General features: G+C 36.9%; 1 protein-coding gene across 1 annotated transcript; it reads left to right on the forward strand.

Annotated features, from left to right (window-relative positions):
• Positions 1 to 11,749: 11,749 nt before the first annotated feature.
• Positions 11,750 to 15,060, forward strand: LOC127125610 (protein NARROW LEAF 1). The gene is made up of 6 exons (XM_051054422.1): positions 11,750 to 11,943; positions 12,401 to 12,914; positions 13,026 to 13,169; positions 13,460 to 13,700; positions 13,798 to 14,298; positions 14,435 to 15,060. Exons 2-6 carry the CDS (start codon positions 12,426 to 12,428, stop codon positions 14,869 to 14,871), a joined length of 1,812 nt encoding a protein of 603 aa, XP_050910379.1. The 5' UTR covers positions 11,750 to 11,943; positions 12,401 to 12,425; the 3' UTR covers positions 14,872 to 15,060.
• The last annotated feature ends 57,029 nt before the right edge of the window (positions 15,061 to 72,089 follow it).

Raw genomic sequence — 72,089 nt, forward strand, 5'->3', positions numbered from 1 at the left:
TTCAATTGCGACAACATGGACACCGAACTCAATTACGGCAACGTCGACTACTGGGGAGATATGGTCGAAGATTTGTTAGATGACACTAATATCTCAAGAACCTCGCACCAACCACCTTTGGCTCATGTGAATACTAGGAGACCCCAAACACCTCAGGGAAATCGTGGGAGACCTCGAAGGCAAGCGATTGCATCAGAGTGTGAAACCGGTGAACGTTACGATTGACCTCGTCATTAAATTTCTATCCAATCATTGTGTAATTCTATTTGACAGAATGACATAATAATTTTTTTAATTAAACATTTTATTTATAATTATTTTGTTGTTAAAATAATTATAAAAAGAACAATAAAAATAATATTTTCCATTAATAACATATATTAGTAAAATGATTACAACAATAATATATAGCTTACTTTTCCATGTTAGTAACATAAATAATTAAAAAAAACAACACATTTTTTCCGTGTTTAGATTCATATATTATTTTTGTATAAAAATTATAATAACTCGTGCATTCACACGTATTATTGTCTCGATATTCGTGTGTTCGTACGAGTAGTGATGTGTTACGCGTATTTGTTTTTAAAATATAATAAGAATGTAAAAATGAAAAACAAGTTTTTTCACCAAAAGAGTTTATTGTTTTTAAAAGAAATGAATATTTGGATTTATGAATGGATCATAAATATAATTTTTTCATATATAAAAATATTTGGATGAGTGATATATTTTCTTGTATGTAATATTATTTTTGTTTTAGCATTATTTATAAAAATATTTGAATAAAAAACACTTATTCCCATTTATTTATTTTTATTAAGATTCACTCATTAATTTAAAAATAGTTTTTGCTATTAATAACATATATTAGCAAAATGATTACATCAATAATATTAACTCACTTTTCCATATACTATCTTAAAAAATATTGTATCTTAAATTAAAAATAATTTCAAAATAAAAATATTAACAACATAAATAATTAAACAACATACTTTCCGCATTTGGATACGTACTTATTTTAAATATATTTACTTTTATTTTTTTAATTTTAATAAAAATATAATAATTTATAGGTTCGTACGAATTTGGTTTGGATATCCGTGCGTTCGCACGAGTATTGGTGTATTATGCATATTTGTTTCTAAAATGTAATAAGAATGAAAAAACACAAAAACAAAATTATTTAACCATTTTTTTTAAAAGAATAACATGTTTTTATTTATATTTGGAGTTTTTTCATATATACAAATATTTAGATCAACCAACATAAATATAGTTTTTTCGTAGATAAATATTAATTTTATTTTAATATTTTTTATAAAAATATTTATGCAATCATTTAGCTTTATAAATATCAATTTATAACATAGTATTTGTAAATATTGTTTTAATTATATAAATAAATATTAATAACATTAATTCATATATTATTTTAAATATATTTATTTTTATTTTTTTATTATACAAAAAATATAATAACTTATCTGTTCGTATGTATTCTGGTCAGGATACCCAAATATTATATTATTATTATTATTTTAAATTAATTATTAATTTATAAATATTAACAATTAATTTATATTAATATATAAATATAAATATATATTGTAGATTAAATTTTAAAACAATAATTTACATCATTTAACTTAATAGGCATATATTAATTGAGATACTACGACCACTGTCTCAATAATATGATTAATTATATAAAATATTATAAAGAAGTGACATATTTTTTAAGTCACTATTATAAATAAAATATCGATGGAGTACTATTTAAGTCACTATATAATACAAAAGAATTAAGTTTATTTCACTATAGCTTTTACCTATAAAAGAAACTACATGATATTACTAAAAAATGTAACATCTTCAACAAGTTAGTATTTATGAAGATTTTTTTTTTAAATAATCATATTTTTCAAATTTAATATTGAAATAATTTTTTTTTTAACAACAATACGAAAACAACCACATTTTCAAACAGATGCGTCAATTGATCGAACACATCCATTTAACTTTAAGAGGAGACGTCAACTCCCTTGGCGTATACTTCTAAAGCATTGCATGGAGACGTCAGGATTGTTGGCGTATGTATCTATGCATTGCTCTATGTGCTAATTCATCTGGCGCATGCACCTTAAAAATTTTTTAAAAAAAAATAAATGTTTATTTAGCAAATAATTTAAAAAAATATTGGAAATTTATATTTATTTATATTATAATAAAAATTACATGGAATTGACCAAAAATTCAATGACCGACACTATTGAAACGTCCCCCTGTTTCACATCCAGGTGCGTTAGTCTGTCTTCGAGGTCTCCCACGATTTTCCTAAGGTGTTTGAGGTCTTTGAGTGTTGACATGATCCAATGGTGGCTGGTGTGAAGGTCCGGTGGAAGGTCCAGCGGTATTTGATAGATGTGTCATCATTTGTTCCAAATAGTTGGAGGCTCTGACCAACAACACTTCTGTAACTGAGTTCGGTGCCCATGTTGTCGTGGTTGGGTCGATGTGGTTGGGTGAGTTGTGGACGATATAGTTGTCTGAATTGGGACATTGAATCGTTTTGAAAATGAAGCAATGGTTCCTGGGGTGTACTATAGTTAAATAATGGTTTGGTGTTTTTGTGATGAGATGTTTGGATGGTCATTGGTGGGGGCTACGATGGCCTGAATTTTATGAATCATCTGGGTTATAGATTGTTGCGTTGGCTGCGTATGGTTGTTGGTTGGTAGGGTTTGATTCTTGATTTTGAGGTTAGGTGTGTGGTATGAATGAGTTGTAAGGTTGGTGTTTGGTTGTTGGGTGTATGTGGTAGGTTGATGGTGTGAGGTTGGTAATTGAGTTTGAGTGGTTTGACAGTGTTGTTGGACGGGGACTTGTTATTGGGTGTATGATGATAAAGCTAGTTGGCGTGGATCAATAAAATACCTTGGCTCAGACACAAATTGTTGCGTTATAACCGACCTAAACCATGCCATGTACTGTTGAGTTGGTCTAGCACCATGTATGACTGGTTCGTTTAAGATGTGTTGTTGTCGATTCCTCAAATGACGACACATCTCTTTTACGAAGTCTCTCTAGTCAGAGTAATCCCATTGGGCATCGACTCTTTTTTTATGCCAATCTCCCAAACACATCGGAGGTTCAAGAATTTGTTGTTGCATGCCGAACTACAGTTTTATCCAGTCACTTTGGTGCATCTCCACAGTAGTGAACCGGATAATTGGTGTTTTTGCTGTCCAAATTGCATCACCATCATGGTTAACCTGATGATAAAGACCCAAATATGGCCTCCAAATAAACTGTACAATAATACGATATGATTAGATGATAAATAATTTGATAATTATTTTGAAATCAAAATATAGTTATGTAGGAGTATTACATCGTCTGGTCCAATGTGATCCAATAGATTGCGATTGACTACTATAACATGTTTCAGACACCTATTTTAGTTCATCCCTCTAACCGACCACCTAGATAAAAAACAATTTAAAAACATTCTTTACAGTTAATTGTAATATAAAGTCTAATTAATTTCATGGTAAATTTTTAAACTTACTTTGTTGCAAACGGGAATATGAATGACTTCTCGTTTACCGGGGCGAGTAACAGCATTTTTGACCAACCTCATGCTTGTAGCAAATATGCGCATGAATAACAAGTACAAGTATTTTTTTTTTGCATTTTTACATATCGCACTATATAGATGAGCCAAAATAGCTGAACCCCAACTATATGTGCTTACCTTATTTATGTTTCGTAACAACGGTAAATATATAATATTTACCGTATTACCAATACATTCGGAAAATAAAAAATTACCAAGGAAAATCATAATATAACACCGAGCTTTAATTTATTTTTTCGTACTCGGTATATTCTTAAATTAATACCTTGCCCCCTATCTTGACCGAATGTCTTTCCCGCAGCTTGGTCGTCACACAAAGGGGCATCCAATAATTCATTGCAAATAGAGTTATTCTGGTTAACTCTACCATTCACGGCCTTACCATCGATACGTAGACCTAAAAACATGTAGACGTCCTCAAGTGTGACGATACACTCACCGAAAGGAATGTGAAATGTGTGGGTCTCAGATCTCCATCTCTCCAACAAAGCAAGAATAAATTTGTAATCAACCGAGTACGAGACAATGTTGAGGAGATTTCCAAAACCGCATCCTCGAATATATGGTTCTATCAAAGAATCGTGGAGTACATATTCATGTACACGACATCAAAATCGTTTTGGGTCCTAATAAAACATAAGTAAGAAATAAAATAAGAAGAAGTAATATATAATAAAAACATAGATAAAAAATATACGAAATAAATACGAAATAAGTAAGAAGAAGTAATAACATACAAATGTCGAGATATTATCGATTGTTCCTCGATGTTCATCACTCATAGTCAGTAGAGACATAATGCTGTAGAGGTTGAGTGTTGCAGAGGTTGATTGTAAGTGTTGCAGATGATGAGTGTTGTGAGTTGATGCCCTAATTATAGATGAGTAAGTGTTGTAGAAGTTGAATATGTACATAGCATGTGAAGCCTTGGATATGGTGCATGCATGTGACAAGGGGTGTAGGCGCCTAAGGATCTGGCGCATGCTTGCTTTATGACATGCATGGTCACATGTGCCAAGGCTAGTGACGCATGCATATCTTTTTATGCATGCAAGGAAGAGGCGCCTAAGGCTAGGGTGCATGCATTGCTTTATGTGCCATTGGAATGGACGTCTGCCTTGGATTATTAGGGCAGAGATTCCTTTTGTGCGCAGGCGCATGCTTTAGTGTTAGACATAAATTTTGTGTGCAGAGATTCCTTCCAGACACATGCATTGTATTATCTTATCTCTGTATGGATTCTTTGCATTGCATTGTCTTGTCTTTATAGATGAATTGCGTGATCAGTACATACATCGTTTATCCTATTTAATTGCATGTGAATAACATATCAAAATGTTTACCATCAGTAGAAACACTAAAGTTACATTTAAAATGACATTATACAACATATATAATAGTTAGAAAATTGACATGAAAATTGAAATGTAGACCAAATAACATGTTGGTTCTATAAAGTAATGTTATTATTAAGTAAGAGGTCAATTGAATCAAATAATAGGAATACTTTATAAACAAAGTAAAAATATAATTTCAAAATGTTCCACATTATCTATCAGTGTTGATTAACTTCCAACAATACACTGAAATAGACATGTAAAATAAAGAGTATAATCTTCAACAAATGATCTTTACACCTCTTATCAACAAGCTTTATGTCGACATAAAAAAACAGTATGCAAATGTCATGACCAAAAAACAACCATGTCCAATGTAGTAAGCATGATCAGCTTACCTCTCCAAAGAAGATGATAATCCGAGTTGCTTTGTTAGATATCGTGTCAAATATAATTCTATGTAAATTATGTACTAATTATGCAGAGGCTGACACTACGCCAAATAAGGGAAAAGAGGGCGCTTATTTTGGCCTATAACAGCGCTTTTAAGCGCCCTCTAAAGTGGCGCTGGCATAGGTAAAGACAGCGCTTTGTTTTCCTGGAGAAAGCGCTGTCTAAAGTGGCCCTTTAAGGGCCACATTATAGTGCGCTTTCAGAAAAAAGCGCCCTCTGGAGTGGTCCATAAAGGGACACCTTAGAGGGCGCTTTCTGGAAAAAGCGCCCTCTAAAGTTGTCAATGTAAAGTGTTTAGAGGGCGCTTTCTGGAAAAAGCGCCCTCTAAAGTTGTCAATGTAAAGTGTTTAGAGGGCGCTTTCTGGACAAAGCGCCCTCTAAAGTTGTCAATGTAAAATGTTTAGAGGGCGCTTCCTACATAAAGCGCCCTCTAAAGTGTTAAGCGCCCTCTAAAGTTGTCAATGTAAAGTGTTTAGAGGGCGCTTTCTGGGTAAAGCGCCCTCTAAAGTTGTCAATGTAAAATGTTTAGAGGGCGCTTCCTACAGAAAGCGCCCTCTAAAGTGTTAGTTGTTTTAAAAAAAATTGTTTGAAAAACAGTGGATATTTAATTGGTAACCTGTTCGCATGCTGCAAAAGTGTAAAATTCATATTGATTTCATCCTTTAATCCAATGTTATACACCATTAATCCATTGATATATACAACATGAATCCATTTATATACAACATTAATCCTCCATATATACAACATAATATATGATTCTTTGATCAACAATATACAACAACATATTCATGAGTTAGTAAAAGTACAACAACAATATACAACATATATACAACAACAGCATACAACAACAACATTCCATACATATATGTACAACAATATACAACCTAGCTATATGATTCTTTGATCAACAATGAATTGACACAATTCATCCTTCATTTCATCCAAATGAGCTCTTGAGTAAGATTTGTATTCCTCAAAGTACTACAATTAAGAGAATAAAACATATTCATGATTTAGTAACAAATTAGATGAAATATCCGATAATATTAAAATAAACCCTAAGTTATTATTCCATACCATTTTTGGGATGTCTATACGATTCAACGCAATGATATCTCTCATAAATCTCAATACAAAAAATCCGCAATCGACCGAATTATTTTGCTGAGGACACTACACAGAAAAACAAACAATATATATATAGTTAATTTCTTACAAACACTATTATAAGCAAAAAAACAAACACTATTATAAGCAAAAATAAGATACTTAATATATACCTGAACTCTGATCCAGGTAATGTCCTTCCTATTGCGATAATTCTTTTTCGATCTAAATTTAATTATTGCCCTAACAAAATAAAAACGTATATTGAGATCAATCTGACAGACATAATTAAATATACAAATACACACGAATATTTAGGGGAATTTCACTTACGCGTCAACCGTCTTCTTCATACTCGGATATTTACTCCAATCACCCGATAACGAATCGAGATAATACACTATTAGTCTCGAAAGATCCATAGCAACCAACACCCAGTGACCACTGTAAAATAAAACAAAAATTTAGATGAATGAAAATTTTCTACGTAAAAGATATACATAGATTAGAATGAAATTATTAGAAAGAAAATCTAACCCGTTGCCAGAATTAAACGGTAAAAAATACAAACTGGGTGTAGTCTTATCGCCGGCCGCCATGAATCTATCGACTAGATCATTCTTTACGGATGTTGGATTTTTCGTTATTAACATTGCGTTGATACGGGAAGCAGCAATAAAATTGAAACGGTTACACAATTCAGTTCCCCGCAGCAATGTTACATACATATACCTTAAATAGAAACATAATAAACATTAGACTACTCATTGAAATGTGTAAATAAATTGTTCAACTAAGTAAATTATAGATTGATCGGAGTACCATATGTATGTATGAATGACAGCGATGCCCAATTCGTCGTGTTCAAAAAGTTGTTGCATGTCCTCCTTTGCAATTATTTCGAAATGAGCAGCTCCGAAAACACCTTCATCAAAATCTATAGTACGAATGGCCCCTTGCATAATATCGGACTCATTCACCATTTTCTCAAGACGCATCATAATTTGAGATTTTGTCCCGGACGTCGTTGGAGGAATGTCGTTACCAGCTTTTTTCAACTTTCGACCGGGAACCTAAAAATTCATATAAATTAAATCATGACTTTTTGTGATGCAACAGAATCGTTGCATATATAATTCAATAGGTATATATATTTGTACCTCTTTTAGAGATGCAACCGACTCGATGCGTCTTGAAATCCCTTTACCAGCTTTATGCGTGGGTCTTGTAGGAGTCTAACATTACCATGTAATAAGGATTGATTAAATATCATAATTGTAGCTGAATTGAAATGTGAATACTAAAGATTCATAATCATTTAGAACATATATACCTCGGCATCTGGGAAAATTAGATCTGACGGCCATCCAACAAAGGATCCGACTGCTTCTCGCATCAACGTTGTCTCTGAAACAACGTCAGGTAATGGTAGAAGTGCGTCGGTATCTAATACAAGGTCAACCGAAACTTTCATATATCCCACCGGGAGGGGATTATGGTGAAGTAATTCACCCGAAGTGTTGTGCACTTTTCCCTTGCCAACCATGCGATAAGTTGGTGACGATAGATACAGCTGACAAGGTGAAATGCCCTAAACCAATAATAAATGTTATTGTTAACGTGTATATGTGTCAAGTAAAAAAGTGCTATTTTAATTTCATAATAACATATATAATTACCTCGGGAAATTTCGGTTGACAATTGATACTAGCTCGGTCACTAGTATCTTTTGCCTCGGAGGCGCACCTTTCCTCTCTATACCTTGCATTCTCGTTTTGCAGTTGGAGTGCTTGTGCCCTTAACTCCGCCAAGGTCTCCATCACCTCTTTGTTGGTAGGATTTTTTGTTTTTGGTTTTTTATAAAATGACGACGGAGTCACACCAAAACCCTTACCCCTCACACGACCGGAATACTCAGGAACATTTAGTACTCGACTAAGTACGCTCCTGCAATCCTGGACCTCGGTTGAAGGTACGGTTTGGGATAAAGTCTCCTGAAATATTATTAGAGGAGATTAAAAATGAATTATATGTCTAACAAAATTTTCGATATAATTAAAGAAATAATGTTACATATACTTACACATTCGTCATAAACAGTTTGGACCGCTTCAACGACAGCCCCATCCTTCCCAACCCGAGCAGCCTTCCATAATACGTGCTCCGGAAGAGATGTTGCGTCACTTTTCTCCTCGGCTAGCTACACATTGAATTAGATTATAAGATCATCAATTATAACATATTGTGACAATGTATAAGCTCATAGCATTTGAATATACTCACAATTCTTTGTTGTAACCGTGCATATCCCGTACGCCATTTTTTGTACGGATACGCGGGTTTTGATGCCCTTTTCCGATTTATGTCGCTTACTTCCTGGATAAAAAAGTTTAAGGCATATTAGAACCAAGTAACTTAACAATTGTATAATACCATAATTAATAGACATTACATGGAATTTTTCGTTTCTTCGTTTGGCGACAAAGTTATTCCATTCATCGGCTGAAATAATCTCGGCATACTTCATTGGCCGTTCTGCTTCAACAAATTTTCCTTCCTCATCCTTGAGAAATTTGTTGGACAAAAAGGATCGAAATCCTCGGAGTCTTTTTCCGGCCAATTGAATACAATATTTTTGCCGGCTTTCATCAATGTGAAAGGATCTCTAAAAAACATACACATGGAGTGTGTTATTATAAAGTAATATTATAACAATATATGGTCAACAAATAGTCAACAAAAAAAACATATAACAATATATGGTAAGTACCTGTATCTCCGACCATATTTTTTCTTTGCCAACCTTCAAGTCCGGACTTCTCCAATTATCACATGTAATCGGAATATGTTGTCGAACAAGGAAACCAATGTAACTTGCCAACATTGAACCGTTAGGCTCAATTAGTTGGTCTTCAGCACTCCAATGTACTTCAAATTTTACACCCTTGTCTCTTGCACGAATGATTGACTTCATAACAGTCAATCCTCGTTTGATTTCTTTTTCAACATTGTTACGTGATCCATTCGCGTCATGGGTATCGTCTTGGTTAGCCATTTTATCTGTAATATAGAAATGATTCAATAAGACCCAAGTAAGACAATGATTCAATACGTGAACACATTCATATACCTTCCATTTCTCATGCAAAAGACCTACTGCATGCAAAAGACCAATGCAAACTCACACACACCTACTGCATGCAAAAGACCAATGCAAACTTATGGTGTTTGGAACATGAACAAACTTGCATCCATAATCATCAAACTTCCAAGCACAAGCTCAAACACACTTCAAATGATATCAGTTTTCAATCAGAAATAAAAAACTCAGTTTGCCCTAAACAACATTAATCAACATAATGCACAAAATGTAAAACTAAGTTTAGAAAATGCCCTAATCAAACACATGAAGAAAGTGAACGGTAAAGATGGAGAAGAGAAATACCTTCAAGGTGACGGTAACGATGGAGAAGAAAGTGAACAGTGACGGTGGACGTGAACGTGAACGCAGCAGCAGAAAAAGACGACAGCGACGACGACGGTGAGGGAGGGAGAACGAACGGAGGACGAGAGTAATCGCAGTAGATGGTGGACGCAGTAGAGAGAAAACCCAGTTACGTAAACGAAATAGCTTGTAGAGAGGGAAAATAAAGAGACATGCAGTATATGTTATAATTTTAATGTTTACTAAAAGGGACCTTAGAGGGCGCTTTTGTAAAAAAAAGCGCCCTCTAAAGGGGGCCTAAGAGGGCGCTTCTGAAAGCGCTCTCTAAGGCTTTCCAAAAGCGCCTTCTAAACTGGAAATGTACATGGACTTAGAGAGCGCTTTTTTAAAAGCGCCCTCTAAGGGTAACCTTAGAGGGCGCTTTCACTAAAGCGCCCTCTATTGTTGTCCCTCCATTTCCTCATTATTTTTTTTTGACTTCACTTTAGAGGGCGCTTTGTTACAAAAGCGCCCTCTAAAAGGGGCCTAAGAGGGCGCTTCTAAAAGCGCTCTCTAAGACTTTCCAAAAGCGCCTTATAAACTGGAAATGTACATGGACATAGAGAGCGCTTTTTCAAAAGCGCCCTCTAAGGTTACCCTTAGAGGGCGCTTTCAATAAAGCGTCCTCTATTGGTGTCCCTCCATTTCCTCATTATTTTTTCGCTTCACTTTAGAGTGCGCTTTGTTACAAAAGCGCCCTCTAAAATGCGCTGTCTATTCCAATAGTATGCTCTTTATTTTTTCTCTTCATTTTAGAGTGCGCTTTTGTAATAAAGCGCCCTCTAAGGGGCGCTGTCTATTCCAGTTTTTGGCGTATTGTAATTTCCATCAACATTGTAGTTTTTCCATCTTTCATTTGATTTCCATCAAGCAACTACAATTTCTATAGTTCTATACATTATGGAAACACAATTGTTTTCTAGCAGCATGTTAGTTAATTATAAATTCATGCTAAATGCATAGGCGTTGAGTTTGACAGAAAACAGAATCAAAGCAACCTCATTCAGGCTGCTCCAATGACATGCTTGTGGTCACAAATTACTTCTAACAAGAGAAATTATATTCTGACACAATTTAAATATATCAATACTTATACCATATTCTATTAATCATATTTATAATATTTTGTTTAAATAATCTTTTAAATAAAATAATAATATTTATAAAAAATATTTTAATTTTTTTTGATATAAATATAAAATTTATTATTAACCAATTTTATTATTATATTAATCATATATATATATATATATATATATATATATATATATATATATATATATTATTAACCATTTATTTTACTTATAATTTATTGATCAAATTTATTAATTTATTGATCAATAAATTACATAATATTAACCAAATTCTCACATAAAAAACTCAAATATAATAATTCATCTATAATTTATAATTTAATGTGAGAACTTGGTTAATATTGTGTATTTTTTTGGCTAATGAATTAGTAAAGTTGATTAATAAATTATAAGTAAAATAAGTGATTAATAACATATATTTTTATGATTAATGCAATAATAAATTCGATTAAAAATAAATTTTAATTTTATATTAAAAAAATATTTTTTATATAAATATTATATTTTATTTATAAAAAAAGAAAACACAGTATACATGGTCTATGAATGGGTGTAAACATATGCATTTTTAATTATAATATTTAGAAAAAAAAGAAGTAAATAAATAAAAGAAAACCAATAAAATAAGAAACTGCAATCTGTGTCGACACCCAAGCACAATACGAAGAGACACTGAGCTGACTTTACTTTACCACATTTCTATGCAACTTTGCCTTTCCTTCATCAGATTGAAAATCCAAACTTCAAAACATCCGAATGAACTCTGTATATCAATGAACCTCTTGCACTTTCCTCTCCGCTCCTCAACCGATCACTAACACTGTAAGTTGAAATTCTGCTCTTTCTACTTCTGGGTTTTTATTTTTTTCATGGTTTTAAGCTTTTAGGCTATCTGGATTTCTATGTAAACCTTCAAAATCTTAGCTTTATTATTTTTTAATGTTAAACTGAAAAATTCTTATGTTGAAATTTTATGAAACAAAGCCATAATTACAACAAGGATATACATACCCTTTTGTACTTTGAAGTTTGAGGATCTTAATTTGTCCATCAGAGTAAACAAAATTGTTTGAATTCTTATATGGATGAAATTCTGAACTTGAATCATGTTGTTTTGCCAAGTTTTTCGCATGCTTGAACTTAGGTTATCATGTTTAATTACTATTTTTTTTCATGGTTAATTGGTTCATTTAAATTGTCGGTCTTTCTCACTGTCATGACTTTTGAACTAAACTAAAGATCCTATATGCTAAGTTGATGTCTTTTTTTGTTCAAATAGAATATTGTTTTAGGTTAATCAAAAGATGGAGCGCGCGAGACTTAACTCGAGGGTTCGTTGCTCTGGTTCAACTCCTTCGGAAGAATCTGCTTTGGATCTTGAAAGAAACTGCTGTGGTCATTCTAATCTACCTTCACTTAGTCCGCCCACACTTCAACCTTTTGCTTCGGCCGGACAGCATTGTGAGAGCAACGCTGCTTACTTCTCCTGGCCTAGCCGCTTGCCTGATGCTGCCGAAGAGAGAGCAAACTACTTTTTAAATCTACAAAAGGGGGTTCTACCTGAAACGCTTGGTCGTCTTCCGAAGGGTCAGCAGGCAACCACGTTACTTGAACTCATGACAATCAGAGCGTTTCATAGCAAGATACTGCGTTGTTACAGCCTTGGAACAGCTATTGGTTTTCGTATTAGACGTGGGGTGTTAACGGATATTCCTGCTATTCTGGTGTTTGTTTCCCGGAAAGTTCACAAGCAATGGCTTAGCCCAATCCAGTGTCTTCCTACTGCCCTTGAGGTAAGTGGAGTTCAACTTTAACCTCGTATACACACGCGACATATGTACACTGGTTGTGATCGATAGTGTCTTGCTGCTGCAGTTAAAATAGATGTTTAATTTGTAAATCAGGGGCCTGGTGGAGTATGGTGTGATGTAGATGTGGTGGAATTCTCGTATTTTGGTGCACCTGAGCCAGTTCCAAAAGAGCAGCACTACACAGAGATTGTGGATGACTTGCGTGGAGGTGATCCATGCATTGGTTCAGGATCTCAGGTGCTTCTTTGCTCTCTTATTTAATGTTTCATACGAAAATACTCACCTGGTTTCTGAAAGAATATCTTTATTAAAGAAGCATTTTTAGCGTAATACTTGTCAATCTCGTCCACTAAAATACCAGTGTATAATTACTGCACCACTGCCCTTAATTTTATGAAGTATCATATTCATTTGATGCGGTGGTTTTGTTCTACTAAGCTAATTTGATGCATGTTTATCTTCCAGTTCCTATTGTTGTGCTCTATTTGATATTTGAACGTCTCTGACCGCTTATTTCCTTAATCCAGGTGGCAAGCCAGGAGACATACGGAACTTTGGGTGCCATTGTGAGGAGCCAGACAGGTAGCCGACAAGTTGGTTTTCTCACAAACCGTCACGTAGCAGTCGATCTAGATTATCCGAATCAAAAGATGTTTCATCCTCTTCCACCCACGCTAGGGCCTGGGGTTTATCTTGGGGCTGTAGAGAGAGCAACTTCATTTATAAATGATGAGCTTTGGTATGGAATATTTGCTGGAATAAACCCAGGTAACAAAATCTTAGGAGTCTGCTTGATTTAATCTGGTCACTTCCATTCTTTTTGCTACACATACTCATCATGCATCATGATGTATTTCTCCTGCAGAGACGTTCGTGAGAGCTGACGGAGCATTCATTCCCTTTGCTGATGACTTCGACATGTGCACTGTCACTACCTCAGTGAGAGGTGTTGGAGATATAGGTGATGTGAAAATTATTGACTTACAGTCTCCAATTAGTAGCCTTATCGGAAAACAAGTGGTTAAAGTTGGAAGAAGTTCTGGCTTGACCACGGGAATTGTTTTGGCGTATGCTTTAGAGTACAATGACGAGAAGGGTATATGCTTTCTAACGGATTTTCTTGTTGTCGGTGAGAATCAACAAACTTTTGACCTTGAAGGAGATAGTGGAAGTCTCATCATGTTTAAAGGTGACGACGGTGAGAAGCCACGCCCAATTGGGATCATATGGGGAGGGACGGCTAATAGGGGTCGCCTTAAGTTAAAAATTGGGCTACCTCCTGAAAATTGGACTAGTGGCGTTGATCTAGGACGTCTTCTCAATCTACTTGAACTTGATTTGATAACAAGTGATGAAGGACTTAGAGGTTTGTTCATCCTTCACCATCACAACCACCACAACCATCATCATTTTAATTTATCTGCTACTTGTATACAGAAATGTTTGAAAACTGTTCTTTGAACTAAAACCAATATTTTTTGTCTGCTGCTGTTTTTGTGTAGTGGCGGTTCAAGAACAAAGGGCTGTTTCGGCTACATTTATGGGATCTACTGTTGGAGATTCTTCGACTCCTGATGGTATGCTTCCGAAAGATAGAGCAGAAGACAAATTTGAGCCGCTTGGTCTTCAAGTCCAGTCTATTCCCTTAGGAGTCGAACCTAACAGCCAGGAAACAAAACCATCAATCATGGAGGCTGAATTTAAATTAGAAGACGGAATCAAGGTAGGCGGTCCCAGTATTGAACATCAGTTTATTCCGAGTTTCGTTGGGCGATCACCGTTGCACAAAAACACAGTGCATGACAGAGATGCGGCAAAAGAGAATTTGTCTTCGTTGAGGAATGGATGCGACGAAGATTTATGTGTTTCGCTGCAGCTTGGTGATAATGAAGCAAAGAGAAGGCGTTCTGAGGCATCGACTAGTACCGAGGAACCTTAACTGAATCAAATTATTAGCATAAGCTTGAAAAACTGACCTTTTACAAAGTAAATCAACCTAGAATGTGTTGCTTATGACCATTGGGATATTGTATTCATGATCTAGCAGCTGAGCTGACAGTGGCAAATGATATCAGTGAAACTCATATTATCTATGATGTTTTAAGTGGATTGTGGTCTTGGACAGCCATTCAGTTCTTGCAGTTGTTTAGTTTTTTGGCTTCTTGCCAGAGCACACACTCTTTAAGTATTTTTAATGAAAAATGGTCTTGTCAACTTGGGCACATGTTAAAGAATACAAAATACTACAAAAACAGAAATTTTATACTAACAATACAATTTTGACTTAAATTAAGTTTGAGTCTCCAATTTTAAACCCAAATTTTAAGTCCTTTGTTCTATGACCTGAATGTTAAGGTGACCATAGAGTCGAATGACGTTGACGTTTAAATACAAAAAGCAAAATGAACTCGACTTTGTAGTGTTCCATAGAAGAGAATTTGACAAACCTTCAATAAGGAGTTGCGTAAAGATTTGACACATCGTAAGTTTGTATCTAGGTTGGAAATGGATTTTTCTTTAAAACTAAAATTTGACGGAATTGTTGAGATTTCTTTGTATATCTTACAATAATACTCTCATTCTATTTATAAGAAAAAAATTGTTTTTTTATATTTATTGAATAAGTAATATATCTTGACAAAATATATATCAGATACGTTAACTATTAAATGAATCTAAAAAGATAATTTCTTTTTTATAAATAGAACTAGAGATAATATCTATTAAAAAATTATTTCACTTATTGTTTATAATTTAGAAATACGTTAAATGAGTGTAAAAGCCATGAACAGTTTGACAAACTACAAGCCCAAACTCAACTCGAGTTGGCTGAACGGATGAACCATACATGGTTTTTATGATTGATATTGTAAGCGAAAAAAAATTCACCTATCAATTATATAAAATTAAAATATTAGTATTTATTTGTTAAAGACATGATTTAAGAATAAAGATTATCGTTCTTGTCACCTTGATTCAGAATCCTGAAAGGATGAGTGACAGGATCTTCCTCTGTATCTCACAATCCCATACACAACTCTCAAATGTGGCAAGTTGTGGAGGTGTAAGTTCTTTTTCTAATTTTGTGATTACATATGGGACATAGCCACATAATATATAACCTTAATCCCTACCCATTAGGGTCAAGGATTAAAGTCACACTTTTGTCTACACCAATCATGTTTCAGATGCTCAGCCTTTAATTAAAAAGGTCACTTAACCAATAAAGGAACCTACTTATGCACCCATTAAAATCATGATTAACTCATTTTCACAAAGCAAAATAACAATTGATTGTAAACCACAAAAATATAAGATAAATCTAACATTATCCCACTTGGGCAAGATCAATTGTGTGATTTTAAATTTTAAAAATATATATTTTAAAATGACTCTCGAATTAATGACTAATTTCTTAAAATATGACTGCATTTTAAGAAAACACATGATTCCACGTGAAATATCTGAATATGACTCCGTCTAATAAAAGTCAAACAGTATTAAATCATGACACTTATTATATCCTTCATTGACATATAACCTTCTATGGTTACAAACACTACAGACTTCGTCAACTAGTCATTAGTGTGGAGTGTGTCAAGAGAATAGCATGTCACTGTGTTCCAGATGCCAAAATATTATTTTCTTTATTAGTCCTTAACAATTTCTCTCAAATTCCTTAGAGCCAACGAAATTGCATGACTTTACAAACCATAATGCCTCAGCTCCAATATGGCGTCGACTACCGGCACAGTGGTTCTGACAACGTTGAGCTCAAAATCATATTACAACTCCAATATGACATTGACCATCGGTATAATGGTCGTGAAGATGCCGAGCTCAAAATTATAACCATGTCTCGAACTCCAAACTAATGTCGACCACATGCACTATGGTCCCAATGACTCTGAGTCCCAATTGACATATAAATAAATAATGATAAATAATAATAATAATAATAATAATAATAATAATAATAATAATAATAATAATAATAATATACATTGCATTATCAATTGCTCAAAATATAAAATACTTGACAACCCAACACTTAAAGTGTCCAAATAAAATACAATGTGATAAGAAAATGACATAAAGAATAAACTTTCACTAACCAAGTACATCGAAAGAACTCAAAATGTTCATGTTCTTAGCATGATTTTTGAACACAATGGGCCTAAGTCCCTTGGTTAAGGGATCATCAAGCATGAAATCAGTACCAATATACTCAATAATAATGTCATTTTTCTTTACAAGATCTCTAACTGTTAAATACCTTGATTCCAAATGCTTAGAATGCTAGAAGTTTTATTCTTCTTAGAGTATAAAATATACATTGTTATCAAAGTAAAGTTTTAGTGGCCTAGCAATGGAATCAACAATACGAAGTCCACTTATCAAATTTCTCAACTAAACAACATGAGTGACAACAACATAACAAGCAATAAACTTTGCATGCATAGTAGAAAAGGTGACCACAATTTACTTTTTACTCTTCCAGGATATCGCACTCCAGCAAACATAATAATGTAACTAGAAGTAGATTTCCTAGCATCAACAAACCCATCAAGATCAGATTCAATATACCAAACTATTTCCAAGTTATCAACTCTCCTAAAAACAAACATATACTATTTAATTCTCTGCAAATATCTCATCACTTTCTTAGCAGCAATCCAGTGATCATTCTCAGGATTAGACTAGTATCGTCCCAAGACGCCAACTATGAAAGCAACGTCATGCTTAGTGCATACTTGAGCATACATTAAGTTTCCCAATGCATTTTCAAAGGGTTTTCCCTTCATCCCTTCCTGCTCAATCTCATTTTTTAGGACATTGGTCTTTACTGAATTTGTCTACTTTAGTAACTGGAACATCCTCTGGCTTACAGTTCTGCGTATTGAACCTCTCTAAGACTCTATCAATATAAGCTCTCCGGGACAAGCCAAGTATACCACGTGATATGTCCATGTGCATTTCAATTCCCAACACAAAGGATGTTTCACCGAGATCTTTCATATTAAATAACTTAGTTAGCATAAGTTTGGTCTCATAAGGTAGACTAAGATCACTACTGCCAAGCAAAATATCATCAGCATACAACACAAGAAAGATGAATTTTCTCCCACTGACCTTAAGATACTAATCAACTTTATTTTCTTCAAGACCCAACGAAGTCACCACCTCATCAAATTTCAAGTACCATTGTCTGAAAGTCTGTTTTAAACCATAAATAGATTTTCTCAATTTACAAACCGAATGCTCATTACCACTTGTCAAAAAAAACCTAAAGCTATTGCATATACACCTCCTTATTAAAATCATCATTCAGAAAAGCAGTCTTAACATCCATCTGATGCAATTCCAAATCAAAACGACCATATTTTCATTTGGAGAAAAACCTCATAAGTAGTAGATAAGCTAGCGTTATGAAAATTAGGCAGTGGCAAAGTATCAACGTCAGGTATAACATAATCAATATTATCAGATGCAATGATAGGATCATAAATATGGATTGTAGAACCACTATCAAGCAACCAAGAATTAATGGGAACATCAACTAAGTTAGATCCAAAACAGACATAAGCCAAATGATTACATCCAAGTTTGTTCTTATAGTCTAACTAAGTTTTAGAAGCATGGAAAACAATTTTCTTATGTCCATTTTCCTTACACCAAAAGCACCAAAAGGATTTCTTAAAAGCAACCAACTTAGGACCTCATATGTTATGGTGTTGACCATTACTTGGTTTCCTAAACGGGATGTCTATGAGGAGCATTATGAGTGTTTTTCTTATTTTTCCAAGAATTTTTACCGTAACGGGGTTTAGCAAGAACACTCAGAAGGGCTAAATTGCTTCTTTCATGCTTGAGTTTCTCTTCTTCAGCTAAACACTTGGTAATAAGGTTATTGGCAATCCACTTATCAACAAAGGTATTATAGGTCATTTTGATTTGAGTGAACTCAGGAAGTAGGCCGTTTAAGGCATGAGACATAATGAAATTCTCATTCAGGTCATTGTTATGGGTTTTCAGTTTGGTTTGGACATGAACCATTATAATAGTGAACTCCCTGACACCCCCATTGTTATCATATGTATGTGAGTTGTTTCATTAAACATCCAGATTCAACATTATTAGATACCTAAAACCTCTCTCTAATAGTAGTAAGATATTCTTTAGAATTCTCTTTCTCGGGCAATCCACTTATCGAATATTCATAAATGGTCATCTTAATAGCACGCAAGATAAGTCGGTCACTCCTCTCCCACTTAGCTAATTTTTCTTTCTCTTCAAGTGTACTCTGATCAATGATTATAGGTTTGGTTTCACGCAGTATCGTGTCAAGATCAACAATCCCTAATGAAAACTCTAAGTCTTTCTTCCATTTCTTAAGATTAGGCCCATTAGAGATCTCAATAGAAGTAAACAGTTGTTCATAGAGAATGTCACTATTGAGACAAAATAGGAATGCATTAGAATAAATAATAAAGGAAAGATATAGCTTTAATGAACATAAGCTATCACGAAGAGGCCAACATTATCACGCAATCCCCTTTGGGTGGAATGTGTAAACCCAAGTCACAACCAAAATCAAAACCTTAGATCAGTTACTCAATGAGCATACATTGGGTTCAAAAATTTATCTCCTATGGGTAGATAAATTCTCTAAACTAAAACACCTCAAATAACTTCATCCATAAGTTTCAAGAATAAGCTACTCAGTAAGCATACACTGGGTTTAGAAATTTATCTCCTTTGGATAGATAAATCCATTAGACCAAAGCATCTCAATAGTCATATCCTTAATTAACCACAATCTCTACATACAATTATCCTCCTTTGGGAAGGCAAACATAGTAATGACTGAAAACCATTTCTCAAACTACAAAGAGATTTTTACAAATTAAAATGAGTGATCTAACTTTGGTGGTAATCACACATAGTAATTTATAGAAGTTATTGCATAGGAATTAAATATCTCTTGCCCCAAAAAAATCATGAACCAATCATGAACTTAAACAATATATCATTCCCAATAAATTTTTATCCTCAACATTGTAAATTTCAATAAGAACGAATATTATAAAGTATCTCAAAACATTGTATCATAAAATCATATTAACCAATATTGATTTAATAAAATGTCTAAGATAATACAATTGAAAATGTCAGCATAAAATGACTTTCATTTAATATGACTTCACTAATAACCAAGGTAATTAAAACCGGATTACACATCTATTAGTTTAGTGAACGCTCTAGGAAACTATGTCTGAGATTCCATAGGAAGTGATTCCACTTTCACGTTCATAAAAGTGAGTATATCAAGAGTACTCATGTAGTTAGGTAGTCCACTAAACATATAGTATATATCTCATTAAGATTTTCTATTACCTCAACCTATAATCGATTTAAGAGTTGTGCTTAATAGCATGCTCTTTTCCATAATACTTCGCAAATTGCTATTACATATAAACTTAGTCCTTGGGATCTATACTCATTTAGGGTGGGTTTGTTAGACGAGGGCAATGATCTAAAGGGGGTGAATAGATCAGAGAGAGAAAATTCCTTCGATTTAAAAATCTTTTTTAAAAATTATTTACTATGGCAAGTGAAAGCGATTCTGGATCGACACTCGTTTATCCCGAACCGTTATCGGAAGAATCAGATATGCATATTAACCGTAACAAAATGTATTACAATAATGACAAAAATGATCAATATATTTTCCAAAAAATAACGTTTGAACAATGTCACACTTTTCAATTTCCAATGAAATAGGAAGCAAAAATTGACTAAGACAATTTATCAAACATTTGATATGCAATAAACACCAATCTGATTTTCTTTTGTGTTAATGATATGAAAACCCATTTGCAATTATTTAGATTGCAATTATCTTACAGAATAGTTTGAAATACTTCAACACAAACATAATTATCAATATATAAAATTGCACACAAAATGAATTATAAGATTATAAAATGAGAGAGAGAGAGAGAGAGAGAGAGAGAGAACACAAGAATTTGTTTAGGTATTTCCCTAATTATTCTCACTATGGGTACGTCTGCCCCCAATTTCAAATAGAATCGAGATATTCAATTAACCTTTACAAATGTTGTATACAAGAGAGAAATAACAATCCAAAACCTCAAACCTTAAGTTTGATGTTGATTCTATCTTTTTCTCTTCCCTTGATCTTAAGCGAGATCAAATAACCCAATATTTCCAATTCCATCCTCCGGTTCCACTACTCATTTGACAAAAAAAACCCTTTCTTCAAAGCTTTCCCTCGGTTGAATCCTCGTTGCGAAATCCATAATTGGTTTTATCAATGAAACCTCCAAAGAATTCTAAACCTAGTTTGATTACAAAAATCCTAAACTGGACCTTATTAATGTCGTATGTAGATGGCACCCACAAAAATGACCATGTGTAATTGTTGTGTGTATGCATAGAAAAAGATTGAAGATGTTGAGCAACGCTTTATATATTCTTGGTTTTAATCCTTTGAAAATGGTGCATGAGTGCATATATATATATATATATATATATATATATATATATATATATATATATATATATATATATATATATATATATATATATATATATATATATATATATATATATATATATATATATATATATATATATGTGTGTGTGTGTGTGTGTGTGTGTGTGTGTGTGTGTGTGTGTGTGTGTGTGTGTGTGTGTGTTTGTAAGAAGGAAATAATAGAAAATAGTTTTTTTATAAAAATTATAAGTTTGGAGTTTTGAAATAGTGTGTATCGACACATAGAAGCACTTTAGCCTCTATGTGTCGACCTAAGTCAATTTATGCATCGACCTCAATTAGGCAGAGTATTTGGCTTGCCAAAGTTTCAGCAGGCGTCAACCTAAACTGATCATGTATTGACCTACATGACTTATGTGTTGGCCTAAGAGCCTTATGTGTCAACACATATAAGGCAACAAATTTTATTTTCAAAGGCCTTCAGTATGTGTCGACTTATAAGCTTATTTTTCATATAAAACCATAATTTTGACTTGTAAAAGCCTGTCTAACCTAATTTTAAGTGTCCTAAGATGAAAATACATATCTAGACATAAAGAATAAGATCCAATGTACACAAATAGTAAGTGTTATAGTTTTTACACCATTCAAAACATTTTCTAAAAGGATAGTGCACTCACATACTCCCTCTTTTTGATGATGGCAAAACGTACAAAGTATTTGATGTCTTGATCATAGCTCCCCCATGAATATGTGCATATTAATACCTTGTTCTTGCACGAACTTCTTCCTCTTTGACAACATCAAAAAGAGATAAAGTCATCAAATGTGAGAAGCATCATGTAAGATATAAAATAACATGTGTAACACTAAGAGGCTTTGCAAAGATAAATTGTTCAATGATAAGGTGCACTCAAATAGAATTATGTTAAAGTGAAGAATTCATAAATATAAATAAACATACAATTCATATAAATGGATATGAAATTCATTACAAGATTATCATAATCAAGTAAGAATAGAATAACATAATAATAAAGACTTGGTCCATAATTGAACTCAACTAATGCCTACGACCTCTACTACCCCTAGTTTCTGGTCTCCTACCCCGGTACCAAGCCATACCCTCATTTCCATACACGACATCCAAAAAATCACACAAATCCCTATAAAATTGTTGATAATGATGGTGATTATCTTTTTGAAAACCAATCATGTTGTTGATGATAGTTTGAGTGGCACCGCGGTTGAATGCCATGTATTGACGAATTTGATTGAACTGTTCCGTAGCATACGTGGAAAAAATGTTGAAATTAGTGTCTTAAGCATTCATATGTTCGTGAACCAATCTAAAGAGTTTCTCATGAGCAACTTCAAATGTGTCATGCCTACGTGATTCCTCTTGGTGGTGCTCCTCTTTCTCAACAAACATGTTTTCCAGCAGGGTGATCATCCAAGATTCTTCATCTCTCGAGTCAACTTCAAAGTTGTTCCCATGAGACGTGCCATGTTGGGTCCAAGAATTTTGTTGCCAATGACCCTACCCTTGTGGGTCTTCATGTTTCTCTTTATCACGCAGCCATGCCTCATTATCCTCATGGTGAGTATCATCCATTTTTGTATCCATATTGTGATATGGGTTTTCAACAGGTTGTTCTTAAAAAATAACCGGACCAAATTCAGTAGGATCATCATAATTATAAATGACCTTACATAGCCCCTTCATTCTATAGAAATAAACCTTGAGGTCATTATCCCAATGGTACCTCGTGTTTGTCATTGTGCTCTTGCTAAAATCTTAAGCTTGATCTGGTGAGATGTATTAAAGATTTGAGACATCAATACGAAAGTGCTTTAGAATCTTTGCAATCATCGAAATGTAACACAAGGAGGGCCCTCTGTTACAATCTCTAATAGCAAACATCATAGTCAATTTATCTAAGTTGTCATCTGGCCTTGGTGCTTTTAGACAGGATTTTAAGTAATTTTTCCAATCGAAATCCTATGAATGGCATGATGAGACAAAGTTGTTTGATGAGAAAGCACAGTAATATCAAACACTTCCTTCCATGAGTCTTCCATAAAGTGTTAGGAATTCTTTACCATCTTAAAACGAAATGTAGATCCTTCCCTTGATTCCAACCTATCATAAAATACTCTTATTAAATCTTCATTATAGTCTATGAAGACTTTCAAAAAGGTGTTAATCTCTTGATTCTCCATAAGAGTTACAATCTCTGGAATTTGTAATTGAGCAACAACCTTAGGGTCATAGACATGTTATTTCATGACAATCCTATTTCTTAAATTTTTATCAAACTCTTCAACACATGTAGGATGCAGGAGAGAAAAATCACTTACTGGTCTAGATGAGGATGTACCTACAACATTTTTGCCTTTGTTTACCTTGGGATCAATGAAATTTGTATTCAAGGGTATGCACACAAGGTGTTTGATAAAATGTGTGAAAGAGAATGTTAGGATTTTGAGTGATATTTGAGGAACCAACTAACCCAGCCTATGATAGTTTATTGCTAAACACACAAATAAGAAAAGAGTAGAAGAAAACAAGTGGAAAATTGAAATAGGAACTGGTAGGGTTTTATGAAAAATGAATTTATGGAGGTTTGATGGTATGGAAGAAAGGAAAGAAAAATTCTAGGAAAGGGAAAAAGTATTCTAGGTTTTCTAGGAAATGAAGAGAATTAGAAGAAAAAAAGAGTAAATGAGTAGGTAATGTGACAGATGCATGGAAAGAAGATAAATAGACACACAGTCGTATGCGTTTACATGTGCGTCTAAGGCGTCAACCTCAAATGCGTGAGAGAGAAAAAAAATTAAAATATGTTTCGAATGCGTCGACCTATGGGAGGGATGCATCAACCTATACTGAACAAAAAAATTGAAGTTATAGAGATTAATTTTATGTGTCGACCTTAAGAATATGTGTGTTGACACATACTGTCCAGAAAGAAACATTTTGAAGAATGAAGACATTAGGTCGACCTATGATGGATTGAGTTGAGGCATACATTGTGGACTTAGAAAAATTCATGCAAAAATGTAATTTTTTATGCAAGAGTAAATAAATAACATGATCAAATACTAATAACATCAAAAAATACTTCAAATGTGAATAAATAATAGCATGAAATACACATGATGATGAAATAATAACATGAAGTCACTATAAACATATAGATTGAAATACTCGTAGGTTAACAATGAAATTTTTGGAAGTGAACAGACAAGAATCATAGCATTTATCAAATGTATCCCATATTTTTGGAACATAAACATACAATCATGTATAAGATACCTATATAAGCAATACATAAGATAAAAACTTGCGAACAAAGAGATAAGTTAAACGATACTACCTCATAGGATGAGAGGCGGAGAATGCACTCACATGAAATAAAGCTTTATAACGAAAGTTGAAATAAACATAAAGAATGCATGTAAGAAAATATTTAGGCAAGATTTGAGATATCGAGAATGCCCAATTTCCATCGAGTATTGAAAAATGGCTCAATCGCAAGAGGTTTTGTGAAAATGTCTGCAAGTTGGTTTTTGCTACCAACATGTTCAAAAACAACATCGCCTTTTTCTACATGGTCGCGTAGGAAATGGTGACATATCTCAATATGTTTAGTATAAGATTGTAACACCGGGTTTTTGGTTAGGTTAATCACATTAGTATTATCGCAAATTATAGAAATACAATGAAGTTTAATATCGAAGTCAAGTAATTGTTGTTTGAGCCATAAAATTTGAGCACAACAACTACCGCATGTGACGTATTCTGCCTCGGCAGTTAACAAAGCAACAAAGACTTGCTTCTTGCTATGCCAAGTACTAAGGAGTTTAAAAATATGTATCAAGTTCCACTAGTACTTTTCCTATCCGATTTGCAATTGGAAAAATTGAAATTGGAATAACCAACCAAACTATAATCACTACCTTTGGGAAACCAAATCCCATACTTATATGTACCATGAAAGTATCTAAGGATGCATTTTATAGGTTCTAAATGTGATTCCTTAGGATCAGATTAATACTGAGCGTACATGCACACACTAAAGATAATATCAGGCATAAATATGGTAAGATATAAGAGAGATTTGACCATACCTCTATACCTTCTAACGTCAACATCCTTACCACTTCCATCTCTATCTAAGTATCGTTAGTGGGTATTGGAGTGTCGATTGACTTTGCATATATCATTCTGAATCATTAAAGAAACTCTTGGAAGTATTTGTTTGACACAAAAACGTCCATTCTTTAAGCTGTTTGATTTGAAGTTCGAGAAAGTAAGCCAACTCTTTGTTGGTACAGGGATAGAGTATCGGGATTTGTTATCGTCTCCACAGGGATTATGTGATATTGCCGCCGTTCGACAGTTGTTAAGTTCTTAACTTATAGTAACAAGGGGGTTTTAGTTTTCGGTTACGGTATCTTGCATAAAAAAGTAAGAAATTGCGGTAAAAGTTTTGGTTTTACAATTTGAGAAAGATTGTCAAAGTTAGGATTCGACGATCACTTTGCATGCATATGTTCGATCAAACAAAACTCATAAACTCCATTAGATGATAAACACATTCACAAAATCCTCCAAATGTGTTTATTTCTAACACACATTATGGTTTTTCCCATTTTGATCCATTGTTGATTTCTCACACAATCTATCAAAATGACAACTTTTAGGTTCAACTTTTTAGTGAACAAACTCATTCAATACTATCTCTAGATAAAGAACAAGGATGGATGAAAACCTAGGTCAAGAGTTGGAAAACACCTTTCAATCATAAACTAACACAAAGAGTTATCAATAAAACAAGGTTTTCACCATACATTCATCATCGAAGAGTTTACAAATGAAGATCATCCCATATACATACAAAGCTTATGATCATCTACATCTAACCTTGACAAAATGAAAGGCTTAGCTACTCATTTTCATGGTAGCTTGAACAACAAGTTTCGGAAGAAGGTTGATCAACATCCGAGTCGAAGAATCAAGATTGGATGGGAATTCACCTTCTTTTTGTAAAATATTGTCAAGAGAAGAAGAGAAATGAGAAAATGTGTTTTCTAGGGCACAAAAATCACCTCTAAGCCAAAAACAAGTAAAAAGATGATCCCAAGAAAAAATGGAAAGATAAAAGATGATGTTACAAAAAGTAGCCCATGCTACTTATAGTAATGGTTACTGAGCTGTCATGCTCGCTAGGCGAGCAGAATGGTTCGCCTAGCGAGCCCCAAAATAAGCCACCAGAAGAGCCTGCGTCCAGAGGAATCATCCCAGAAAAGTTTGTATATGTTCGCTAGGCAAACAATCCTTCTCTAGATGAAGCCCTCGCTTCTCTCATTCGCTCCAGCGAGTCTTGATGTTTTTGCTACTGGAATTGCTCGCTACCAGCTCGTTGGATGTTTGCCTAGCGAATACTTCGCTGCTTACCTCGCCACAGCGAGTTTTGATGGTTTTGCTACTGGAATGGCTCGCTGCTTGCTCGTTGGGTGCTCGCCTAGCGAGTACTTGATCTTTTTGGTTCTGTCCAAGTCTGGGAGTGTTCGCTGGCATCTCGCTGAGTGCTCGCCTAGCGAATACTTCGCTACCCTACTCGCCTAGCGAGCTTGCTAATGTTTGCTTTCTTTCTTGGTTCCTTTTCCATCTTTCTTGTGCCTTAGTTTTCTACTCTTTCATGCCTAATTCTTGCATAATAACACACAAATTAAAGGTACCAAGATCATTTCACATAGTATTGCAAATCAACAAAAGCAATGGCGGTTTCGAACACTTTTTCGACAAAAAAGAGTGAAAGATGCCCACATTTGATAGCTCAAATAAGCAAACTTGGGCATCTAACAATGGGAGACGAATCAGCCTGGCCTCATCCCATACAGAGATTATGCGAGGAGGATTTCAACTTTCTTTACTAAGGTTGACTTCCATCATATTCCTCGAGATGAGAATCGGATGGCAGATGCTCTTGCTATGCTTGCTTAAATGATTATGGTGAAATATTGGAATGAAGTCCCCAATATTACTGTGATGCGCTTGGATAGACCAGCTCATGTGTTTGCAGTTGAAGAAGTGAAAGATGATAAGCCATGGTATTATGATATCAAATGATTTCTCCAAAGTCACACTTACCCACCTAGGGCATCTGTTAAAGATGAGAAGACTTTGAGGAGATTATCTGGAAGTTTCTACCTTAATGGTGATGTGCTTTATAAGAGGAACTTTGATATGGTTCTGCTCAGATGTGTGGATAGACACGAAGCAGACCTGTTAATGACTGAAGTCCATGAATGTTCATTTGGTACTCATTCCAATGGACATGCCATGGCAAAGAAGATGTTGAGAGCAAGCTACTATTGGCTGGCAATAGAGTCTGACTGCTGCAAATATGTGAAGAAATGCCACAAGTGTTAGATTTATGCAGACAAGATTCATATTCCCCCGACACTTCTGAATGTTATTTCCTCACCATGGCCTTTCTCCATGTGGGGAATTGACATGATTGGCATGATTGAGCCAAAGGCGTCAATCTGACACTGTTTTATTCTCGTAGCTATTGATTACTTCACCAAGTGGGTTGAAGCGACATCATATGCAAATGTGACCAGGCATGTGGTTGTGAAGTTTATCAAGAATCAACTTGTATGCCGATATGGTGTGCCAGACAAGATCATTACTGATAATGGATCTAACTTGAACAACAAGATGATGAAAGAGTTGTGTAGCGAGTTCAAGATTGCACATCATAATTCTTCTCCCTACAGACCCAAGATGAATGGGGTTGTTGAAGCTGTTAACAAGAACATCAAGAAGATTATTTAGAAGATAGTTTTTACGTACAAAGATTGGCATGAGATGTTGCTATTTGCTTTGCATGGTTATCGTACATCTGTCCGCACTTCAATAGGGGCAACCCTTTTTCTCTTGTATATGGCATGGAGGTTGTGCTCCCCGTGGAGGTTGAGATCCCATCAATGAGTGTCTTGATGGAATCCAAGTTGACTGAGGCTGAATGGGTCCAGAGTCCTTATGACCAATTGAATTTAATTGAAGAGAAGAGATTAACTGCCATGTGCCATGGCCAGTTATATCAGCAAAGGATGAAGAAAGCCTTTGATAAGAAGGTCAAGCCTCGTGTGTTCCGGGAAGGTGACCTCGTGCTCAAGAAAGTCTTGTCTTTCACGGCCGATTTCAGGGGCAAGTGGACTCCAAACTATGAAGGTCCATATGTTGTTAAAAGAGCCTTTTCAGGCGGTGCTTTGTTGCTTACAACTATGGATGGAGAGGATTTCACTCGTCCTGTGAATTCAGATGCAGTCAAGAAATAATTCGCCTAAAAATAAAAACAGAATAGCTCGCTAAGTTGAAAACCCGAAAGGGCGGCTTAGGCAAAAATGAGTATTTCGGTGGATTGAAAACCCGAAAGGGCGGTCCAGGCAAAAGTTAGAGACATGAAAAAAAAAAGTATATATATATATATATATATATATATATATATATATATATATATATATATATATATATATATTCGCCTAAAAATATAAACATAATAGCTCGCTAAGTTGAAAACCCGAAAGGGCGGCTTAGGTAAAAATGATCGTCTCGGTGGATTGAAAACCCGAAAGGGCGGTCCAGGCAAAAGTTAGAGACATGAAAAAAAATAATATATATATATATATATATATATATATATATATATATATATATATATATATATATATATATATATATATATATATATATATATATATATATATATATATATATATATATATATATATATATATATATATATATATATATATATATATATATATATATATCCCGCTAGATTGAATACCTCACCCTGGGGCAATCTAGGCAAAAATTAGGGATTTGGCAAGTAACCGCATCCTGACAAGACTTTGCTCTTCAAGTGACTTCTGTCAAAGATTCTCGCTCAGTCATCGTCAACTGAAGCTTCAAATACATTGGATTCGGAGTTGGTGGAGAAATGGTCATTATGTTCAATGTAGCCCTTTTTCCAATATATATCACCAATTTCAAATTTGTAAAGGTCCATTCAGCTGGTCAAATGTTTGCATGTTTTAATTGATAAATATCATTGTTTTAAACGAATAAAGTTTCTATAAACTGTTTTAAACAAAGTGAACATTCACAATGACTAAATGGATAGTTGAAGTGTCTTCAGTGTTCTCCCAAGGATAGTACGATTTCCAAAAGGGTAGGACATTTGTTCATTTTCTGGCATCCTTATATCCTCTTCATCAGATTTCAAGTTGTCTCCTCAGCGGGCGCAAAAAAGAGTGATGCATCATCAGCTTCCCAAAGGGTCTGACACTAGCATTTGTGTTTTATCAATTATATGGTTGTCATCCCTTGTGCGGACTGACCTAAAATCCCTTATAGATTGATAAAATTTGGTATGCTATCTATTCATGAGGAAGTTTGTCTTTCCCTAGTATGAGTAGAAGTCCTCTGCGGAGTAAGGATGTGTTCCCTGCATAGTTGCCTTTCCAGATAAGTTGTTTCCTCGGCAGGAAGTCGGTCTAGAGCAGTTGGTAAAGGGCTTGAGTCCCTTTTCATCCCCAGCTTAGCACTTGTTGATGAAGGATTCGTTTCCAGTTCCCTTAGCCAGGACAGTTCCTTCAGGGAATACTAGCAATTTATCCCCGAGCTTGACAATCTGTATCCCCTCCATGGTTGAAGATCTCTTCCAAGTATTGGACGGTGATGAGGAAGATGTGTTATTTCCTTCCCCAGCGGAACAAGTTGTTCCTTCTCCCTTTAGCTGAGATGTCTCTCCAGCGGTTAAAAGGGAGTGTTTTGATTGATGTGTATCTGTTTGGTGGTTGTTCCCCATAGAGTTTCACATCATCCCTTGATAAGATCCCCAGTAGAGTTTCTTCTACGATAAATCTTATTGGTATCCAACCACCTATTCCCAAGAACTATTGGAAAATCCCCGGTAGTTGGTAGCTGTGACTTTGCCTATCCCCAACGGTAATTGGTGTCTCTTGGTATTAGATCATCCCTATCATAACTAATCTCTCATGTAGGCCTGGCCTTTCTCTTTTGAGATGTTATGTCGGATGTCCGTTCGTGGCTCGGACCTGTTTGTGTTAGATATGTCTGTCTGTCAGCATTAATCATACATAAACCACGCATATACATGCATAATCATAGCATTCAGATATTCATGTTGCATACTTTGCCATATATCTTTGCTTGTTATCTCCTGCTATTGGTGAAACATTTTTCCCCAAGTAGGGGTTTGTGTCTGATCTCTCCATTTAGAGTCAGCCTCTTAGGCAGAAAGTGTTTATCTTTCCTTCTTTATTCCCCACTGAGTTATGTCCTCGTGGATGGTTATTATTTCAGTTTCTGCCTCAGTTATATATCGGGATGGAATTACTCCCCTGAGTTATATCCTCATCGGTTTGAGTCTTGTTAATTGTGTCTTTCTAGTTTGTTCCTAGATTAACTCCTTTCTGGTTATTCTCCTGCAGTTCCCCGTGGATTCGTTGTTCAATTGCTCAATAATCAGTAATTGTTCATCCTTTTCCCCATCGAACTTTGTGGCCTTCTACCCAGTAAATGGTAGTTATAAGTCCTATTTTTGTGGTTTTCTACCCAGTAACCGGTAGATGTAACCCCCTCTCTGTTGGTTGTCTTTACCCAGTGACCGGTATTGATATTCCTTCGTTTTTGAGTGTACCACCCAGTAACCGGTGATACATCTCTTGGATAATTACTCTTATCAAGCAATTCATCCCCCGCCGAGTCATCTTTCATTTTACCCTTGTTTGGTAATAATTGTTTCTCCTTCTGATTGGTCATCATTTTATACCCAGTATCCGGTATCCCGATGTCCTTTCTTTTCGGTCGATTTATCCTTTAGTAACCCAGTAACCGGTTGTGGATAATCTTCCATGCGAGTATGTTATCTATGTTCTGACGGTAATAGATAATATATCTCATGCACTCTTCAGTCGAAGTCTTTTTCTTCCCTAGTCGAGTAAGATTCGTATTTCCATGTGGAATCGAATGCCCATCTTGTCAGTCGAGTTTGCTTCTTCAGCCCTCCTTTCGGATGATGAGTGTCTTGGATATGTTCCCAATTCACGCCTGGTTGGTCACCTATTATATGCCCAGTAACCGGTATCCCTGGGGTTCCTTCCTTCTGCTCCCTATTATGACTTTTTATCCCCTGTGGAGTCAGATTTCTTGAGTTTGAGATGTGCCTTTCGGGCCCTCCTCAGATGTTTCAAATGATTGATATCTCTCACCCTTATACTGGTCTTAGATATTCTTTATCCTTGAGCGTGTTGTTCTCTCACCCCGTAACCGGTGTTTTGATGACATGTCTCTCTTTGAGTTTATTACCTAGTAACCGATAATATCTCGTTGTTTCTTTCTCAGCTGAGTCCTTTGTGGACATCCCTGTCTGAGTCCGGATTTTTATCTGAAGTATCCTTTGCGGATAGTTTTGCTGTATTGGCATATTCCCCAATACATGCATCTTTGCTTCAGCTCTAGTCTTTCCATTGATTTATGGAATCCCTTTGTGTCTCCCAACAAGTTTTCAAGTCGTGACATGCTCACGCATTTTCATCTTTTTTCCCCAAAGTCTTTGTCTCCCTAGTGAGTGTGTAACTCCTACAAATTTTTCAGTTTCTCCTGATTTCTCTTCCTTCGTGGCAATTATCCACCATGAAGATTTTATTTTGCATACATACATTTGCATCATGAGGTCTCTTAGGGACCAAAATTCGTCTCTTTGTTATTATTTAAGCCCATTCTATCTCGTCGAGACGAAGATTTTAACCTTCATATCTCCGGATAGAATGACCTTAAATAGGGGCATCTGTAAGACCCTAATTTTAACCCTAAGATCCCTCATGGCATCATATCATTGCTCATTGCATTGCCTCAAGGATCATAGCATGTGTGGCTCCTTAACCCTAGGGTTGGGACTTGTGTGATTTGATTTGAGACCACCAAGCATGCTTGTATTGTATATTATTGCTTTTCTTATTTTGATTACAAACCAAAAGCACAAAAATATGTCACTAACTCATTTGTTTTGAAGCTTAAGTGATCATATACTCCCATGCTCCTAGGAGGCGCCTAAGCTCAATGAAATGGCTAGATGAAGATGATAATAAGCATGAAAATGGTCCACAAAGTTCCCAATCATCATATATGTCTCCCAAGTATCTCAATTTTCCAATTTGATCAAGATAACCCAAAAGGCTTGAGGATTGTTTCCCAAGGAAACCCTAATTCAACTATGCATTGATTGTGCCTTGCTCATGAAGCAACCTCAACCTATGATCAAATTCAATTAAGGGAAGTTCTTTCATTCATTATTTTATGCATATATGAGCCTATGTGAGTATCCTCAATCATTCATTCATCAAGATTTGAAGTTTGGCTTTGAGAAGTTGACCAGTTAAGTCATTTGACTAAACTGAAGATCACTGAGACACAACTTGTGATGTGTTTGTAAAATGAAGATGACACTAAGAGAAAAATTGTTCTTAAGAACCATATGAACAACTATCATGTTCATCAAAAATCCATTTGAAACTTGGAAGGTCATCATTCATTTCAAAACATTATAGGTCATTTTGATTGAAACCCTAATTTTAAGTCAACTTCCCAAATACCTAACTTCTTTATTTTTTATGATTTTAAGGTGAGACCAAATTCATTGTAAATCTTAAGATGTCTAATTCAAATGTTATGTTGGAAAAAATGTCATAATCCTAAAAGAAACACATGTGATAATACAAAACATTATAGGTCACTTTGGACCAAAGTCATTGAATTTGAAAAATGTCTAACTTCAAGTGCCCATAACTTTCTCATGAAAAATCCAAATGATTCAAAATTTAAGTTTAAATTGATCATATTGAAAATATATACAACTTTTATGTTGGAGGTTTTTCCATTTGAGGCTTGCATCACTGAAACAGAAGGGCTTGAAGATGCTTGCTTTTGGTAAAAAAATTCAAAGGGAACCTAGACATGTTTTGTACCCCAAACTTCACAGCCAGTTTTCATAAATTTCAAAACTCCAAATGAATTTTTTCCCAACATGACTTTTTTTCCTCATTTCAAGGGCTTTCTAACCATTACTCACATTAATTTTTTGGACTTTCCATGAGTGAGTTTCAAAGAGCTTAATGTTTATGTTCATTTTTGCAATTCACCTTGTAACTTCATGTGCAAGCAAATGCCAAGCCTTGTGCACGTCCAGTTCACTTATACTTGATCTCAGCATGGATTTCCATTCATTCTTGGGCCTCACATGCGCCTGTACAGGCCCATGCATGGAGGATCCAAATTTCAAGCACACGAGGGAAAACATTGCTTTGCATCCATTCCAACTATAAATAGAAGCTCATACTCATTCAAATGACAACTACAATGAGATCTGAAATACTGCTGGATTGAAAACCAAACCCTCACCTAAAGGAATTTCAGTTTTTCTATTTCATTTTCAAGCTTAAATTTCAACATCATTAGTTTATCTTCACAACTCAATTCCTTAGCCTTGCATCATCATTACATTTCCAAATCAAAATTGGATCAAGAGCTTGGACAATTCGTGTTGTTTGAAGCTCCATTTCAGAGGTATATCACCAAACTTTCTTGATATGGAACTTGCTATACAATGTGAATTGCTTTGGTTTTTGTTGTTTTCTGAAATCCTCAAGCATGAGGCAGGGAAGTGGTGGTCTCAATTTTGCAAATCGTGCCATTTCAGATCAAGCACCATGATCTTCAAGCTTAGGTTTCTCTTTAAATAGGAACTTTGAGTAGAATCCATGGTTACAGGGGTGATGTACATCACCTCAGCTTCATTTTGATACCTTGCTTTTTCATTTTCATTAAGGACTGTTTTCTTGCGCGTGGTGGCCGGAATTAGTTGTTTGGTCGGAGAAGATGGTGGTTTCCACCACCATCCCCACGTGGAAGCCTTGGAACCCTTGGATCTCACTGAAATGTTATAATCCTGGCCTTTCATTGTTTGGACTTATTTTAATTCCATGTGTTGCGCGTTTAACCAAGGATCACCATGTGACCGCGCCTCTGAACCATGAGATCAACGCCACGTCAATTAATGAACTATCTAAGAGCGTTGGTTTTTTCTATTTTCATTATTTATGTTTTAATTCCATTTTATTCATTTTATTTTCAAAAATTCATAAATATTTTATTTGAAGTCACAAAAATATGAGACCAATGCCAAATTTTTCTTGAAAAATCTAGTTTCATATTTTGATTTTTAATTATTTTTGTGACTTCATTTAATATATTTTTTGTGAATTATTTGGTTTTTAATAGTTTTTAATTCATTTTAATTACTTTTTGATATTTGAAAAATCCAAAAATATTTTCTTAACACATGTGGATCATGATAAGTCAATGAAAAATAGTCTCATCAATTTCTTAATTGATTTGAGATTTTAATTCATTTGTGTTATTTTTCATTATTTTTAATTGTTTTAAAATAGTTTCTGATTTCAAAAATTATTGAGAAAAATTGTCAAAGCTTGTTTGACCATGTTAGACCTATGAGAATTTAATTGGACTTGTTCAAGTTGATTTGAATTAAATTTGAGGTTTGACCATATTTTGTCTATTTTATTTTTGCATTTATTTTTAATTCAAAAATACCAAAAAAATATGTTTGACTTGTTGACTTGTAACCTTCATTTCTCTTCTGTTTAACATTGGTTGATGATGATTTGATTCACTTTTGACCAATTGTGTTTGATGCTTGAATTCTCATTCTATTTATTTCATCTTCATCTCTTTCTTTTTTTTAATTTTTGGCCAATGAGTTAATGTCTCATGGTTGGTCTTGACATATGAGAGGCTTAACCTTCTTTGATCTAAATCAAACTCAACTTGATCCAAAATCAAGTGAGTTGCTTTGTGTCCAAGATAGGTTGCTTCTTGATCAAGCAAAAAACCTAAAGTCCATACAAGGCCTTTCCTCTTTTCTTTTGGCATGGCAAGTTGTAGGAGCTTGGCTTACTAGTCATGATCTCTAACTTGTGTTTATTTGCCTATAGTTTTATTGACCGGTCTCAGATAGGTGTGACTACTACATTAGTCCACTTACGATTGCTTAACATAGCGCTAAATTGTCTTATGACAAACTAACATAACCATACTAATTACTAACTTTAATTTGAGCATTTAATTTCTTGCAATTTACTTTAATGTAATTTACTTCTTGCCAATTTATTCATATTGACTTTTCATTTTGCTCACTTGAGCACATATTTTATGTTTATGCCATTTTCCTTTTGCTCATTTGAGCTCATTATTGTATATAAATATATTGTTTTCTTGTGGTTGTTTTGTCTTTGTTTTGTGTGAACCTAACGCAAAAAGGAGAAAGGACTTCGAATTAGGACTTACTTATGCTTAAAGGAGTTCAAGAGCAACTAGGCCTCATGCCTTTAGAATGCTAAATTTGTTGAAGAGCAACTAGGCCTCATGCCTTTAGAATGCTAAGTTTCAAAGTTGACTTCAAAGGACTTCCTTCCCAAACTCATTCTTTGTCCATTCCCCTTATTATGTTGTGAACTTTTTGATGTTTGCTCTTGTGTGATAGGGATTCCATCTTAAGATAATAAGAAGGACCATTGTCATGAGTAGCCAAATTAAGAGAGACAAGCCAAATGGATATCCTAGGAGCTTGAATCCAAATATTGTATGATTGCTTGTTGTTTGCTAAGTCCAAAGGAAAGGATCATCTTGAATCATCTCTATGATTTCAAAAAAAGGAACTCTAAGGGTTTTATCTTCTCTCTTATCTCTGTATGCTTTAGGACTAGCCTTTCTCTTCTTCTCCTCACTCTAACCCAAGCCAAACTCTTTTTGTGCAAACTTTGACTTTATTTCAAACTAGAAACCTAGGCCTTATGCCTTTGACTTTTCAAAATCTTTTCATTAATACTCATTGTGAATAAACCTTAATCCAACTTTAACTTCATTTTGTAAATAAATCTAACTTGTAAATACAACTCACTTCAAGTTTTTTTTGTGGTTCCAATGGCCACCTTTGTTAAAACTTTTCATAAACATTAGTGTAAGACCCTAATTTTGACCCTAAGATCCCTCATGGCATCATATCATTGCTCATTGCATTGCCTCAAGGATCATAGCATGTGTGGCTCCTTGACCCTAGGGTTGGGACTTGTGTGAGTTGGTTTGAGACCACCAAGCATGCTTTAATTGTATATTATTGCTTTTCTTATTTTGTTTACTAACCAAAAGCACAAAAATATGTCACTAACTTCTTTTGTTTTGAAGCTCAAGTGATCATATGTGCCCTTGCTCATAGGAGGCTCCTATGCTCAATGAAGTGGCTAGATGAAGATGAAAGCAAGCATGAAAATGTTTCCCAAAGCTATAAATCATCATACATGTCTCCCAAGTATCTCAATTTGCCAATTTGATCAAGATAAACCAGAGGGCTTGAGGATTGTTTCCCAAGGAAACCCTAATTCAACTATGCATTGACTGTGCCTTGCTCATGAAGAAACCTCAACCTATGATCAAATCAAATCAAGGGAATTTCTTTCACTCATTATTTTATGCATATATGAGCCTATGTGAGTATCCTCAATCATTTATTCATCAAGATTTGAGGTTTGGCCTTGAGAAGTTGACTAGTTAAATCATCTAACTAAATTTAGATCCACTGAGACCTAACTTTTTATGTGTTTATCAAATGAAGATTACTCCAAGATAAAAAATGTTATTAAGAACCATATGAACAACTTTCATGTTCATCAAAAATCCATTTGAAACTGGGAAGGTCATCATTCATTCCAAAACATTATAGGTCATTTTGACTGAAACCCTAATTTTGGGTCAACTTCCCAAGGACCTAACTTCCCTTTTTTTATGATTTTAAGGTGAGACCAATTGCATTGGAAAACTTAAGATGTCTAATTCAATTGTTATGTTGGACAAAATTTCATAATCCTAAAAGAAACACATGTGATAATACAAAATATTATAGGTCACTTTGGACCAAAACCATTGAATCTTGAAAATTTCCAACTTCAAGTGCCCATAACACTCTCATAAAAAATCCAAATGATGCAAAATTTAAGTCTAAATTGATCAGATTGAAAAGATATACAACTTTTATGTTGGAGTTTTTTTCCATTTGAGGCTTGCATCATTGAAACAGAAGGGCTTGAAGTTGGTCACTTTTGGCAAACTTTTCAAAGACATGTTTTGTACATCAAACTTCATGGCTAGTTTTCACAAATTTCCAAACTCCAAATGGATTTTTTCCCAACATAAATTTTGGTCCTTATGCAAAATTTCTTAATTGATTTGAGATTTATTTGAGATTTTAGTTCATTTGTGTTATTTTTCTTTGATTTTTAATTGTTTTAAAATAGTTTCTGTTTTCAAAAAATGTTGAGAAAATTTGTTAAACCTTGTTTGACCATGTTAGACCTATGATGATTCAATTGGACTTGTTGAAGTTGATTTGAATTGAATTTGAGGTTTGACCATATTTTAACCATTTTAATTTTGCATTTATTTTAATTTCAAAAATACCAAAAATATGTTTTGACTTTGTTGACTTCTAATGTTCATTTCTCTTCTGTTTTACATTGGTTGATGATGATTTGATTCACATTTGATCATTGTGTTTTGATATCCCTTTTGAATTCTCTTTTATTCATTTCATTTCATTTTATCTTCATTTTCTTCTTCTTTTTATTTTGGCCAATGAGTTGATGATTTATGGTTGGTCTTGACATATGAGAGGCTTAACCTTCTTTGATCCAAATCAAACTCAACTTAATCAAAGATCAAGTGAGTTGCTTTGTGTCCCAGATAGGTTGCTTCTTAGTCAAGCAAAAAACCTAAAATCCATACAAGGCCTTTCCTCTTTTCTTTTGGCATGGCAAGTTGTAGGAGCTTGGCTTACTGGTAATGATCTCTAACTTGTGTTAATTTGCCTATAGTTTTATTGACCGGCCTCAAATAGGTGTGACTACTACATTAGTTCACTTACGATTGCTTAACATAGCGCTAAATTGTCTTATGACACACTAACATTAACCACTAATCACTAACTTTAAATTCAAGCATTTAATCTTTTGCAATTTACTTTAATGTAATTTACTTCCTTGCTCATTTATTCATATTGCCTTTTCCCTTTGCTCACTTGAGCTCATATTTTATGTTTATGTCATTTTTCTTTTGCTTACTTGAGCTTATTATTGTATATAAATATATTGTTGCTTTATGCTTGTTTTGTGATTGTTTATGTGAACCCAATGCAAAAAGGAGAAAGGACTTAGAATTAGGACCTTACCTATGCTTAAAGGAGTTCAAGAGCAACTAGGCCTCATGCCTTTATAATGCTAAACTTGTTGAAGAGCAACTAGGCCTCACGCCTTTAGAATGCTAAATCTTAAAGTTGACTTCAAATGACCCCTAATCTAAACTCATTCTTTGTCCATTTCTCTTATTATATTGTGAACCTTTTGATTGTTTGTTCTTGTGTGATAGGGATTCCAAAATTGAGATAGTAAGGAGGATCATTGTCATGAATATCCAAGTTAAGAGAGACAAGCCAAATGGAGATCCTAGGAGCTTGAATATAATATTTGTTTTGATTGCTTATTGCTTGCTAAGTCTAAAGGAAAGGAGCATCTTGAATCATCTTTATGATCTCGAGAAAAGGAACTCCAAGGGTTTTATCTCTTCTCTCATCTTTGCGTGCTTTAGGAATAGCCCTTCTCTTCTTCTCCCCACTCTAACCAAGCCAAATTCATTTTATGCAAACATTGACATTGTTTCCAAATTAGAAACCTAGGCCTTATGCATTTGACTTTTCAAAATCTTTTCATCAATACTCATTGTGAATAAATCTTAATCTAACTTTGACTTCATTTTGTAAATATTTATAACTTGTAAATACAACCTGTAATACCCCAAAAATTTACCCTTCATTTTTCCTAAAAAAAATAAAAAAAGAGAAAAAAAAAAGAAACGAAAACGAAAAATAAAAAATAAAAAATAAAAATAAAAAATAAAAAAATAAAAAATAAAAAGCGAAAACGAAAATAAAAAAAAAAGAAGAAAAATTAATTAATTAATTAATTAATTAATTAAATAATTAAAATAAATAAATAAAATATAACAAATTATTTTGGACTTGGGTCTCCCTCATTTGAGCCCATTACCCACGAAAATCAGTCTATAAATACTGAGGTTTCAGTAGAGGAAAAAACACTTGGAGTTACACTGGGAGATTCACTTGAGAAAAAGGGAGAGAAGCAAAATGCTCTGAGGTTTCCTTGGAACAAAACACTGGACAAAACCTTAAGGGAAACCTACAAGCTACTCTGCAGCAACCTCCAGGCAACTCTGAAAGGTTCATTCTGACTCACAGACTTTCAGCTCAAGCAAACCCTGCCATTTGATTTTTCTTCTCCAATCAGGTTTGCCCTATATCCATCATCTTTATGCCTTTAATTTGAATGCTCTAAATATATGAGGTATTATGGGTGAATTTGATACCCTTTTGATGCATGTGTTTGACAAGAGGTTTAGGCCTCCTACCTTTGGTTGCTTTTTATGAGCTTTTAGTGAATTGAAAGGGCATGATTTATGTGATTACATTTTTGATTTGAGGGCAACTCTTGGTTACCCTATTTTGCTTCACTAACCCTTTTTTTGAGTTTTTGTGAAGGCACCTAACTTTTGCAGGGATAACTTGCGTGGTTTCCCACTTTATTTGTGGGATACCCCCTGGAGGTTTCATTCCGATTACCTGTACTGAGTCACTTTCTTTAGTGGTGTTTAGCTTGGAAGGATCCCTGGGTTTCCCATTCCTTTAATTGCTGTAACTTCGGATCTTTATCCGTGTGGTAATTTTTTCCCTTTCTCATACTTTATCGCTTTCCTAGCTGGAAGACCTCGATAGGAGGCAATGTTTGGGCCCCTTGGTGGCATTTTACTTTGAGATACATGTTTTGTGTTTTGTATTCATATCCCCACATGTAGCGCGGTTCCTTCGTCAAGGACTTCCTGTTTGCCCTCGAGCATCCCAAACCCTAAAACCCAAAGCAACACGTTTACTCCTTCTACTACAGGCGAGTAAGTCTCCAAAGGTCGAGCATCCGGTAGATTGCGTAGTAACGTCATTCGTCCAAAACCCACTCCATAACCCCGTAGTTAGCCGAACTACGGCTTGCTCTGATTCTCATTCCAGATGAGATACGTATGCATAAGACGCGATGTCTTAGCGAGCACACATCCCCCAACCCATAGGTCAGCCGAGCTACGAAGACTCTGATTCTCATATTCAGATGAGATACGTATGCAGTGGATGCGACATCCGCGCGAGTCATTTTCATTTAACCCTTTTTTTTTGGCAAACAGCACAAGATAAACCCACACCCTTTAGACAAAAAAACTACAAAAGTGGATCCCGTAGAGTACTATGGATGCGTAGGGGTGCTAATACCTTCCCTTCGCATAACCGACTCCCGAACCCAAGATTTGGTTGCGAGACCCCGTCTTGTCCTTTCCTTTTTTCAGGTTTACTTCGAGCGTTTCCTTTCCCTCCCTTGGGATAAATAACGCACGATGGCGACTCTCCTGTCTTTTTCTTTCGCCGGTTGTTTTTTCGCGCACTGTATTTTTCAGGTTGCGACAGCTGGCGACTCCACTGGGGATCTTTAAGAAGTTGACCTCTTGCTGGTCCATCTTCCCTAAGCGAGTCCCTCCTAGCTTTTGTAGTTTGTTTGTTTATTGGGTGTTCATGCTTTTGTACAGTTATTTATTTACCTGCTTTACCTTATTTCATTGTGTACATATCATTGCTGTATCTGTTGGTTGGCTATGGCTGCTTGGTGATTTTTGTGAGATGAGTTCTATACCCGAACTCGAGTGCACTTAAGATAGGAGAATGGCATAGTCCTGTCAACTTGTGTGGAGTATTCCTTAGCGAGTTGACTTGCAAGCCCATTTACTTGGTGGAGGTCATGTTGAGATCAATAATGTCACATAAGTAAGTTGTGGTTAGACATTACTTGTTCCAATATAGACCTAAGAAGCCAAGGACCTTAGTTTACCTAACCCATCTTGGCCTATTCGTAGGACGTAGTGCGAAAGTCGTTCAAATGTAAGATTTGATACGATTGTTACGCGATACTACACTCATAAGAGTCTCTCTTGAGAATATTGTTGGAATACGAGTAGTCGTTCCTCTGATAATATCCGAAAGATGGGATTATGACTATGGGAACCTTTTGTAGAACATGTTTGGCAGGTTTAAACCTTAGTACACTCCTTTTGGGTGGTTCTTAACCTAAACTCCATGCTCGTGACTTGCGACAAACCCTTGATTCATGGTTGATCCGATCAGGTATCCTTAATATCAATGAAACTCGGGTATTGATAAGGTGTAAACCATAATCCGCCAAAATGGGTGGTTGATATTAAGGATAACATGATCCATCCCATGACCTTTGTTTGGTGTGCTCTTGATTTCTCTCCAGACAGTGCAACCTGACAGATGTTCAAGCAGATACAGCAATCCTGATCCCCATGCCACTGCACTGCATTCACATTATTTTGCATCACATCATTTTGCATTCATAATCATTCACACATGTTTATCCATTTCTGTGGGGTTTATATCTTCCACTTGATTCTAGTTGGAATTTTCTTGGTTCTCATCAACGACTTAGTCTTTTCTTACACTGTTTATCAAATGTGAGACTGGAATCAAGGGGGTAGAATACCTTTGGAATTGATAAACATGTCATTGCATTTGCATATTCATTAGCATGTCTTGCATAACAGGTATTGCCGCAGGGGTGACCATTCCAGCTGCAGCGCCACTACAACAACAACAATCACAACGTCAACCAGCTCAGTATCAACAGCAGCAACAACCGGGTAACAGACCCGCTTATTAACAGAGGCAAAGGATGATGGACCGGCGTTTCGACACCCTTCCAATGTCGTACGCCCAGTTACTTTCTAGTCTTCAACAACTACAACTTGTGCAATTGCGCACTCTGGCTCCTCCTGTTGGTAGACTTCCGGTGGGTTACGACGCCAACGCTAGGTGTAACTTCCACTCTGGGGCACCTGGCCACAATATTGAGAACTGCAAAGCTTTTAAGCACGTAGTTCAAGACCTCATAGATTCAAAGGCCATCGACCTTGCACCGGCTCCGAATGTCGTCAACAATCCCATGCCCCAGCATGGTGGTGCATATGTTAATTTGGTAGAGGGAGAAGCCAAGTCCATTAAGGATGTGTTGAAGCTGAAGACTCCATTGTTGGATATCAAAGGATGCTTGCTGAAGGCCGATGTTTTCCCCGGTTGTGGGAAGGGTTGTTTGGATTGTGCCACTCAGAGTGGAGGTTGTTTGAAGCTACAACAGGGTATCCAGGCCTTGCTCGACAAAGGTATCCTCCAGGTTGAAGATTTGTCTGTCCAAGAGTCTATGGAAGGGGTTGAGGAAGAAGTGTTCGCAGATGTTGTTCCTGTTAATTTTGTGATTCCTAGTGAAGTCTCTGCAATCAACGAAGAAGATGGGGATAGTGATTGTGACATTGACAACTGGGTGCGTCCGAGGATCCCGGGTGAAGTCATCAACAATTGGTCTTCTGAAGAGATTATCCAAGTCACTCTTCTTGAAGAGTAATTTTCTTTGTTTATTCATGCATATCCAAGTCTTACGTTCCGCCCAGGGTGTAACACCCTTCTAAATACCCCAAATTATTATAATTAAAATAACAATATATTCATCAGAGTAATTATGCCCCGAAGGGTGTCACACAATCATTTCACAAAAATCATTAAAATATCCTGTCATGCTCATTTATTTAATCAAAATAAGGTTCTTTGCATAATTCGCAGCGGAATAAAATTCAACTCAATGTAAAACATGTAACACAATACATGTAAATCATCAACCACCAATATCAAATCAATTAAGACATCCCCTCCCGATGTTACATCTATCAGAGCATGACCCATAAGAACTACTCTAGACTCCAAGCATTAGCTTCTACTCAACTCATTTCTCGTTACCTGAAAAATAGGTGTAAGGGTGAGTTCCTCAATCAATATAACAAGCATTATAGAACAACATGTAATGCTAAGTAATTAACACATTAATTCACCCTAACCAGACTACACACTCAGCAACGGCAGTATCCGTTCAAACCTCATATTCAACAATAACATATAGCATATATATAATCTCAACCATACTCAACATCAACAACACAACACACAACACACATATAATATTGGAATACATCCATTCATATTATATGCCATACATTTATTATGCAATGAGACTCTATGCATGCGGTACCGACTATTTGTGAACATATAGTTCAACCTCACCGTCCAAATCCAGGCACGGCTACCAAGCTCACTAGTCCCACTCATTTGAGACATAGTGACTCACTCACTAATTCCTCACCATGGGAATTAGCTACCACCCCAAATGGGCCATGAAATGCACGCTAATCACCTAGCATGCAAACATTAACAACAACAATCAAAATGATTTACTCACTAATTCCTCACCATGGGAATTAGCTACCACCCGAAGGCCACAATATGCATGCTAATCACCTAGCAATGCAACATCAACAATAATCAAGAATAGACACATGCTCACACTCTAAGTCATAATACAGTCTATTCACAAATGTATACGTTCACATCATCACGTATACCATCACACATTGTCAACACAATTTATCACAAAAGCATGTTATATTATGCCAAACAACAATCACAGCATTAGCACACTCTACTAATACCCTTACTACCCAAATATTGGGAAATGATCCCTCGTACATCATGCATCAGCTAAGTTACCTCGCTCAGCCTAAACAACCAAAAACTGCACAACAACAGCTCAGGAAAACCACAAGTCTGCCCATACGCGTATTGCCTATGCCCATACGCGTATTGCCCAAATCTGACCAAGTCCATACGCGTACTGCCCACTCTCATACGCGTAATGCGCATTTCCTCGCCCAACTCATACGCGTATCACCTATCTCATACGCGTATGCTACGCGTAACAACCTCCCATTACGCGTACCAACAGAGACCAATTCACGTTCAAAATGTCATCTTTTTCCCCCATACGCGTAAGGCCTCATCCATACGCGTACCAGCCAGCTCATACGCGTATTGCCTAGTGCCATACGCGTATGACCAGAAACCAGGACTCTCAGATCTGCTATGGCTTTCTCTGTTACGGAACCTATCCGATCCAACCTTCCACAGTCCAAATTACACAAAATAATCATCCATATCATCTACACGAATCATATCCTATTCATCTTCACCAATCCTAACATTATCCCTTCTAATTCCTACGAATTTCCTCAATTATAACTCATTTCGTTCGTCCCAAAGGTTCACAAATTCATCATGCATCAATCATATCAGAGGTAAAACAATGGTCTATCACTACCCATGACATATTATCACATAATACCCGTTAATCGATGATAAACCCCCCTTACCTGAGTTAATCCGGCAGCTTCCGAGCTCCAAGCTTCTCCTTCCTTCAATCTTCGTTCTCTGGCTTTTTGCCCTTTCTGCCTCTTTTCCCTTTTCACGTGAAATTAACCTTTTTACCAAAAAATGGGATTTTTCTAAATTCCAACTTATATATTATTCCAATAAATAATTATCCCAATAATTATTATTCTAAAATAATAATAAAATAATAATAATCCAAACTTCCAATTATTCAATTAAATTAATAAATAAAATATTTATTTAAATTAAATAATTAGCTTAGTTTAATTGGGGTGTTACACAGGGCGTAATGACTCATTGTAGGGCCCATCTATGTGACACTTGCATTTTTTATCATAAATAAAGGACGTCTTTTTGCATTCAAATATTTCGTTCCTTGTCTTTCTATTTTTGCAGTTTTTCAAAATAAAAAAAATGGCAATGTTCTGTTTAGTTTCCACTTTTTTTCTTTCACACTCATAAGCACATACCATCACTCATGCAGATGCACATCACCGGATCCTATTGATAACGTTTCTGCTACGGCTCGCTTCGACTTTGAAAATCCAATCTTTCAAGCTGAAGAAGAGGATGATGAAGACTGTGAACTCCCTGAAGAAATTACCAGGTTATTAAAACAAGAGGAAAGGGTCATTCAACCGCATCAAGAGTCTGTTGAAGTGATTAATCTCGGCACCGAGGACACCAAGAGAAAAATCAAGATAGGGGCTGTTTTGAGAGATGATGTGAAGAAAGGGCTGATTGAATTGCTGCAAGAATACGTTGACATCTTCGCCTGGTCTTATCAGGACATGCCTGGGCTGGACACCGACATCGTGGTACACCGCTTGCCTCTCAAAGAAGGTTGTCCTCCGGTCAAGCAGAAGCTCAGAAGAACAAGACCAGAGATGGCTGTCAAGATAAAGGAAGAAGTGCAAAAGCAGTTGGATGCAGGGTTTCTAGCAGTCACCAATTATCCGCCATGGGTTGCGAACATCGTCCCAGTACCTAAGAAGGACGGAAAGGTACGGATGTGTGTCGACTATCGGGATCTGAACAGAGCTAGCCCTAAAGATGATTTCCCATTACCTCACATTGACGTTTTGGTGGATAATACAACTCAGTTCTCGGTATTCTCCTTCATGGATGGCTTTTCTGGCTATAACCAAATCAAGATGGCACCAGAAGACATGGAAAAGACAACTTTCATAACCCCATGGGGCACCTTCTGCTACAAGGTGATGCCGTTTGGTCTGAAAAATGCCGGAGCAACATATCAACGAGCTATGGTAACTCTGTTCCATGATATGATTCATCATGAAATCGAGGTTTATGTGGATGATATGATTGCCAAATCTCAGACAGAAGAAGAACATTTGTTGAATTTGCAGAAACTGTTTGAGCGTTTGAGGAAATTCAAACTGAGACTTAATCCGAACAAGTTCACTTTCGGGGTGAGATCGGGAAAATTGCTGGGTTTTATTGTTAGCGGAAAAGGGATTGAGGTGGATCCTGACAAAGTAAAAGCGATACAGGAAATGCCAGAGCCAAGAACGGAGAAGCAAGTCCGTAGTTTCTTAGGGAGGTTGAACTACATTGCAAGGTTCATCTCTCACCTAACAACCACGTGTGAGCCAATTTTCAAATTGCTGAGGAAAGATCAGACTATCAGGTGAAATGAAGATTGTCAAAGGGCTTTTGAGAAGATAAAAGAGTATCTACAGAAACCTCCAATCCTTATACCTCCAGTTCCTGGGAGACCTCTGATAATGTACCTATCAGTGACTGAGAACTCGATGGGGTGTGTATTGGGACAGCATGACGAGTCTGGTCGAAAAGAGCATGCCATATACTACCTTAGCAAAAAGTTTACCGACTGTGAAGTCAAATATTCGCAGCTTGAGAAAACAAGTTGTGCTTTGGCCTGGGCTGCTCGCCGACTGAGGCAGTATATGTTGAACCATACTACCTTGTTGATTTCTAAGATGGATCCAGTGAAATACATATTCGAGAAGCCAGCTCTCACCGGAAGGGTCGCTCGTTGGCAAATGATTTTAACAGAGTATGATATTCAGTATACGTCACAGAAGGCCATCAAAGGGAGTATTCTGTCAGACTACCTTGCCGAGCAACCGATTGATGATTATGAACCGATGAAGTTTGAATTCCCTGATGAAGACATCATGTTCCTCAAGATAAAAGACTGTGAAGAGCCAGTTGTTGAGGAGGGACCTGATCCAAACGAAAAGTGGACTTTGTTGTTTGATGGGGCTGTCAATGCTAGAGGAAGTGGAATTGGCGCTGTTATTACTACTCCGAAAGGTGCCCACATACCTTTCACCGCTCGTTTGACTTTTGAGTGCACAAATAATGAAGCTGAGTACGAGGCCTGTATCTTGGGTATTGAGCAAGCCATTGATCTGAGAATCAAGACTCTGGACATCTTCGGAGATTCAGCTCTGGTGATTACTCAAGTGAATGGTGATTGGAATACTCTCCAGCCCACTCTGGTCCCCTACAGAGATTACACGAGAAGACTGTTGACTTTCTTCACAACAGTAAAATTGTATCATATACCTCGTGATGAGAACCAGATGGCAGACGCGCTTGCTACTCTATCCTCCATGATCAAGGTAATTCGTTGGAACCATGCTCCCAGGATCGATGTGATGCGCCTTGACAGGGCCGCGTATGTGTTTGCTGCTGAACTGGTAGTCGATGACAAGCCCTGGTATCACGATATCAAGTGCTTTCTGAAGAATCAAGAGTACCCTGCAGGGGCATCCAACAATGACAGAAAGACTTTGAGAAGATTGGCGGGCAGTTTCTTCTTGAACAAAGACGATGTGTTGTATAAGAGGAACTTCGACATGGTTTTGCTCAGATGTGTGGACAGACACGAGGCGGACATATTAATACAGGAAGTTCATGAAGGTTCCTTCGGTACTCATGCCGGTGGACATGCAATGGCTAAGAAATTGTTGAGAGCGGGTTATTATTGGATGACCATGGAATCAGATTGTTTCAAGTATGCTCGGAAGTGTCATAAATGCCAGATTTATGCTGATAAGGTGCATGTACCGCCGAATCCTCTGAATGTGATGTCTTCGCCGTGGCCGTTTGCCATGTGGGGCATTGACATGATTGGAAAGATTGAGTCGACTGCTTCCAATGGGCATCGCTTCATCCTTGTTGCCATCGACTATTTCACCAAGTGGGTCGAGGCAGCGTCGTTCGCGAATGTCACCAGACATGTGGTTGCCCGTTTCATCAAGAAAGAAATCATTTGTCGCTATGGGATTCCCGAAAGAATCATTACTGATAATGGTTCTAATCTCAACAACAAAATGATGAAGGAGTTGTGTCAGAACTTCAACATTCAGCATCACAATTCTTCCCCTTACCGCCCTAAGATGAACGACGTTGTTGAGGCGGCAAATAAGAACATAAAGAAGATTGTGCAGAAGATGGTCGTCACGTACAGAGATTGGCATGAGATGCTACCCTTCGCCTTGCATGGGTATCGTACTTCAGTACGTACATCGACCGGGGCAACCCCTTACTCCCTTGCGTATGGTATGGAAGCAGTCCTACCTGTTGAAGTGGAGATTCCTTCCCTAAGAGTCTTGTTGGATGTCAAGTTAGATGAAGCTGAATGGATTCGGACAAGGTTCAATGAGTTGAGTCTTATCGAAGAGAAGCGAATGGCAGCCATTTGTCATGGGCAGTTGTATTAGAGTCGGATGAAGAGAGCTTTTGATCAGAAGGTGCGTCCTCGTTGTTTCCAAGTCGGAGATTTAGTGTTGAAAATGATCCTTCCTCCTCAGACAGATCACAGGGGCAAGTGGACTCCTAACTATGATGGACCGTATATTGTCACCAAGGTTTTTGATGGTGGGGCTTTAATGCTTGCAACTATGGATGGTGAAAACTTCACTTTCCCTGTGAACTCAGACGCAGTTAAAAAATACTTCGCATAAAATAGACCCGCTGGACAGTAAAAAAGAGTAGTCCAGGCAAAAATGGGCATCCCGGCGAACCAAGAAAATGAAAAGGTTCGGGCAAAAATTAGGGACAAAAAAAAAAAAAAGATTGTACACCCGGTAAGTTGAAAACCTGAAAAGGCAACTTAGGCAAAAATGGGTATCCCGGTGGATCGAAAACCCGAAAAGGGCGATCCAGGCAAAAGTTAGGGATTAAGCGAATGACTGCGTTCTGAGTAGTTCTGAATCTCATCTCGTGCCAATGACTGAAAATTTTTGAAGGATAGGAAACAGTCCAATCACTCTTTCAGAAAGCTGATCATCTGGAGGATCTTGAAGACGGGCAAGTCATAGCAGAATTGGAACCCAATAGAAATCCATTTCACATTGCCATTAGATTAATTTTTGTTTTTATCTATTGTGCGATTACCTCTTTCCAGGGATTGCTTCTTAATGTAAATGCCTATTCAGAGGCCATTCAATCAATAAAATCATGTTATTCAGTATATCTCTGTTTTCATTTTCATTTTACTGTTTTGTTTGCAAAAATGACGTCCGAATTTTTGATAAACATTGCATCATGACACGTAAGGGCTTTACAGGTACATGCTTAATAAACATTTAAAATTGCTGTAAATTTTAAGTGCTTTGGATCGTCTATTCAGAACAGATACCCTCGGGGCATTTCCTTAAAATTCCCTGCAGATGATCGTGAATATCTTCCTCAGTGAAGTCACCAACAGACAAATTCGGTGTCTTATCCCTGCAGAGCTGATCAGAACGTTGGATTCTTCAATCCCCAGCAGGTTCTCACCACCGTACTTCCCCAAGCGGTTGTTTCAGAATATACACTCCCCAGCGGAGTTGACAGTGCCAGACTGTATCTTCCCAGCAGAAGTGGTTGCTCCTTAGAGTTCGATGCCAGATCGATAATCCCAATGCCAGATCCATGGTTTCTTTTCTTGAAGCAGAACCTCGGTACCGTATCAGTGTTTGCTCCCCCTCCTGAGTCATCTCTCGCAAATCGTGGTTGCCAGAACCATTGTAGCTTTCCTCAGCAGCAGGCTTCCAATGCCATTCTTTCCCCGATCAGAGTCTCGGTATGGCCAGAACACCGCACGGCTAGTCATCTCCCCACAGAGTTCTTTGCGCTGTGTATCTCCAGCAGCCTGGCCAGAGCCCAGAGGATGGTAATCATTTCCCCAGCAGATCCCCTTGCCTCGGCTTGGCATTCTACCCAGCATTTCGCATCCCTGCATGTAGAATCATATTGCATTGCATCCTTCCAAATCGCGTAGCATTTCCATTTTCATGGAGCATTACGCCATTGAAAAATTCAAACATACGCATGTAAGTATAAAACATTCTCGGTATCCCAAGTGATAAGCTAGAAGTTGTTTCCAGTACTCAGACTGAAGATTGTTCATGACTTACCTTTGTTATCCCCAGCAAGTGTCATTGGCCCATGCGCCGCCTCTATTATCATTCCCTATTTTTGCCAATGCTGACAGGCATGAAGTTTTCTGGTATCCAGACCGAAGTGGCATTTAGGCCAGTTTTCCGGTATCCAGACCGAAGTGGCATTCAGGCCAGTTTTCCGGTATCCATACCGAAGTGGCATTCAGGCCAGTTTTCCGGTATCCAGACCGAAGTGGCATTCAGGCCAATTTTCCGATATTCAGATCGAAGAAGTTTCCGACGTTCAGGTCGATGCGACTTGTGGCATTCAGGCCAATTTTCCGATATTCAGATCGAAGAAGTTTCCGACGTTCAGGTCGATGCGACTTGTGGCATTCAGGCCAAGTCTTTCCGATATTCAGATCGAAGAAGTTTCCGACGTTCAGGTCGATGCGACTTGTGGCATTCAGGCCAAGTCTTTCCGATGTTCAGATCGAAGAAGTTTCCGACGTTCAGGTCGATGCGAATTGTGGCATTCAGGCCAGTGTTCCGATATTCAGATCGAAGTGGCATTCAGGCTAGTGTTCCGATATTCAGATCGAAGTGGCATTTAGGCCAAGTCTTTCCGATGTTCAGATCGAAGAAGTTTCCGACGTTCAGGTCGATGCGACTTGTGGCATTCAGGCCAAGTTTCCGATGTTCAGATCGAAGTCATTTCCAGTATTCAAACTGATGAGCGGCATTCAGGCCATGGTTATTTCTGTGTTACCATTTATTTTGGTATCCAAGTTAACATTCTTTTTCGGTATTCAGACTGACTTTCACCGTACCAGACGGATTCTTCTTTCAAGACCACCTCTTTGTCGATTCTGACAGACATTGTTACTTCACTTCACTTCAGTGCAAATTTTTGGGCTTTTATTGTATTCAATCCCTTGATACCTCGAAAGCACGAAAGCAGCTGTCATCTTCCTTCCGGGTCTCCAGTTGATTGAATAGGGGCAGCTGTAATACCCCAAAATTTACCCTTCATTTTTCCTAAAAAAAAAAAAGAAAAAAGAAAAAACGAAAACGAAAATAAAAAAAAAAAGCGAAAACGAAAATAAAAATAAAAATTAAAAAAAATTAATTAATTAATTAATTAATTAATTAATTAATTAAAATAAATAAATAAAATATAACAAATTATTTTGGACTTGGGTCTCCCTCATTTGAGCCTATTACCCACGAAAATCAGTCTATAAATACTGAGGTTTCAGTAGAGGAAAAGACACTTGGAGTTACACTGGGAGATTCACTTGAGAAAAAGGGAGAGAAGCAAAATGCTCTGAGGTTTCCTTGGAACAAAACACTGGACAAAACCTTAAGGGAAACCTACAAGCTACTCTGCAGCAACCTCCAGGCAACTCTGAAAGGTTCATTCTGACTCACAGACTTTCAGCTCAAGCAAACCCTGCCATTTGATTTTTCTTCTCCAATCAGGTTTGCCCTATATCCATCATCTTTATGCCTTTAATTTGAATGCTCTAAATATATGAGGTATTATGGGTGAATTTGATACCCTTTTGATGCATGTGTTTGACAAGAGGTTTAGGCCTCCTACCTTTGGTTGCTTTTTATGAGCTTTTAGTGAATTGAAAGGGCATGATTTATGTGATTACATTTTTGATTTGAGGGCAACTCTTGGTTACCCTATTTTGCTTCACTAACCCTTTTTTTGAGTTTTTGTGAAGGCACCTAACTTTTGCAGGGATAACTTGCGTGGTTTCCCACTTTATTTGTGGGATACCCCCTGGAGGTTTCATTCCGATTACCTGTACTGACTCACTTTCTTTAATGGTGTTTAGCTTGGAAGGATCCCTGGGTTTCCCATTCCTTTAATTGTTGTAACTTCGGATCTTTATCCGTGTGGTAATTTTTTCCCTTTCTCATACTTTATCGCTTTCCTAGCTGGAAGACCTCGATAGGAGGCAATGTTTGGGCCCCTTGGTGGCATTTTACTTTGAGATACATGTTTTGTGTTTTGTATTCATATCCCCACATGTAGCGCGGTTCCTTCGTCAAGGACTGTCTGTTTGCCCTCGAGCATCCCAAACCCTAAAACCCAAAGCAACACGTTTACTCCTTCTACTACAGGCGAGTAAGTCTCCAAAGGTCGAGCATCCGGTAGATTGCGTAGTAACGTCGTTCGTCCAAAACCCACTCCATAACCCCGTAGTTAGCCGAACTACGGCTTGCTCTGATTCTCATTCCAGATGAGATACGTAGGCATAAGACGCGATGTCTTAGCGAGCACACATCCCCCAACCCATAGGTCAGCCGAGCTACAAAGACTCTGATTCTCATATTCAGATGAGATACGTATGCAGTGGATGCGACATCCGCGCGAGTCATTTTCATTTAACCCTTTTTTTTTTGGCAAACAGCACAAGATAAACCCACACCCTTTAGACAAAAAAACTACAAAAGTGGATCCCGTAGAGTACTATGGATGCGTAGGGGTGCTAATACCTTCCCTTCGCATAACCGACTCCCGAACCCAAGATTTGGTTGCGAGACCCCGTCTTGTCCTTTCCTTTTTTCAGGTTTACTTCGAGCGTTTCCTTTCCCTCCCTTGGGATAAATAACGCACGGTGGCGACTCTCCTGTCTTTTTCTTTCGCCGGTTGTTTTTTCGCGCACTGTATTTTTCAGGTTGCGACACAACCCACTTCAAGTTATTTTTGTGGTTTCAATGGCCACCTTTGTTAAAAAAAATCATAAACATTAGCCATAGGTTTGAGTTATCATAGTGGTTGATGTAAACCTCACCTTATCCTTAATGATTGGACTATAAGTCTTCCATACTTATTATAGGGTGGATCCCACACTAGTATGTTGAAGCTCTCCTCACATGGTGGATTGTTGGTTTAGGTTGAGTTTTCTCCCTTTGATAACAAAAGACCTTAAGGCTTTTGATCAAATCAATTCACCAATCTTTGTGATTTTTACCCCGAACTACGAGGTTTTGATCCTACCTTTGTGATGGTACGTAGGCAATGGGTTTATCCATTAAAACAACAAAATGGTAAATATAATGTATATTCTTTTCTCATCTCCCCAATCTTGTTTGCACAAATCTTTTCACAAATACCAACCTACAATACACTTTGCAAAAAGGGCTCCCTTAGAGTACTAAGGATGTTTTGGGTGCTTAAAACCTTCCCATTTCATAACCAACCCTCTTACCCAGATCTCTGATATTTTTATTAGTTTTTGATTTGATAAAACTTCTTACTTGGTTTTTGTTCGCTTTCTAACCTTTCCTTTGGATAAATAGAAGTGCGGTGGCGACTCGAATTGTATAATTTACTTTTGATTTAGTCAATAAATCTAAAGGTAACAAATACCCCGCTATAATTAGCCATAGGTTTGAGTTATCATAGTGGTTGATGTAAACCTCACCTTATCCTTAGTGATTGGATTATAAGCCTTCCATACTTATTATAAGGTTAACCCCTCACTAGTATGTTGAAGCCTTCCTCACATGGTGGATTGTTGGTTTAGGTTGAGTTTTCTCCCTTTGATAACAAAAGACCTTAAGGCTTTTGATCAAATCAATTCACCAATCTTTGTGATTTTTACCCGAACTACAAGGTTTTGATCCTACCTTTGTGATGGTACGTAGGCAATGGGTTCATCCATTCAAACAATAAAATTGTAAATATAATCTATTATTTTATCATCTCCCCAATCTTTTGCACATATTTTCACAAATACCAACCTATAACACATGTTTGCAAAAAGAGGTTCCCTTAGAGTACTAAGGATGTTTTGGGTGCGTAAAACCTTCCCATTTCATAACCAACCCCCTTACCTAGATCTCTAACATTTTTATTAGTTTTTTATTTGATAAAACTTCTTACTTGGCTTGTATTCGCTTTTTAGCCTTTCCTTTGGACAAATAAAAGTGTGGTGGTGACTCGAATTGTATGTTTACTTTTGGTTTAGTCAATAAACCATAAGGTAACAAATACCCTGCTACAATGGGGATGCTTCATTGATTTGAGTACTTCCTAATCGCTAAAAGGAGTCGAGCATAATTTAGGTTGTTTTCTCGCTAGTTGTTAGGTGTTTATCTTTATGCCTTACCCATTTTACATTATTCACCATTTTGCGTTATTATCATATTCTCGCATTTTGGATATCTGTATATGTTATTGTTGGGTCAGGTTGATGACACATGAGAGAGAAGCTCTATACCCGAGCTTGAGTACACATATAGGATAGTAACATGACTAGAGTCGTGTTTGACCTCCGTGGAGTTTTTCCGCGATTATAGTTGACACGAGACGTCACACCTAGAGTAGATCCTTTTGGGATCATCATTGTCTAACGAGTCGTTCGTCCAAGGCAATGGCATCTCAAAATGGGTTGTTGACTCTATGGACCTTTTAGGAACACCCTTTAAGGATAATACATACCTGTTAGGGGAATATGAGCTTTTTGTAAGAAACCAAGACCCTTCATACCCATGTTCTTGTGTATACGTTGAACCTTTGAACTTACAACAAACAAAATATACAATTTATCCAGAACGTGTCAGAATTCTGATTATGTGACATCTTGCCATCATTACATCATAATGTTAACTTTTCTTGTTACATTTGCATTTTTAAGGAACCTACAGTATTAGTTGCTATTATCAATGCAGTTATGGAAAAGACAGAGAGAAGACACACATATTAGTACAAATTAAGAGACTCCAAAACCGATGAATTAAAGAAGCTCAGCGGATTTCTGGTTGAAGATTACATAGTAGCCTTCAAGAAATCCTATGGTAACCTGTTGGGGGTCCCAGCTACTAGAGAAGATGCAAGACTGATATTCACATTTGCACAGTTCTACAACCCTACACTACATTGTTTCACATTCCAGGACTTTCTTCCAGCCCCTACGCTAGAAGAGTTTGCTCACTTGTTACAGTTGTCGGTTAAGAACCAAGCTCCCTACACGATTGAAGATAATTTCTCGGATTCTGCCGAGATAGCTCAGGCTTTGTGCATGAAGAAGGATTTGATTGATTCCACTCTCTGAATTAAGGGTAACACTCAAGGCCTTTTGTCTAAGTTCCTGTTCAAGAAAGCCACTGTGTTTGCCAACATCGGAAGTTGGGACGTCTTTTATGCCAGATTTGCACAACTCATTTATGGTCTGGTATTATTCCCGAGCGTAGAAGGTTTCATTGATAAGACCATCATCACCATCTTCATCTCCCAGAACCCAGTGCCCACCTTTCTAGCTAATGTTTTCTTCTCTTTCCATTGGAGAAACATGAAGAAAGGTGGAACTATGAATTGTTGCATTCCTCTACTTCACAAGTGGATCATGACCCACTTACCGACAAAAGGGCCATTTGTTGATAATGTGGGTGCTTTGAAATGGTCACAATGGTTGATGTCATTAGATGTTGAAGACATTGTCTGATATAGCCATGATTATTTGAGGTTAGAGCTAATCTTCCACTGTGGGGAGTTTCCTAATGTTTTGCTCGTTAGCACAAAAGGGGGTTTGATCAACTATATCCCTCTTTTCTCACTGCATCAGTTAGGGTATCCACTTAAGGAAAAGCTTGAGAACCACCTATTGGAAGAACTACTTTTAGCTGAAGGGGTTGAAAATCTTGATCTGATGAAGAAAGTGCGCAGAGCCTGGGGTAAGATACAACGCATTGGAAAGAAAGAACTGGGCAAACAATTTTGTACCACAACAGTACCGTATGCTAATTGGGTGAAGTCAAAAGCCAAGATAATCAAATTGCCATACCCATGGGAACCTTCCATGTGTATAAAGACTATCAAACCACTTGTCGTCGTCATTTCTGAAGTGGATCGCCTTAAAGAGACCATCAGGAAGTTGGAGAAGGAGAACACCGGCCTTCGGTCCAGTATGGGAAAGGTCACCTCAGAAAAGGATGATTTAAAAGCCAGCCTCAGTCATAAGAGAGAATGGTTTAACAAAGTGTAGCGGTAAATTCATGACCATCAAGCTATGGATAAGCTAAACATCAATAAAACCAAAACCGCCACCGCGCTTTTATTATCTCCAAAGGAAAAGGGAAAAGTACGAACAAAATCCAAAGATAAGAAGTTTTCAAGTTAAAACTAATAAAATGCCAGAGATTATAGGTAAGGGGGTTGGTTACACAGAGGGAAGGTAAAAGATGTTTGCATATGTTTTTGGTATAAAAGATGTTTGAGAAAAATAGAGTGTGGGGTGAGAAAAGAATTCATTGATTTATATTTTTGTGTTTGACAAGACCTTCAGACTTGTGCCTACGTACCAACCTAAAAATGAGGGATCAAAACCTCGTAGTTTGTGGTAAAAATTTCAAATAGGTTGGTGAATTACTTTTAACAAAATTTTAATAAGAAAAGGCACAAGGGGCCAAAAATTTGAATGGAGTTATTAGTTCTTTTTGTCTTTTGAAATTTAAGTCAATATGATTAAGTTTATTTACAAATTTGATTTAAGAAAGAGGTTCAAAAATTCAATGGCAGGAGGCCAAAGTTTCTAATAATTAAAACAATGTCTAAATTTGAAATCACAAGCAAAGAAGGCTTTTGAAAAATGGGAGAGATTTTGAAATTAAATAAGTGAGATGAGATGAAGAGGCTATCCTAAGCACAAATTTAAAAGTTAAGAGTTGAAAAGATCTGACCAATGGGATGCAATCCAACAGACAAGAATGTCATATAGAACCCCATTTTCCTTTGGACTTTAAACAAGCAATAATCAATAAGCAATGAGCAATATCCAGACATCATGAAGAGCAAAGCATCAAATAAATATAGCCACATCCAAGCAAGCACTTCAATAGTTAGTAGTCTTTACTGTCTTCCAATGTATTAAATAAAATATTCCTTGATCAACTCAGAACAAAGCATCAGACACAATATCAAAATAACAATTAAGCACCAAGACAGAGTAGCATATGAGTTCAAACAATTCTCAAGTCTTGCATCAGATGAAGGCACGATTCAAAATAGCTCAGTCTCAATATGTTGGCATTGGCCAAGTCCTTTTTGCATAGGGCATGCTGCCTAATCCTAAGTCCAAAAGTTCATATCAAGTTCAACAGTCCACCAGATGTTTTTCAGGGTTTTTGTTGTTATTAGGTATTTTAAGGTCCTAAAACCACAAACAAAACCAAAACACACAAACAATATATACAAACACAAGATATGGCTCAAATAAGGAAAGTGAAAAGGATATAAATATAAACAAGTTATATGAAATGTAAAAGGCAATGAATCATAAAGGGCTAGAATTTAAATTGCAATAATAGTAAATGACTTGAAAGTAAAGCAATATTAACAAGAGTTAGTCAAATGTTAGTTAAAAGTTAGTCAAGTGTTATTGGTGATTTTAACTAATTAAGTTATTCTTTGGAGAATACTCAACCATTCATTCACAAGTATGAATCCTTAAACCAATACATCTTCCATGCGAAGGGCTCCAACTTGGATAATTCAACAAGTATGCCACTAGCACCCATGAAAGGAAAAAAGGTCAAGTCTCCACATAATACCATGAAGAATGGGAGACTTACAATCTCACTTACTAGAATGTTATGCCTTGAGGGTCAAATTTATCTCTACGTTAAGCAATCATAATTGGACTTATGTAGAAGTCACAACTATCTGAGGTCGGGCAATAAAAATTTAGGTGTTAATGCATGTTAGAGAATTGGTATGAAGAACCAAACTTCTAAAACATACCACACACTAACAGAAAAAAAGACCAAACGGAAGGGACCTATCTCAGTCACACTTGTATTTATTCATCTGACACAAGGTCATTGATGAATTAATTAGCTTTTAGACATTAGAGATTTCATTGGTTAAGTTATGGAATGAGGAAGAATAAGGATGCATATGAAGGGGGGAGATAGAAACACAATTTGATCATTGGAGGACTTTCATCAAATCAAAACCATCCATTCATTTTGGGAGATAAAAGGTACATTTCATCAATCCCCTAAATCCAATGGTTTTGATCCAATAAAAGTCAAATTAACCATGGCCAAGGACCAAACAGAAAGTCAAACAGCACAAGACCATAAAAATTGCTCAACAATATTTTTAAGCATTTAATCAATAAAAAATCAATTAAAAAATGAATTAAAATACATTTTAATTTGGTCAAAACCTAAAATCCCTTCAAAACACCTAATAAACGGGCAAGGGATTTATCCTAGGTCAAACAAGATCAAAGGACCTAAGACAAAAAAATTCACTTTTTTTTAAAAGTCATAAGTATTTTTAAAAAATTAAAAATATGCACAAAAACATTTAATTCATGAGAAATATCAAAACGAATCCAAAAAATAATTTTAATTCAGAATATGGAAGAGAGAAATATTTAATAATTTTTGGTGAAAGTCCCATATTTTTTGGATAAAAAATGAAATTTCTATGAATTAAACAAAGTAAATGGATTAAATGAAAAAACAGAAAATAAAAAGAAATTCAAAAAAACAAATGCCATCAAATCTCCCTCATTAATTGAGGTGGCAGATCTGATGGCCACACGTGCGCATTCCATCATATGCCTTAGTCAATACGCTGCAGACTTGATAATTAGAAGGAAAGGTCAAGATTAAAATATTTTGGATGGATCAAATGGTTGAGAACAGGCCACCACACCACCGGAGCTAGGGCTCCGGTCATCTTCTCCAATGAGCCTCACCGGACTGGATGACCAACAATCATCACCAAAATAAAAAACAAGAACACGATTTTGAAGGAAAATGCTCAAGAGCTCGAATCTGGCCTCAGTTATCTCCAATTCCAAGTATATTGAAAGATACATGGATTTGAATTTTGAGGATCATGATCTGAGTTGCTTCGATTTGACCTCAAAGCAACTCAATCTTGTTGTCTACATTGGTAGGACTTCAACAAACCAACAATCAATCAAAATGGATGAGAAATAAGAGAGAATCGAATAAGAAAAGTTTCTTAAATTTCACCTTCGAGGAGCTTCAAATTGGCTTGATCTTGCTTCTAATTTGGCTTGGCTTGACTCTAGAAGCTTGCAGAAGATGATTTAGATGGTTAAAAAGCTTGGACTCTTAAGGTTTCAATTTAAAAATAGAATGAAAATTGAAACTCGAATTCTCAAGAAATATTCAAGTCTATCCTTTCAATGGGGTTTGGGAGAGAATGGGGACGAAGTTGGGACCATAGGGATCCATTTCTGAGCTCAAGGCACTTGTATGTATAGGCTTGCTCCTTGCTTTTTGCACACTTCAATTCAAAATCCAAAAATAGCAATGATCTCATGCATACTTGCATGGGCGTGTACAAATCCCAATCAATGATTTCAAAGGGTCCAAACTTAATTCTAAATGATGCTGAAACAAAATCAAGGGACCATGCAATGTTGAAATGAAAATTGGTTACAAATATTTCCAAATGGGTCCATGCATTACACCCATGCACAAGTCATTCAAAACTTATCCAAATGAAATAATTTTGGACTTTTTAGAAAGGAGGGATCAAGGGTAACAACTTTCATATTGAACACTTTTCCATTTGAAGCTTGGATCATGATGAAGTTTGAGGTGGAAGTTTGAAAAATATAACATAATTGAAATTTTCTAAGTACCAAGTCAAATGTTCACTTATTCCACCTTAAATAACTTTTGCCATGAGCTTCAAATGGAAACAGTTCCTTCATAAAAGTTGTATATCTTTAAAACCTATTCAATTTGGTCACAAATTTGACCTTATTTGGATTTGGCATGAAGGAGTTATGCATTTTAGAAGTTAAGGAAAATTGTTTGTTCAATGGTAATGGCCCAAAATGACTTATAATGTTTCCTCTTGGCACATGTGCTTTCAAGTTGAATTTAAAGTTTCTAAAAGAATCAAAGTTGTAGATTACATCTTTAATGAACATATTTAATTTGTTCATGAAACTTGGATGGCCTTTATATCATAAACATTGAGCAAGTTATGGTCCTTGGAAGTTGACCTCCTAACTAGGGCACAAACAAAACGACCTATAATATTTCACCATAAAATATGACTTTCGATGAAAAACTAGATCTTAACCTTAACATGAAAGTTGTTTAGAATGTCATAAGGAGTTAATTTGCTCTTGGAATAATTTTCATATGACAAAAATTGTAGGAGATAGGATCTAATGAACTCCAGTTTTGACCAGTTGGCTTTCTCTTGTCAACCACCATGAACCAACTTGCAAACTTGAAGTTCTTTTGATATTTTGGACTCATGGAGGACCATATATGCATAATTTGATGTATAATGAAGTATATCTTGATATATTTGATCAAATGTTGAAGAAACTTACTGAGAAAGTCACACAAAATACCCAAATGAATTAGGGTTTCCAAGGCAAACAAACTTCAAACTCTTGATGAATTATTGATCAAAATGATAAATGAAGATCATGGGGACCCATATATGATGTCTAGAACCAATATGAACCATCTATTGATTGATCTCCTTGCACTGAGAGTCTCAAACTCCAGTTGTAAAAGAAACAAAGCTACATATAGACATAATTTTGGTATTTTGGTTAGTAAATAATGAAAAAAAAAGTATGATACAATCAAATGTGCTTGGTGATCTCTCCCAATGCAAACCCAATAAATGAAGGATAAGGAGGATTCCAAGGTGTGATCCCAAAGTCAATGCAAATGATGAGATAGCATGAGGGATCTTAGGGTCAAAATTAGGGTCTTACAACTGCCCCTATTTAAGGACATTCTAACTGAGCATGTGAAGGTTAAAATCTTCGTCTAAACTCAGTAGAATGGACTTAAATAACAACATCTAGAAACAAATTTTGGTCCCTAAGAGACCTCATGACGCATATGATATGTATGTAAAAATAATCTTTATGGGGAATATATTGCCACAAAGAAAAAGAATTCGGAGAGACCGAAAGTCCACATGAGCATAACATATTCTGTAAGGAAAACTCACTAGGGGGGACAGAGACTCTGGGGATAAAAAAAATATGTATTCCAAGCTACGACTTTGAAAAATACTGGAGACACGAGGGGAATTTCCATGAAAATAAATCAATGGAAGGACTCGGTTGGGGATAAGTGAAAATCTGCAGGGGATAGGAATATATCAGAACAAAACTGAAATATTCAAATCAAACAGGGGATGGAGATTTCACTGAAGAAATACACACTCAAACTCAACCGGGGAAGAATGAACTTCAACACAAGAGTACAAGAAATATACTATTTATTACCGGTTACTAGGTAGGAAGATAATACACTTTGACAGAGGGACATCCATTACCGGTTAGGGTAAACATATCAAGGATGACTCGCTGAGAAAAAGAGGTGTATTTGTTACCTGTTACTGGGTAAGAATAACCTATTGGAGAGAGAACTCAAATAGGATTTACAACTACTGGTTACTGGGCAGACGACCAAAGAGAGAATATTCGTCACTGGTTAAAGTGAACATATCAAGGATAACTCAAAGGAAGAATATTTGTCACCGGTTATGATGAACATATCAAGGATATACTGCCGGGGAGAAATGGTAAATACATTTATCAGTTACTGTATAGAATACCAAAAAAGGAGAGAAAAGCCGTCACCGGTTTGGATGAACATATCAAGGATAAACTCAGCAGGGGAAAATAGGAATTACAGCTACCAGTTATTAGGTAGAATACCAAAGAAGGAGAGAAAATTTGTCACCGATCAAAGTGAACATATCAGGGATATACTCTATGGGGAATAAAATAGGGATTACAACTACCTTTTTACTGGGTAGAAAACCAAAAAGGAAGAATATGTGTCACCGGTTAGGATGAACATATCAAGGATAGACTACCTGGGGAAACGTGAAAACGAATCCGCTGGGGAAAACAAAGGAAGTAGATTACATTTTACCAGATATTGGGCAAAAGTAATGTACTCAAAAATCGAGGAGAATATTATCAGTTAATGGGTAATAAACTCTCAAGGGACCAAAATATCTATCTAGCTAATAACTAGAAAGAAACGGCCAATCAGAGACTCAACCCAAAGAGGATCTAACTCAAGGGGGGTGGTTCCATCCAGATAATTAATTAGGGAGGAAACTAAAATAATAATCATCCATGAGGAAATAACTTAGTGGGGAATGAGAAAGGTTAAATTATTTCTGCTTAAGGGACTGACACTCTATAATTGAAGGAGGACAAACACATCGAATCTTCCCGGGTAAATAATATTACCGAAGCCAGGGATCAGAAGAAAAAATCAAATGCGATAAAATGCATAATGAAATATTTGATGTTGTGTTTTACGCATGAATATGCATGTATACGATCATGATTATGCTGACAAAACAATACTAAGGATACAAATACCAAAGACTTGAATCGCTGATGCAACACTCGGTTAATCCCAACAAGAGGGAAACACCAATTGGAGAAAATGCTAGGGATGAAAATAAATCATCGAACTTTGAATAAATCAACTCTGTCTGTCATGAATGGCCTCATTATTCTTCTGCAGATATAACCTTAGTTCTCGGGCATTCTTCGTCAATGACTGCACTCACCCCTTTCGGTCTTGACATTAGGCCATTCTTTGGTGAAAGTCAGAATCTTCTGGTCTACGAGTTCATGTACCTTTAATCTGAAAACCCAACAATCCTCAATGGAATGCCCCTTATGCCCTGTTTGATAAGCACATGGTGGGATTTCCTTTGTCTCAATGAGTCCTTGTTGGATAAGGTAAGGTAGTAGATGAGCATATGTCATAGGGATCTGATCATGTTAAGGATGCTTTCTATCAAACTGTCTGGTTTGCCTCCTCCCTTCATGGTTGCATGGCACAGTTTGTTGACTTTTTAAAGCTTGAGCCCGAGGAGGTTGTTGATATGAGGATGTACCAACAGGCAGAACTGAGTAGCTTGACATAGGCACCAAAGGTATCTGATACTGAGAATGAATCTAAGGAATAACCATTGGTTGAAGCATTTGAGCAAAGTGTACCAAGTCGGGGTTGATTGTCCGATGAGAAGTCTGACCATAATGAATTCCAAGTGGGACATAAGGTGCCCCAACATAGGCATACTGAGGTCCAACAATGGTAGATGATGCCCCAGGATAGGCCAACAACTTTCCATGATGGTATCCTTGATTTGGATACTGCTTAACAGGATGGACCGTCGGTGGATGAACTTGCACATGAATCAGAGGACCCTTGTATTCAAACCTCTTCTCAATAGGCGTTTCAGCAATCACATGTGTGAAACTTAAAAACTTCTGATTAATGAGTTCTTGAACTCTTGCCTTGAAAGAGTAACAATTCTCTATAGAATGCCCCATATATCCAGCATGATATCCACATATGGCACGAGGGTCATGCTTACGACCGTAGGGAAATCTAGCAGGCTCGATTTGTTTAGGCATAATTGCCCCAACATTAACCAATATAGGTAACAGTTGTGTGTAACTTAAATGAATTGGATCATAGTGAAGACGTCTCCTTTCTTGATCGTTGTTATTTTGACTAATTTTCTTCTGCTTCAATTTCTGGTTGCTTTGAGAAGGCCTCTGATGCGGAAGTGTACGTTGTTCTTGAGGAGGAGGAGGCATGATACCTGCAATCATCTTCTGTTTGTTATCTTTCTTCAGACTATCTTTAACTTGCTCATCAATCACAACCTGATTTGGGAAGTTTGTTGTCATGCTATCCAAGAATAGCCTCAAAACCATGCCAGCTCTGTCAATGCTCTTAGTCTCTTCCATGATCCTTTGATGATTTATGTCGGTGAATCGTTGTCTTTCTGGCGGAGGAATGGATATGGTGAGGTTTCTGGTTAACATGCATGAAACACAAATGAATGAATGTGGATGTTAAGAATGAAATGCAAATAATTATGCAACATCTGTAACACCCCGATTATTGTTAGAATAATTTAAATATTATTTTAATATGATTATTTGAAGATAAAGTGAATTATTAAATAATATTGGGAATTATTATCATTATTAGAGATGTTATTTATTTTAATAAGAATTAAATAAATAAAATAAATGGAATATGAAGAGTGGAAGGGTAAAAGTGGAATTGGATAAAAGAGGCCAAAAGGAGAACTCAGAGTTTTCACGTGTTGTTGCCTCAGAGTCAGAGAAAGGGGAGAAACGCTGAAGAGAAAGAGAAGGAAGAGGAAAAGGCAAAAGTCTGCTCAGAACTTCCTTCAATCCAAAGAGGTAAGGGGTCTGAACTTTATTAAACAATAATATGCTGAAAATGGTGAAATATTGGATAAACGAAATTGGGATTTTAATCGAGGGAATTCGTAGAAATTATATGCAATGATGTTAGGATTTGGGGAATCGAATAGGGGACTATTTGTATTAGATGATATGAGTGATTTTGTGTGAAATTTGGACTGTGGAAGGATGAATTTGGATAAATCTCGTAGCAGAGAAAGCCATTGCAGATCTGGAAATCTGGTTTCTGGTCATACGCGTATGGCACTAGGCAATACGCGTATGAGATTGCTGGTACGCGTATGGCACTAGGCAATACGCGTATGGATGAGGAAGATGATGTTTTGAACGTGTTTTGGTCTCTGTTGGTACGCGTATGGGAATGTGATACGCGTAGCATACGCGTATGGACATGGGCAATACGCGTATGGATTTGGTCAGGCGTGGGCAATACGCGTATGGGCATAGGCAATACGCGTATGGGCAGACTTGTGGTCTTTCCTGGGCTGTTGTTGTGCAGTTTTGGTTGTTTAGGCTGAGCGAGGTAACTTAGCTGATGCATGGTATACGAGGGATCATTTCCCGTTGCTTTGAATGGTATAGATATTAGTAGAGCGTGCTAATACTGTGTTTGATTGTGTGGCATGATGTGATATGCTTTTGTGATAGAATGTGTTAATGATGATGATAACATGACTATATGATGCTGTTGTTGCTATGTTGATTATGATGCATGCTTGGTGTGCATGCATTTATGAAAGGCCGATGCCTAGTGATGAACGGACTGAGTTCCAATGATGTTGTTGACTCCGGGCTTGTTGAGAGGCTTGGTTCCTTGCGGGGAACTCGGATTCTATGGTGATGAATCTGGGGTGGTGATCCTGTAGTTGGTCACAAAATGGGTATACCGAGTCGTGTTGAGTCATGCATGGGTGTGTGCATTGCATTTGATATGTTGTTTTGTTGATGTTCATGAGTATGTTGATTATGATGATTATCATGAGCTGTGTTGGCATATGTGAAATATATTTATGTTTATATTCCTGTCGTTATATTATTATTTAATAATGTAATTCTCACCCCTTCTGCATGTGTTTATGTTCATCTATGATGAGCAATGTGCAGATAAAGAGGAGTAGCTATTGTTGAGGTTTGAAGAATAAGTGTAGAGTTATTCTACAGAGTCGAGTCAAATGCTCTGGTCATGTGACACCGGGGTTATGGGATTCGATAGATAATTGGTTATTATTTACGTTGTTTATGATGACTAATATGTTGAGATGCTTTGTTGAGATACTGTTGACACATTATTATGAATTGTTATATGATGAATGATAATAATTGTGTTGTTGTCCGCTGCGAAGTTTTAATAAAATAAATATATGTTTTATGTTGTGATGCGATAAGTGTTATGTTGTAGGAAATGTAAACTCTTCTACATGTTGTACTCTGATAATCTATTTAAATATGTCGTTTGGGTAGAAGGGTGTTACATTAGTGGTATCAGAGCATTGTCAGTCCAGTCGAGTCATAATGTGATGTTTTCCCTGTTGGTCGATTAGTGTAAATGACACTGTCGATATTTAACGGTTGTGGTTGGGTTGTGCAGAGTATGGCTGGAGAAAATGACCGTGCGATTGCTGAGGCTTTGGCTGCTATGGCGCAGGCTATGCAGGCGCAGCAGAATCCGCCGGTCGACGAGTTTAGGAATTTGGGAAGGTTTCTGAAGAATAACCCTCCTACATTCAAAGGGCGCTATGATCCAGATGGTGCTCAGATTTGGCTGAAGGAAATTGAGAAGATTTTCCGGGTGATGACGTGTACTGAAGCACAGAAGGTGCAGTTTGGTACGCATATGTTATCTGAAGAGGCTGAAAACTGGTGGGATAACACTCGTCAGAGAATTGAAGTACCAGGTGCTGAAATGACTTGGGAAATGTTCAAGACGGCCTTTCTGGAGAAATATTTTCCTGCTGATGTGCGATGTAAGAAGGAGATGGAATTTCTAGAACTGAAGCAGGGTAACATGTCTGTTGCTGATTACGCTTCGAAGTTTGAGGAGCTGGTGCAGTATTGTCCTCATTATAATGGTGCTGATGCTGAGGAATCCAAGTGTGTCAAGTTTGAGAACGGGTTGCGTCCCGAGATCAAACAAGGCATCGGTTACCAGGAGATTCGTAGGTTTCCTACACTGGTTAACAAGTGCAGGATATTTGATGAAGATAGCAAGGCTAGGACTGCTCACTACAAGAGTCTTAGTGAGAAGAAGAATAAGGATCGTGGCAGTCCTTATGCATCTCCGAATGGTAAAGGTAAGCAGAAAGTGGTAGATGCGAAGAAGCCAAGTGGGGGAGGATCTCCCATAGCTGGTAAATGTTTCAAGTGTGGCGAGCCAGGCCACCGTGCTGATAGCTGTACCAAGAGAGTGCTGAGATGTTTTCGATGCGGTCAGGCTGGTCATAGAGTTACGGAATGTAAGGATGCTGGTCCGACATGTTTTAATTGTGGCGAGAAAGGCCATATCAGTTCGCAGTGCTCGAAACCGAAGAAGGCGGCTACTGCAGCTCATACTACTGGTAGGGTGTTTGCTCTGAGTGGGACTGAAGCTCCTAAAGAAGATAATTTGATTAAAGGTACTTGCTTGATTAATAATGTTGAATTGCTTGCTATTGTTGACACTGGTGCTACTCATTCGTTTATTTCGTATGAGTGTGCGACCAGGATTGGTGTGATTATGTCGTCCCTAGGCGGAAGTATGGTGATAGATACTCCTGCTAATGGTTCTGTGAAAACTTCGGTTGTCTGTCGAGGTTGTCATTTGACGATCTTTGAGAGAGAGTTCGTGGTTGATTTGGTGTGCTTACCCTTGCACCAAATTGATATTATTCTGGGAATGAATTGGCTAGAATTCTATGGCGTGTTTATCAACTGCTATAGGAAGACTGTGCGGTTTTCTGAAGTTGGTGAGAATGATGAGGCAAGATTTCTATCTGCTAGGCAGGTGGGGGAATTTGTGAAAGATGAAGCTCAGATATTCGCTTTAATTGCGTCTCTGCAAGCAGATAAGAAAGTGGTAAGTGTAGATTTGCCTGTTGTCTGTGAATTTCAGGATGTGTTTCCGGAGGATGTAAGTGATTTACCTCCAGAACGTGAAGTCGAATTTGCCATTGACTTAGTACCAGGTACGAGTCCAGTGTCGATGTCTCCTTATAGAATGTCGGCAACTGAATTGGTTGAATTGAAGAAGCAACTTGAAGAATTGCTTGAGAAGAAGTTTGTGCGTCCAAGTGTTTCTCCTTGGGGTGCACCAGTATTGTTAGTGAAGAAGAAGGAAGGTACGATGAGGTTGTGTGTCGATTATCGGCAGTTGAATAAGGTGACTATCAAGAATCGGTATCCATTGCCGAGGATTGATGATTTGATGGACCAGTTGGTTGGAGCTCATGTTTTCAGTAAGATTGATTTGCGGTCGGGTTATCATCAGATCCGAGTGAAGTCAGATGATATTGCGAAGACTGCTTTCCGTACGAGGTATGGTCATTATGAATACACTGTGATGCCGTTCGGTGTGTCTAATGCTCCAGGTGTGTTTATGGAATATATGAATCGTATATTTCATCCGTACCTTGATAATTTTGTTGTAGTGTTCATAGATGATATATTGATATATTCTAAGACGGAAGAAGAGCATGCAGGACATCTGAGAATTGTTTTGCAGGTGTTAAGAGAAAAGAAATTATATGCAAAGTTATCTAAATGTGAGTTCTGGTTGAAGGAAGTGAGTTTCCTTGGCCATGTGATTTCGAGTGGTGGGATTTCTGTTGATCCTGCTAAAGTTGTTGCTGTATTACAGTGGGAGACTCCGAAGTCTGCTACTGAGATACGCAGTTTTCTGGGGTTAGCTGGTTATTATCGCAGATTTATTGAGGGCTTCTCTAAGTTGGCATTGCCGTTGACGCAGTTGACTAAGAAGGGTCAAGTGTATGTGTGGGATGCAGCTTGTGAAGTGAGTTTTGTTGAGTTGAAGAGGCGGTTGACCAGTGCTCCAGTGTTGATCTTGCCTAATCCTGGTGAGTCCTTCGTTGTTTATTGTGATGCTTCTTTGATGGGTCTTGGTGGTGTTTTGATGCAGAACGGTAAAGTTGTAGCTTATGCTTCTAGACAGTTGAAAGTTCATGAGAGGAATTATCCTACGCATGATCTAGAACTTGCAGCTGTTGTATTTGTATTGAAACTGTGGAGGCATTATCTGTATGGTTCCAGATTCGAAGTGTTCAGTGATCACAAGAGTCTGAAGTATCTGTTTGATCAGAAAGAGTTAAATATGAGGCAGAGAAGGTGGTTAGAATTACTGAAGGATTTTGACTTTGAATTGAGTTATCATCTCGGTAAGGCTAATGTTGTTGCAGATGCACTGAGTAGGAAGTCTCTACATATGTCTATGATGATGGTTCGGGAACTTGAGTTAATTGAACAGTTCCGTGATATGAGTTTGGGTTGCGAAGTTTCCGCTGATAGTGTAAAGTTGGGTATGCTGAAGTTGACTAGTGGAATTCTGGAAGATATTCGGAATGGTCAGCAAGTTGATGTCGCTCTAGTTGATCATATTACTATGGTTAACCAGGGTAATGGTGGTAATTTTGACATTGATGAGAATGGCATCCTGCGATTTAAAGGTAGAGTTTGTGTTCTTGAGGTGTCCGAATTGAAAAAGAGTATTCTTGAAGAGGGCCATAGGAGTGGATTGAGTATCCATCCAGGTGCAACTAAAATGTATCAAGATTTGAAGAAGTTGTTTTGGTGGGCTGGTATGAAGAGAGATGTTGCTAAGTTCGTGTATGCCTGTTTGACTTGTCAGAAGTCAAAGATTGAACATCAGAAACCGGCAGGTATGATGCAACCTTTGAAGATTCCTGAATGGAAGTGGGATAGCATTTCCATGGATTTTGTGACGGGATTACCGAGGACGACGAAAGGTAATGATTCTATTTGGGTGATTGTGGATCGATTGACTAAGTCGGCGCATTTCTTGCCGATGAAGATTAATCACTCTTTAGAGAAGTTGGCAGAGTTGTATATTGAGGAGATAGTGAGGCTGCACGGTATTCCATCCAGTATTGTGTCTGATAGAGATCCCAGATTTACTTCTAGATTTTGGGAAAGTTTGCAGAAAGCGTTGGGGACTAAGTTGAGGTTGAGTTCAGCTTATCATCCTCAGACTGATGGTCAGACTGAAAGAACTATCCAATCCTTGGAGGATTTGTTGAGAGCTTGTGTGTTGGAGCAGAGTGGTTCTTGGGATAGTTATTTGCCGTTGGTGGAGTTTACTTATAATAATAGTTTTCATGCTAGTATCGGTATGGCTCCATATGAAGCATTGTATGGTAGGAGGTGTAGAACTCCATTGTGTTGGTATGAATCAGGTGAGAGTGTTGTACTCGGACCTGAGATTGTGCAGCAGACGACTGAAAGAGTTAAAATGATTCAGGAGAAAATGAAGATTTCTCAGAGTCGTCAGAAGAGTTATCATGATAAGAGGAGAAAGGCACTTGAGTTCCAAGAGGGAGATCATGTGTTCTTGAGGGTTACTCCGACGACGGGTGTGGGTAGAGCTTTAAAGTCTAAAAAGCTTACTCCGAGGTTTGTGGGTCCGTATCAGATTTTGAAGAGGGTTGGGGAAGTGGCGTATCGGATAGCTTTACCGCCGTCGCTTTCTAATCTGCATGATGTGTTTCATGTATCTCAGTTGAGAAAATATATTGCGGATCCTTCGCATGTTGTTCAGTTGGATGATATCCAGGTGAGGGATAATTTGACCGTTGAGGTGTTGCCAATTCGGATAGATGACCGAGAAGAGAAGACCCTGAGAGGTAAGAAGATTGCTCTAGTGAAAGTTGTTTGGGGAGGTCCAGCTGGGGAGAGCTTGACTTGGGAGCGTGAAGATCAGATGAAGGAGTCGTATCCGGCTCTATTTGCTTGAGGTATGTTTTCGAGGACGAAAACTTCTAAAGTGGGGGAGAGTTGTAACACCCCGATTATTGTTAGAATAATTTAAATATTATTTTAATATGATTATTTGAAGATAAAGTGAATTATTAAATAATATTGGGAATTATTATCATTATTAGAGATGTTATTTATTTTAATAAGAATTAAATAAATAAAATAAATGGAATATGAAGAGTGGAAGGGTAAAAGTGGAATTGGATAAAAGAGGCCAAAAGGAGAACTCAGAGTTTTCACGTGTTGTTGCCTCAGAGTCAGAGAAAGGGGAGAAACGCTGAAGAGAAAGAGAAGGAAGAGGAAAAGGCAAAAGTCTGCTCAGAACTTCCTTCAATCCAAAGAGGTAAGGGGTCTGAACTTTATTAAACAATAATATGCTGAAAATGGTGAAATATTGGATAAACGAAATTGGGATTTTAATCGAGGGAATTCGTAGAAATTATATGCAATGATGTTAGGATTTGAGGAATCGAATAGGGGACTATTTGTATTAGATGATATGAGTGATTTTGTGTGAAATTTGGACTGTGGAAGGATGAATTTGGATAAATCTCGTAGCAGAGAAAGCCATTGCAGATCTGGAAATCTGGTTTCTGGTCATACGCGTATGGCACTAGGCAATACGCGTATGAGATTGCTGGTACGCGTATGGCACTAGGCAATACGCGTATGGATGAGGAAGATGATGTTTTGAACGTGTTTTGGTCTCTGTTGGTACGCGTATGGGAATGTGATACGCGTAGCATACGCGTATGGACATGGGCAATACGCGTATGGATTTGGTCAGGCGTGGGCAATACGCGTATGGGCATAGGCAATACGCGTATGGGCAGACTTGTGGTCTTTCCTGGGCTGTTGTTGTGCAGTTTTGGTTGTTTAGGCTGAGCGAGGTAACTTAGCTGATGCATGGTATACGAGGGATCATTTCCCGTTGCTTTGAATGGTATAGATATTAGTAGAGCGTGCTAATACTGTGTTTGATTGTGTGGCATGATGTGATATGCTTTTGTGATAGAATGTGTTAATGATGATGATAACATGACTATATGATGCTGTTGTTGCTATGTTGATTATGATGCATGCTTGGTGTGCATGCATTTATGAAAGGCCGATGCCTAGTGATGAACGGACTGAGTTCCAATGATGTTGTTGACTCCGGGCTTGTTGAGAGGCTTGGTTCCTTGCGGGGAACTCGGATTCTATGGTGATGAATCTGGGGGTGGTGATCCTGTAGTTGGTCACAAAATGGGTATACCGAGTCGTGTTGAGTCATGCATGGGTGTGTGCATTGCATTTGATATGTTGTTTTGTTGATGTTCATGAGTATGTTGATTATGATGATTATCATGAGCTGTGTTGGCATATGTGAAATATATTTATGTTTATATTCCTGT

This window comes from Lathyrus oleraceus, chromosome 1 (genome assembly GCF_024323335.1).
Source record: "Lathyrus oleraceus cultivar Zhongwan6 chromosome 1, CAAS_Psat_ZW6_1.0, whole genome shotgun sequence".
Classification (NCBI taxonomy): domain Eukaryota; kingdom Viridiplantae; phylum Streptophyta; class Magnoliopsida; order Fabales; family Fabaceae; genus Lathyrus; species Lathyrus oleraceus.

What these genes read in the sequence shown, in the direction of transcription:
- LOC127125610 (XM_051054422.1), top strand. Translation starts at nt 12,426, where the DNA reads ATGGAGCGCGCGAGACTTAACTCGAGGGTTCGTTGCTCTGGTTCAACT. An exon ending in ATTTGCTGGAATAAACCCAG is followed by an intron (nt 13,701 to 13,797) that starts GTAACAAAATCT and finishes TTTCTCCTGCAG; the next exon opens with AGACGTTCGTGAGAGCTGAC. An exon ending in AAGTGATGAAGGACTTAGAG is followed by an intron (nt 14,299 to 14,434) that starts GTTTGTTCATCC and finishes GTTTTTGTGTAG; the next exon opens with TGGCGGTTCAAGAACAAAGG.